Here is a 66,570-nt window from a genome sequence, read left to right as displayed (position 1 = left end):
TGTGTGTGAGTGTATGAGAACGTGTGTGTGTGTGTGTGTGAGAGTGTATGAGAACTTGTGTGTGTGTGTGTGTGAGAGAGTGTATGAGAACGTGTGTGTGTGTGTGTGTGAGTGTGTGTGTGTGAGTGTATGAGAACGTGAGTGTGTGTGTGTGAGTGTATGAGAACGTGTGTGTGTGTGTGTGTGAGTGTATGAGAACGTGTGTGTGTGTGTGTGTGTGTGTGTGTGTGTGTGTGTGTGTGTGTGTGAGTGTGTGTGTGTGTGTGTGTGTGTGTGTGAGAGTGTATGAGAACGTGTGTGTGTGTGAGAGTGTATGAGAACGTGTGTGTGTGTGAGAGTGTATGAGAACTTGTGTGTGTGTGTGTGTGTGTGTGTGTGTGAGTGTGTGTGTGAGTGTATGAGAACGTGTGTGTGAGTGTATGAGAACGTGTGTGTGTGTGAATGAGAACGTGTGTGTGTGTGTGAATGAGAACGTGTGTGTGTGTGTGAATGAGAACGTGTGTGTGTGTGTGTGAATGAGAACGTGTGTGTGTGTGAATGAGAACGTGTGTGTGTGTGTGAGTGTATGAGAACGTGTGTGTGTGTGTGTGTGTGAGTGTATGAGAACGTGTGTGTGTGTGTGTGTGTGAGTGTATGAGAACGTGTGTGTGTGTGTGTGTGAGTGTATGAGAACGTGTGTGTGTGTGTGTGTGAGTGTATGAGAACGTGTGTGTGTGTGTGTGAGAGTGTATGAGAACGTGTGTGTGTGTGTGTGAGAGTGTATGAGAACGTGTGTGTGTGTGTGTGAGAGTGTATGAGAACTTGTGTGTGTGTGTGTGTGAGAGTGTATGAGAACGTGTGTGTGTGTGTGTGTGTGTGAGAGTGTATGAGAACGTGTGTGTGTGTGTGAGTGTGTGTGAGTGTGTGTGTGAGTGTATGAGAACGTGTGTGTGTGAGTGTGTGTGTGAGTGTATGAGAACGTGTGTGTGTGTGTGTGTGTGTGTGAGTGTATGAGAACGTGTGTGTGTGTGTGTGTGTGTGAGTGTATGAGAACGTGTGTGTGTGTGTGTGAGAGTGTATGAGAACTTGTGTGTGTGTGTGTGTGAGAGTGTATGAGAACTTGTGTGTGTGTGTGTGTGTGAGAGTGTATGAGAACTTGTGTGTGTGTGTGTGTGTGAGAGTGTATGAGAACTTGTGTGTGTGTGTGTGTGTGAGAGTGTATGAGAACTTGTGTGTGTGTGTGTGTGAGAGTGTATGAGAACGTGTGTGTGTGTGAGTGTGTGTGAGTGTGTGTGTGAGTGTATGAGAACGTGTGTGTGTGTGTGTGAGTGTATGAGAACGTGTGTGTGTGTGAGTGTATGAGAACGTGTGTGTGTGTGAGTGTATGAGAACGTGTGTGTGTGTGAGTGTGTGTGTGAGTGTATGAGAACGTGTGTGTGTGTGAGTGTGTGTGTGAGTGTATGAGAACGTGTGTGTGTGTGAGTGTGTGTGAGTGTATGAGAACGTGTGTGTGTGTGAGTGTGTGTGAGTGTATGAGAACGTGTGTGTGTGTGAGTGTGAGTGTATGAGAACGTGTGTGTGTGTGAGTGTGAGTGTGAGTGTATGAGAACGTGTGTGTGTGTGAGTGTGTGTGTGAGTGTATGAGAACGTGTGTGTGTGTGAGTGTGAGTGTATGAGAACGTGTGTGTGTGTGAGTGTGAGTGTGAGTGTGTGAGTGAGTGAGTGAGTGTGTGTGTGTGTCCGGTATGGGAAAGGTGTTTTTCCCATTTTTTCCCCACACCGTGTCTGTCCCGCCATGGTTGGCCCCACCTCCATGGCTGAGAATCAATCTCTATGATCTCAGTCACACCAAGGCTTTCCCATGGTAAAGCATTAGGAGGCTATTGCACATGCGTGGCGTAGTACCACACTGCTCCAAATCAGCATCGCCTCAGAGATGCACTCAATCATTGCATCTCTATGGGGAACATTCAGTGTCTCAATACAGAGGGTGGGGACGATGAACATAGGTGCTGCACACTGTGCAGCACTAGATTAGGAATCACTTTTAGTGGCTGTCTGAGTGACTGTCACTAGACGTGTTACTAGGCAGCAATGTAAACACTGCCTTTTCCCTGAAAAGGCAGAGTTTACATTGAAAAGTGTGCCTAGACAGGATAAAGACACCAGATAGACTACATTAAACTGTAGTATTTCTGGTAACTATAATGTCCCATTGGGTCATTTTGAGTGTTTGATGTATCCTGGTTTTCATGGAGCACAGTAGGGCAATTCACTTTTAGTGAGGGCTGTGAATAGAGTACAATGAGCATGATAAGGTAGGCTTGTATGAGCCAATGTATTGATGCTTTGATGAGCTCTTTCTGTAGTGATCATACATGTAGACTCCATGAGAGGTGATGTATAGGTTTTACTCTCATTAACATGGCATGGCATGGCATACTTGTGAAGTCGGGTGAATGATAGCCAGCAGATACAGAGGGAATGTCTTAGCCTCTCAATGCTGTATATAAACTATGCCAAGCATAAGGATTTCTTAGCCATTGTTTGCTGCTCCTAGGGCAGGCAACCTTTGGCACTCTATCTTCCCTGATGTATGCCAGCATTATGGGAGAAGTAGCCCACATCTGAAGCGCTGAAGGTATCCGACACCTCTGTCGTAGAATATTGTAAACAGCGCTCTAATATTTCCTTTCAGTGGGCAATGTAACTTTATCAAATTGAGGTACCAAAATGCACAAATAACCTAATTTTGACAGTGTCCACTAGATTTTTGCCCTGTTATGCCATTAAATACTACTAGATGCAATGTGGGCTAACAGACATACCTTTACACATTTATCACTTCATGAGTGCAACAAAGTTGATACTCTGTTTCTATTTCTCTTTAGTCTGTTTTTAGAAGGTTTAGGTTATAACCTGTTACAGATTCCAGGGTTCCCCTTTTACATATTGAGTGCTATACTTTTTTGTGCAATGTAGTTTCTTTGGTTTTTAATACATTCTTAAAAGAACGCTTAAGTGCCGTCACTTGCATATTTTTGCCATTCTATGCCAGGTCTGGGCAAAAAGGTAGTTGATGTTGTAGAGTAGACATAAGACTGAAATTGTTCTTACTCAGCCTTTAGAGTAGGAAAGCATCAAGGAAATTGATCTGTTAATTATTTGTACATTTTTAAAAACAAACAATACATGTTCTCATTCTATTTTGTACCCAAGAAACCCCTGATAAAATGGGAATTTGAGGGATACATTTAGTATAACTATGTTGTGCCCTCCCTAAAAATCAGTGGAAGGATTAGAATTGACTAAAGTCTCACAAGCTTTCTAAACTCTGCACACATGACAAAAGTTACAGATTCCTGGAGTATTACTTTTGTATTGAAAACGGTAGGCAGAACGATATATTTAGATGTAACTCAATTGTACCACTCATGCAAAAATTAAGTAGAACACATTTAAGCTGCACATTTTACTAGGTAAATTCATAGCAATTGGAGAATCTCCTTTTCTCAAAATTAAGCATTTACACGATTTGTTTTTTCACTTGCTACAGTTTGGAGATAAGTAAACAAACCCAAGAAAATATGCCTGGGGGAAGAGTTGTATGCAACCATATCCATTTACTCAATGTGGGTGTGCATAAGCCTTTGTTGTAATCCAAACACTGAATAAGTGGCAAACTGATTAGCACAATCAGCACACATTCGCTGCTGTATCTTTTTTTTGCAATAGACAAACCGTCAAGTCAGTATCTCTTTTCATTTATCAATTTACTAGCAATTTCAGTAGCACAGTGTATAAATGTGTGTTCCTACCTGAAGCAGACTGGGATCCACTGACAGATGATTGACAGGTTCACTTTAAATTAAAAAAAAAAAATTTTTTTTTTTTTTTTTTAAATAATTAAAAATGCCAAGACATTTCTATTAAATTAATAGAGAATAGTCAATTTCACTTATTTTAATACATGTTTACTTATTACAGGTCTATGGTCTTAAAGGAACACACCACACACATAAAGCACTTCAGCTTGCTGAAACGCTTTATCCGTCTGGAGTCTGTCATTTTCATTACAGTATACAAAAGTGCTGATCTCAAGAGAAATTGGCACAGTTATAACTGGGGGCAGAAACACCTCACTGGCTGTCAGATAAGCAAGGAGGTTCTCTTCCGGTTGTTAGCTCCACAGAGACAGCAGAAGTGACCGGACTGCTGTTGTAGAGTGTGCAAACCCCTCCTCCCTTGCGGCTCCAGCACAGAGGCTTCTTTGTAAGAAGCCTCTGACTGATGTATTGGCTTTGAACATTTGTGCGGGGGGGAAAAAAGGGGAGGGCTTGCAAAGTATGCAGCTGGTTTTTCCCATATACCCACCAAAGAAACCATGCATGTTTTCTCTCGGGGTGTATCATCTAAATTGTTAGGGGAAAAAAAAAAAAAATTCTATTGATTGTTCCTTTAATAAAGCAGCATCATCATGCATTCAACTTCAAGCAAACTGGCTGCTCAGCTAGTTGGAAGAGGAGATGTGTATCCAAAGGTAATACCCCTCAAAAGAGAGTAGGTTGAAATTAAAATATCTAGAAAAATAGTTGCGCCCCAATGGCATATACATTTTCTTTTGTCAGAGGGTGAACAGTAAATTAATTCAAGGTACCATAGGAGGGATAAACTTTTTTTGACAATGTTTTCCAACCGGAAACCAAGTACCATTTTACAAGTACCAGTTTAATCAAGATTTTGCTGAAATTAAATAAATGCTGATCTCATAAGAGATTGCCATGAAATTGTTATACAGGTAGTTAAGAAAGACTTCTGTGTTTGTTCATGTGTAGGACTGAATGGATTTTGCTGATACAGCCTTTGATCATACCTTTCACCAGCTCCGTGTGTGATTACAACCAGCAAGGTGGCAAATCCTGGCTACAGTCAGCGAACAGAGCAAGAGACAAAAGCCCTGTGTAAAGAAAGAAAACAAGAGCTAAGCAATGTTATAGAATCATATGTCTGACTTGTGAAAATGGACTAAAATGGTGTCATGTAAGGGATGATGACAAAGGCCTACATTGGCCTAGAACAGTTGCATAGATCAATGGAGTTTATGGAAAGTCCTTAGCAAAATGGATCTACCATTAAATAAAATGTATTTCCTAAAAACATAAAATTCAACATTAAAGCTGTTTGATGCCTTGACAACCTAATCTGTTCTGTGCAGCTAAAATAAGTTTGAATTAGTATGTCAAAACTGGCTTTGTAATAAAAACTTTATAGGTCTTTGGTGATGCATATATTTAGGAAAGTGTTTTTTCTATGGTAAATGTTTTTAATTATAGGTACATGCTGTGTCAAATATCAAGAAACTACAGAATAGTTGACGGTACACCCAATCAGTAGCATCACAATAAAATCTAAGTACATACAGCAAAAGTAGTCATCTTCTAGAGCAAAACAAAAATATTCCAACTAAAACCTTAACCCCTTAAGGACCAAACTTCTGGAATAAAAGGGAATCATGACATGTCACACATGTCGTGTCCTTAAGGGGTTAAACAAAGCAGACTGAAATAATCTGAGCATAAACCAGAGAGATTATATACCCTTTGGACATTGAAAAAGGTTTGGAAATTATTATTTTTTTGGGGGGGGGGGGAGAAGAGTTGTCAACCCATTGCAAAACCATAACAGAACACAAACATTATCCATTTTTAAAATTACATTACTGGCTTGGTAATATGTATCAGTAATACAGAGCAAAGACAGTCTCCTTTCTGCAACCAACTGTGAGATTACCAAGCATGATGATCTCTGTTGCAACACAATGCTTCTAAACATTTATTTTTATCATTCAACCTTTATTGAAAGTGAATGGTAATACAGAGATCGGAAGAATGAAAATATATATCAGTACAACTCATTACCAAAGTAACAAAATATGTTACACAATATCCTAAAGTGTTATGGTACACGCTACAATAGCTATTTTTGTTTAACAAACCTAGGCTAGCATGATACATACAGAAGAGACAGATAACAGAAAAATTAATAAGTAAGCTATATCCCAGAGGTCAAGTTGCATTTCCAGAAACAATGCTGCAAAATATAAGTATTATGGACCTAAGGCACATGTGCAGCAACGGACACAAACAATCAGAGGTATTGAATATAAAGAGAGAAAGCATTAGCCATACTAAGCATAATCATGATGTCCATGATGACAGTGTATACAGAGACTTAAAGTTCTTAAGGAGGAAGCAGCTCGAGCGGCTGTCTGACAGCTACTAGGTCATGTTTTAAGCGAAATGTAAACACTACCGAACATTTCTCGACAAAGAGCCATGTTTTACATTGTCAGAGAATAGGGACAACATCCATGCACCAAACCACTACTATAAAAATGTTTTTGGTGCTTAGAATGCCCCTTTAAATAAACTCCAACCCACTCCAACTCTAAATGGAATTATATACATCAATGAAACACAGAGGAACTCTTCATTAGACTCTTCCTAGCATTGCATTGCCAATTATACAGTAACCAGCTTACAGGCAGCTGCCTGAGTAGGTTTCATCAATAAAGATGAACCTCTTCCAAACTTTGAAATACCAAATGTAGTTTCCCCCAAGCTAGAAGAAGCACTGTTTTGCAGCAAAGCAGAGAAGACAGCTTCACCAATAAGGTAATTACATAAGAGACAATTCTAGGCTTCAGTGCAAAACCAGGGCCACACAGCTTGCAATGTAATCACAACTGGATGCAACAGCTCATCGCCTACAGAGAAATAGCAATCAGAGATAAAAAAAAAAAAAAAATAACACCAATAATAATAATAATGTTTCCCCCAAATAATAAGCCCCCAGTTACAGGGGTGATATCCCAATGACCAGCACTACCTCAGGCCCCCAGCCATGGCCTCCTGTAGCAGCAGAGCCATACTGTTTCTATGAGGGGGTCATGCTGCAGGGCTCGGTGTGAGCTGCGCTCTCTCTCTGCCAGCTGGCCCCTGTCACATACCCAGTGTAGGCCCAGCAGCCCCCGTCCCTGCTCTCTGTAATCCTATACTGATAGCTAGTCCGGCCTCCAGCTTCCCAGCGAGCTGCCCTCATTCCACCCCCACCGCCTGCCCGCTCAGCTCACCGGTCTCCCGGTAACTCCCTCCTCCGCCAGCACCGCGCTCCCCTGCCTGACTGACTGCACCACAAGCCGCCCCGCCCTCTGACAGCAACACCACAACATGACTCGACCGCAAGCCACGCCCACCCGAGCCGCCGATTGGCTGGCGCCTCTCAGGGACTAGCCGCCGATTGGCTGCTGACAGCTGTCACTTAATGTATGAAAACCCGCCTCGCGTGAGCTTGCTTGAGAGAGCTGCAAACACTAGAGTGGCAGCGCACAACTGTTTGCAGGGATTTAAAAAAATAAATTAAAAATAATATTTAATATCTATCTATCTCCGGGGCATACAATGAAAAGGAATCGGGGGAGGTGGGGGCGGCCATTTGCAATGCGCACGAAAACCAGCTCAGATAACGGTCTCTACCAAAATGGCGCCTGCTGTAGTGACCGAATGGAACGAGACTCGCGCAGTGTGCCTTTAGAACTCACTCTCTATGCTGATTGGCCGCAGACAGAGCTCCATTCCGAGCGCCGCACCACCCGCCAGAGTACTAAGCACTAGAGAGGAGGGGGAAAAAAACAGCTATTTTATTTCAAACACACTCCTCTAATGCTGCTCATAGGGAAGGTAATTTCCCTCTAACAGTATCTGTGAAGATGGCGGCCGGGCTGCAGATGCTGTTTCGTTCTCTGTCACAGAACGTGGCTAGTGACTGGCCGAGGCGGGGGCGCGTGACGGGGGCAGACAGGACGCAAGCCTCGCTCTAGCCTGTTACTGTGGGAGTGACGTCAGCGCAGCTGCTCTCCCACTGGCTGGCCGCATTCCTAGCTGTCGCCTCTGCCCTGGGGATCCATTGTTTTGGTGTCTGTGAGGGCTGGCTGACCGTGTTTGGAATGCAGAGCCTGACACTGCTTTCTTGGGGTGTTTTTTTTTTTTGTTTTTAAATAAAGTTGGAGATTGAATTTTGGGAGATTCACAGTAAAATCAAATTTTTAGACCAAAAAATAACCACGTTTTAAAATATTTTCCCCCTTGTCAGCCATGTTTTCAGTTAATCTGTTAGTGCAATTCCTCCATTTGAGAGGATTAGGAAATTGTAGTCAGATGCAGATATGTAAAATTACTGGATTTTTCTCATGAGGCCTAACCTGTGATTATATGTGACATTTAAGGGGAATATCGTACGAAGTAAAATATGTTGTAATTATATACCACATTTCTGACATATAACCCGTAGGGTAGGGGTGAATTAGACCCACAGGACAATTAAAATCTGTGGAAAATGAGAAACCAAACAAAACATTTAGCTCCATTTGTTTCTTTTAGATACCAGTACCACCGATGACACCCAAATATACCTCTCCTCCTCCGATCTCTCTTCCGCTGTCCTAGAACAGGTCTCCAAATTCACTTCTTCCGTCTCCGATTAGATGTCCTCCCAATTTCTAAAACTCTATCTAAAATTAAGCTTTGTATTTACCGTCCTTGCAATAACAATCCTCCTCTCTTGCTTTCCTGTAAGTTGATCAGCCCATCTTTCCAAGCTAGTTGCCTTGGTGTTATGTTTGATTGTGGCCTCACATTCACGCCTCATATCTATGCTGTTGCCAAATCCTGCCTATTACACGTTAAAGGAACACAAACCTGTATTCCTAACATTTTAGTGTCCTAGTCCTTAGTTGTATTGTCCTGCTCCTCCCCCTTCCCCCCCTCCCCCCAACATTTGTGTTAAAAAATTATAAAATAAAGGTTTTTATGTACCTGTTTCCAAATTGGAGGCCCTCTCAATGCTGCATACCTCTCCTCCGCCGTAATGTAATAGAGAAGGCATGGCCTCTTCCATGATAGTCAAATCAAATTCTCCTCACAGAACATATACACTAATCATCCACAACATTAAAACCACCTGCCTAAAATCGTGCAGATCCCCCTCGTGCTGAAAAACAGCTCTTATGCATCGAGGTACGGATTCCACAAGACCTCTGAACGTGTCGTGTGTTATCTGGCACCGAGACATTAGCAGCAGATGCTTTAAGTCGTGCGAGTCACAAGGTGGGGCCTCCATGGATCGGATTTGTTGTTCCAGCACATCCCATAGATGCTCATTGGAATTGAGATCTGGGGATTTTGGAGGCCAATGCAACACCATTAACTCTTTGTCATGTTCCTCAAACTATTCCTGAACACTTTTTGCAGTTTGTCAGGGTGCATTATCCTGCTGAAAAAGGCCACTGCCTTTAGGGAGCATCACTGCCATGAAGGGGTACACATGATCTGCAACAAGCTCTAGGTACACGTAAAAGTGACATCCACATTGATGTCAAGACCCAAGGTTTCCCAGCAGATCATTGCCCAGAGCATAACACTGACTCCTCCGGCCTGCCTTTTTCCCCATAGTGCATCCTGCTACCATCTCTTCCTCAGGTAAATAAAGCACACACAACGTGCTATTCACCTGATCTTAAAAAAAAACAAAGCTACCTTCTTCCATTGCTTTGTGGTGCGTTTCTGACGCTCACATCCTCATTGAAGGCACTTTAGGCTGGTGGTCCGGGGTCATCATGGGCACCATGACCCTGACGCTGGTTATTCGGTTGTCCTTCCTTACACTACTTTTTGTAGGTGCTAAACACTACATACTGGGAACATCCCACAAGACATGTCATTTTGGAGGTACTCATACCCAGTCATCTAGCCATCACTATTTGGCCCTTGTCAAAGACAGTCAGATCTTTTCACTTGCCTATTTTTCCTGCTTACAACATATGAAATTCAAGACCTGACTGATACTTACTGCCTAATACATCCCATCCCTTGACAGGTGCCATTGTAACAATTTAATCAATGTTATTCACTTCACCTGTCAGTGGTTGTAATGTTGTGGCTGATCATTGTACATTCTTTGTGCAGATAACATGAGTAGATGATGCTATTATGAAAATGCAAACAATGTACAATGCAGATACCCCTTTAATAGTGTGCAATTAAAATAATTATAAAAAAATAATTACAACTTTTAGAACTAAATTAAAATGTTATGCTACAAATGTATGCCATTTTGTTTGCAAACAATGCTGTATACAGCCAGGCTGGACAGTGCAGGGTGGCTATACTAAACATGTGAGTATGGATTATAAACTATAGCGCACTTGTTGCTCTGGTAACGTATCCTTTGCATTTTATCCGGAATTGAGTTGATCTGTAGGAGATTGGTTTTTTTTGCTTTACTCTACTTGGATGGCCTTGTTGGTATTGGAGAAATCTAGTGCTTTTTCTGAGCAATTGAACCGGCGTCTTTTACATGAGAAGTTTGTGACAAGTGTAAGGGAGTAATCGCAGAGAGTCGCAGTTACATATTCTGTGATTGATTTTTACAGTCTAATGAATACCATATAATTGTAGACCAAATTCCCTATTCAAGGGGGATGCTTATATGAAACAATACACCTTCCAGGGTAGAGTTGATAGTGAAGTGCATGAATATTGTTGATTGCATAGTTGGTAATGCATAGTTTGTGCCCAAAGAACAAAGAAAGCAGTATTTCCCCAAATGCTCTCCATGTTGGTTCCAGTTTAACACATCCTACATTAATCAGTAGATTAATGCTTGATACAGATTAATTGAGCCGCACTGCACCAGCTGGACCTTAGAGGGCAGTCTCACCCTGAAGGCGGTACACATCCGTTGCTGAAAATACACCTTAAAATGTAAGGGAGAGTGAATAGAATGGACATGAAGGATTTGGGAGGACATACATAAAATATGGCAAAGAGTAGAGGACATCGATTTAGAAGGATTGCTGTACTGGGTTCAAATTAGATATTAAACAGTAGCAGAGGAGAGGAAATCAGCAGAACAGAGGAAAGATAACAAGGGTCTGAACCCAGCAGGAGAACCAAAGAGGTAGAGATAGATAATTTGGACTTTAATAGGACTGAAATACCACAGTAGCGGAAATAAGCCTCTTGACTAGGTTGCAGCCATTTTTTTAACTTTTCAACAAAAGATTCTGGGCTGGAATAGTCGAGGCTGCAATAGGGCAAGAAAGGTGAGGTGTAGTGATTCGTTCTTTCACTGACTGACTAAAATTACGAAGAAACAATATATCTGCGCCTCTTGCAAATTATTGGTGAGAGGCAATTTTTAGAAGCCTTTTAGTGAACAAAATGAGTGGTTGATATCAATAGAAAATGCATTTTATGGTCTGGAAAAAAAATCCAGAGCTCCCTAAAAACCTGTGTATAGATCAAAACTAGAGGGTGACCTGGGTGTGCCAGACTTGGATCTATATGATAGGCTGCCCAGTTAATTAAATGGAATGCTCCAAAAGTGTTTATTTGTTGGGTCGATATTAAAGTCTTTGTTTGCAGGCTACTAGGTTCGGCCATGAAACCAGACCCTAAACTGTCTTGAGGCTGATTGGCTCAACTCTAGTAGCTGGCTCAAAGATGTAAAAAGCAGAGTCCAGATTTTGATATATTACAGAGATAAATAAACCATGTGCACATCATGGAAGACTTCGCTGCGATGGTTTTAAGCCAACTTGACAAGAATACTTGAAGAAATACTGGACATGTCCCATCGTTTGTTTTTTGATTGTGTACTCCCTCTGGCTTATTTATTTATTTTTCAATATTCTCTATTTAAAAGTTGACAGTCAAGCAGGTACATAGTCGACACAGGTGCCGCAAATAACGGTAACATATAATGCCATTCTCTCTGCCTTATTTTAAATCAATGAATACCCTTTTGTGGACACACTCCTTTTGTTTTCTGTTTCTATTTATCCAATGTGTTACTGTTCCCTTACAACTGTCATATTTATGTCTTGTTTAATTTGTTTAACTTAATGCATTTTAAATGTTTTGTCAGTGTTTTTTTTTTTTTAAACCACACCAATATTTGTTGGTGTATGTTTAATGTCTTTTAAAACCTAAAAGAGAAAGCGGGGGTATGACCCAGCATCACTTATGTATCAATATATTTGATTATTTAAGGAAAGCTAGTAGATTGTACTCTAAATGTATTATTCTTTGGTTCCTTAGTTGAATGATTGGCAATTTTATATGGACTTTTTTTCCGCTTTGAATGGAATGGTTTGTATCCATTTCTCTTTCTCAATAAAATGTTTTTTTTTAAAATGCATTATGCTACATTAGCATCTTTGTAACCATTTGTATCAACTGTAAGACATATTACCCCCCCCCCCTGTTTATCGTTACAATTTTCATTGCAAAATACTATATAGCTATGCATCCCGAAAAATAGGCAGAAAATATTTAACAGAGAACAGACTGCTAGTAGGGCTGAGGGGCAGTGCATATTTTGAGCATGTTGACTTGACTGCTTTCTCCACAGCCCCATCTAGTGGTTAATATGTAACAAGATACCTGATGGTTATTATTGAATTTGTTTTTATGATGTCCCAGACGTTAAACTTTGTCATATTTTAGTATGTAGATTAGATATTTTTTTTTTTGCTATGGTATGTATGTAGAGCTCATGAATGGGAACGAACACATTGAAGAGAAATGCAGATTTTAATAACTATTAGCATAGTTAAAGTAATATTCTGAGCACCATTAGCACTACACCACAATGGTTAGAGTGCCAGAAGTCCCCATCGTCTGGTTACCTGGCTTTAGCATATCATTGCAAACCAGAAGTTCACCAGAACTTCAGCACTAAAACTATTATTATTTGTGCAACTTTTGCCCATGATTTCTTGGCTGAAAGTGTTGGCTGACAAAATAATGGCCCAATTTGCAAAGTTGTAGTTCCTGCCATAGACCTCACAACACAGTCTACCAGTCTTTTTGGATGGCAGGTGCCTTCAAATAAATACTAGCCAGAATAAGCAGAAAATGCAAAATGAGATCCACACTCCTCGCTGGAGACGTAATACTCCGCTGCGCCCTTCCCCAAGACAGGGGACACATAATGTCGGCACTCAAGGGCAAGACGCCACTCGACTTTGAAGAGTCCCAATTGACTTTTTACCAGGACCTAACTAGAGCCACTCTCCAATGGAGAAAAACCCTCAACGACTACACCAGCCAGCTACGCTCAGTGGACATACCATACCGGTGGGGAAACCCACGCCACCTCCTGGTTACACACCAAGGACACACGTACAAAATCACGTCAGGGACTGAAGCTGCCTCGCTACTATCAAAACTGGGTATACCAACCAAGACCACCCAGATCGCTTCTCCCGCTTGGGACCCAGAGACGACCGAACCATTCGTCCCGAGGACACAGAGAATGGACACCCAGGCCACTTGACAGGATGGGGGGGAGAAGTCTCCTACCCCAACCTGCTCACAGGCTAAAAATTGTAATTTGCCGTTTACCTATGGTTTTTCTCCTTTTTCCTCTACTACTTTTTACCTTCTAATGTTAACGTTCTGTTGATTTCTCCACGACTTAAGTACCGCGACCCTAGTGACGACCTAAGAGCTTGCCAGGGATGGCGCCGGCACGCTAGTGCACCAGGAGAATGTGTGCTGCACCAGGGCACACACCTTCCCCCCCGACAGCTCCTAGGTTAGGGCTACTACACCTCAAGAGTAGTTTAAACAGACCAAACAGTAACCTCTAGACAAACTACTCCCAAGACGACCCGACCGTCACCACAGACCACTTACCAGAACCACAGATCCATTCAGGGGACATTCCCTCCTTATAAAACCTCGACTCCAAGCCTAACGCTGACTTGGTACAAACCACCCAATATGGAGCACCCCTTCTCTTCTAATCTATGCCCTAGGAATGGACGCCCACAAACCAAATAGTACACCACACCTAGTATTATACCAACCCACTTCCTAGGTCTTACGACTTTCCTAAAATATAAAAATTGTGCTAAATTACAACATATGCACTGTAACTCTGAAACTGATATATACATGTTAATGTCCACTATTGCATGTGGTTACTTTACCCTATGTTAAACAGCACGCAAAAATAAAGAATTTAAAAAAAAAAAAATGCAAAATGAGGGCAGGAATTTGAAAGAGATCTATTTATTGGTAGAACATTTTACCAGCAACATTGCATCCACAAGTTCAACAAAAGGCCCTTGCATTCATTTTATTTGACATGGGCGACGGCGTGAACATTATATCCCAGTACATCCATGAGAGCAATATACAATTCATGATTCATAGACATATTTAAAAGTAGAAGCAGTATATCTAGTAATGGAAAAGTCATGTGTATTTATTTAAAGCAACACTCAAAGGATATAACAAACAGTAGCTTATTGTAGTGGATATGGTTCAAGTATAGAGTCCCTGAAAATGTATCTTTCTTTGATCTAGTACCAGGAGTATAATGTTTCTCTTGTATTAAGCATGCATAGGCAACAAAGTTTAAATTAAAGGGTTTCAGGGTTCAGATTTAAAACGGGCTTACTGTTTGAAAAAAGTGTTGTGTTGCCTCTAGCACCGCTTGCCTTCATATTTTGATGGAGTAGGACACAAGTATATTAAAGGAACACTATAGTCACCTAAATTACTTTAGCTAAATAAAGCAGTCTTAGTGTATAGCTAATTCCCCTGCAATTTCACTGCTCAATTCACTGTCATTTAGGAGTTAAATCACTTTGTTTCTGTTTATGCAGCCCTAGCCACACCTCCCCTGGCTATGATTGACAGAGACTGCATGGAAAAAAAAATGGTTTCACTTTCAAACAGATGTAATTTACCTTAAATAATTGTATCTCAATCTCTAAATTGAACTTTAATCACATACAGGAGGCTCTTGCATGGTCTAGCAAGCTATTAACATAGCAGAGCATAAGAAAATCTTAATTAAACAGAACTTGCAATAAAGAAAGCCTAAATAGGGCTCTCTTTACAGGAAGTGTTTATGGAAGGCTGTGCAAGTCACATGCAGGGAGGTGTGACTAGGGTTCATAAACAAAGGGATTTAACTCCTAAATAGCAGAGGATTGAGCAGTGAGCCTGCAGGGGCATGTTCTATACACCAAAACTGCTTCATTAAGCTAAAGTTGTTCAGGTGACTATAGTGTCCCTTTAAATAAAGCATACATTTTTTTTTACATTTTGATTCCATAATGTACTAGACAGTAACATTCATTTCAAGCACAATAGCATTTTTTTTTATAGTTTTTCACAATACAAAAAAAACACAAATAATTTCTGTGCATCTGCAGTACATTAAATATCCACCCATATAATGGCCTTGCACGGATATTACAGTGAAAGAGATTTAAAGGCAAGGAGTGAAATACAACACGATTATGAAGCCAGAAACCATTGAATGCACTTAAAGGAAAACTCCAGTGCCAGGAAAAGAAAAAAAATGTTCTTGGCACTGCGGGTACCCTCTCCCTCCCACCCCCCATCCCCGGTTGCTGAAGGGGTGAAAACCCCTTCAGTAACTTACCAGAGGCAGCGACGATGTCCCACGTCGCTGCTTCTTCCTCCGCTGCTCCTCCCAGTGATTGCGTCGGCCGGTGGGCGAGACTGATCCCGCCCACCGGCCGGGGAGACCTAATGCGCATGCGCGGTGTATTAGCGCTCCCCATAGGAAAGCATTAAAAATGCCTTTAAGTTATGCTGTTGACAGAAAGTTCTGTTCATTACATGTTCTGCATACATGCAGGCTCAGTAAACAAAACAAAAAAAAATGATCTGTCTATATAATAACAGCCTCGTCATACATTTGCTTTTGGGGTTAAGATTTTTATTTAAATAAATACAAATTTAAAAAGGGATAGTACCATGAGATTTATTTAGAAAAACTAGTTTAGTCAACATACAAAACATATAACAAAATGTTATCTGACCACTTTACACACAACAGTCTAATTATCAAAATTAGAAAAATTATCAATTTCTGCATTGTGTGTGAAATTAGTGGTGACAGATCTCTATGACAAATCTCTTAAACAAAATATCAAGACAAAGCTGTAGTTTTTATTGGGGAGAAAGAAGAAAAGGCACAAGACTTATCAAATCCCACACGACATAGATTTTAATAAAAAAAATTATTTCTTTTTTCCCTTTCCAGGTATTGTCCCTTTAAAGTAGAGGTTAAATATATTAATGACAGGCATCAATAATTCCTAAGTAAAGTATTGACATTTTGCAGACAGAAAAAAAAATAAAGTGCATAACTGTTAAAAAGAACCATAATGTTTACAACAGACACAATGCAAATCAATTGTAGTTTATTAATTCATTCGGGTTACAGTATGTAGTGATGTAACTGGATGTATTGCATAAAATCAGTGTCTTTCCAAGATGTCCTGTAGCCCACCCCTGCCAACATGGATAAGAGGTTATATCTCCCATCCTACACAGGCATTTCAATGAAAAGAAATGAAGCGATCGACTAAATCGCATTAAAGCTGGAGTAATATGAAAAAGGTTGGTGGATTCTGAAGACAAGTTTCAAAAAACGCTGCAAGAAATCATCTAGCAGGGAACAACGCTCTGACACAGGTTTTTTGTTCCATCCCATGGAAATAGTTATCCACCGGTGTAGAATTACTTCTAAGAAGGTCTGTTGCTTCAGACTGACGTACTAATTGGAATGAAAGATTTCATATTAATAAAAAATGTATATGAGGGGTCGAAACGTCGATCTTCTCCCACGTGTAGTTTTGGGGTGGTTTATTAAACACTTAGAAGATTTGGAAGACCTGTAAGTGCACCCTTTGCTTATTTTGATGTGTGTGTGTGTGTGTGTGTGTGTTTGTGTGTGTATATATATATATAATCAGGTATACCTATTGGAAGTTTTAAAAGGATTCTGCTATACCTGGCCTTAGTCAATACGATTTGCATTATTATTATATTTTATAAGGAAATAAGCAAACCTATTTATTTTTATTAATTCATACCAACTTGAGAATTCACGTAAACAGAAAACACATCAAATAACAATAGTTGTTACATTTTCCAACAAGTCACAATAGCACAGTGCACATGTTGTGTGTTGCAGTTATATGTATTGTGAACTCCTTAAACCGATCCACTTTAATAAAAGTAAATAGATTTAGGGAACGAAAGAAAAAAAACAAAACAAGAGAGGATCGAGCCTTGCATGTACACGGTTACATTCTTTTACCTGATGTAATGTGGTCATATTTACAAAGACATATACAAAACATATTCCCTTTTAATGTGGCACTGTGGCATCAATTTGGCATATATGCAGAAACAATTTTTTTTTAATGAATAAAAAACAAAACAATAGTAAAAAAAAATCCCCAAAATACAAATATTTCCCCAATCCTATTATTTACATCGTCCCTGAGAATTTATAACCTAATACAAAGAAAAACTTAACAGTTTTAATATATTTTTTTTTTCCAGGTTTGAATAAATATAACTGTTCAACATTCAAGGTCTTTGGAGTGATATCTGTAAACCTTTAGGATATAATGCATCTGTCCGGCTGTTTTTGCTTCTCACTTTTTGTAGAGACTGGGCTGATGTTACCTATGGCAGTCAGAAAGAGAGAAAGAAGTGTTTAAAAAGTAGTTCGATAATGGAAAAAAAACGAAACATGCCGGCATTTTGATAATTTAGAAACAAATCAAACACTACTACAAAAACTAAAAATCTTGGTAATGATAATGTAGTGGATGTGGTGCCAGAACTCTCCTGGCACTGTCCCATAACATGTTGTCAAACCATTTATTAACAGTTTGACACTTATGTAGTGTTCCTGATTGCCTGCAGTCCTTACAGTCTGCACCAGTATGTGTTAATTCAAAAGTTCATATTTCACTAACAAGTTTTAACATTACTCTTGGGTTGAGTGTCAGATAATAGTCTCAACCATTGAACAATGTCCAAAACGGATGTTGCCAATGCCAAAATACATGATCTTGATAGGAGGAGAGAGTACCCTTATTTTGATTTAATTGGTGTCTATAGGGGATAATGTCTTTTCAGATACCAGCCCCTCTCATGGAACATTTCTGTGTATGCCATTGCCAAAGTATGAATTCCCGCTGTAGCACATTGTGAGCACCCAACACACCCATGTAAGTTACAAACAATTTTTATATATGTTTTGAAAGCTAACCCTGGGACATTACTGGCAGACTTATGAAATTGTACCCACTACAACACACTGTAGTTGTTATGGTGCTAGAGTGCCTTTAAAAGGGAAATCCATTTAAAAACCTTTACCTTTTAATGTATAGATAACATGTTCAAAAATGAAAGGGGAAAAAAGCTCATCTTTGAAGTTATGTTTTCTTTAATTTCCAAGGTTTGCAGCATCTTTAGCCCTTCATGAATTAGGAGTACAGAGTGTGCTGTTTGTAAGGTAACTTCTTAAGTCATCATTATGTAAAGTGTCACCCTAAGCATACGAACACATTTTGCTGAAGTATAGTATGAAGGTGTCTAGGAAGTCAGCCACTACCTATGGTCAAAGGTTTACCAGCGCATATGCAAAATTTTAAATTAAGCAAATGTAAATTTTTAACCTCAAAAGTACTTTTTATAAAGAACTTAAGTCAAATAAAGAATCTTAATTAAAAACTAGCAAGTGACAGATCTGCTCTTATATTGAACAATTAGGTTCTACCAAGTGGGGGGCCATGTGTGCTTGCGTACCAAGGACTTCCAGTAACAACAAAATAAAAAAAAAAAAAACAATCAAAATTGTTTCATTGTATACAGTAAACAATATGTACTTAATAAACACAAAGTTTAGGCAGCACATGCATTAAGGAGAAAAAAATATATTTATAAAAAAACCTTTTTGAACCAATTACCTTCCTTTGTTTAAAGAAAAATTTTTTTTTAAAAAAATGACAGTCTCAGAATGCATATTTCCTGAACACTAGCTTAGCAAATGATTACTGCACTATCTGTTCATTTACAAACAGAGAATTCACATAATGCTAATTCCGAACTCCAGCAATATTGACACGTCAACAGATTGTATCATATATTCCATTCCTTTCCTATCTAAAAACACAGCCTTTTGATATTTATTGTTCATTGCTAAGGGACAGAGGTGTCTTATCCCATCTAAGATTTTTCCCTGGGTCAAGAAACCTGGATAAAAACTGCTTGGCCAAAAGGTGTAGATATTTTTCTAAACAATAACTAAAACCAAGGATTATCACAGAAAAAGGCACTGAAAAACCTTTTTATACCCTTAAGGGATGTCACGTTTGCTTAACCTTGGTCCTAAAGAGTTCTCTCCAGATCATTCATACAGGACCTATATCAATGACCTGGAGACATCATTTAACGCTTTAGGACCAGGCTATGCCATTCTTTGATACCCTGGATATGATCTCCACCACGACAAGGCTTAAAGCAGCAGACATTTTTCATGTTGGGATCTTAAATCAGTTTGGAGAATGACTTGTCAAGTAAGCTACATTTAAAATGGCTATTTTACAAATTTCATTTGTAATTATTGCAATTGTTTAATTTGCTAAATAATAAAAAAAAAATGCTAGAATCTTTACCATTGTAACATCATAATATAATATTGTATTTTATAATATACTTCTATGATCTTGAACAACTTCAAGAATTCAGATATATCCCTAGAATGAAAAAAATGCATGCGTCTTTCTTACCCGAGGCCCTCAAATCCTGGTGACTGTGGCTTCGTATATTGTGGTTTGGATCAGGTTTTGGTTTATTAAGTAAAACAAAGTCATCTTCAACTACCGTGTCCTGAGCAGTGTTCTGCTGCCTCTTTGAATTAAAAAATTTACTAAATCTTTTGAAGGGCTTATTGGGCCCCGGGACTTCCCCACTTTTAAAAATATCTTTTTTCTTGGTGGAAGAGATTGAGGTTGCTTTTGGAAGGTCATCCAATTTAACAATCTCTGGTAATTCCTGTTCTATAGTAATCAAATCTTCCAAGAATTTGTCCATTCTCTTTTTGCTCTCACTTTCACCATTCTCGTCTGCACTTGGGGGATTTGGTGTTCCAAATCTTAACATTTCACCAGGCGCAACACTCCTTCCCACCACAAGAGAGTACTTGGGGTTTATGAGTTTGCGGGCAACAGTGGAGGAACGTTCTCTGGCACCCATCCTTGGACTTGGTCGAATGTCAGGAATAGACAGCTCTTTGTATAGATTTACTTCTTCTGAGATGGCATAGAGCTCTCTAAACTCTATATCAAATGGTTCTGTGCATTGTCCGGTCATTAAAGTCATTATGTTGCGATCCACTCTGAATGAGCTCCAGGTTAACCTAAGGGGGGTATGTAATATCAGAAATGGAATCAAAGTATGAAAATCAGCAAACTTAACTTTTAGACTTGAAAATATCAGTTTCTTTATTGTGGCAAGTAGTTGAAATGTGCATTGATACATAAGGAAAGTAGCTAAATTCAAACAAACATTATTATGAACGACATGATGCCGTTACAAATTATGATGGCAACCAGCTTAGTCGGATAAAAAGGTATGCAGTCTTTTAAGATTATTTAAACAAGTTTTTTTTCTTTGCTTTATCAATCACATGTTTGTTAAGCAGTTTGAGAGCATAGATATAAAAATCAACAATAAACAAAATTGGAAATTCTGAGGCACTAACAAAAACCTGCAATTATTAGGACAATTGGAAAAGAGACTGTGATGAAAACAAAAAACCAAAACAGGCTGAGTCTAGTCCATAAGAGTCAATCATCCAGGAAAACTGCATATGTATAAATTAAAATGTATAGGGGTTATATGTAAAGTAAGGAAGGGGTGGAGAAGCAGTGGTAGAGGCAGTTTAGAGACAGTTAAACAATGAGAAAATTAGCTGCAAAGACTATTTGTACAAACTTGAAATTTCGAAACGGTTTAAAGAACCACTCTAGGCACCCAGACCACTTCAGCTTAATTTAGTGGTCTGGGTGTCCAGCTAGGGATAACCCATTTTTTTTTATAAACATAGCAGTTTCAGAGAAACTGCTATGTTTATAAATGGGTTAAGCCTTCCCCCTAATCCTCTAGTGACTGTCTCATTGACAGCCGCTAGAGGCGCTTGAGTGATTCTCACTGTGAAAATCACAGTGAGAGCACGCAAGCGTCCATAGGAAAGCATTGTAAATGCTTTCCTATGCGACCGGCTGAATGCGCACGCAGCTCTTGCCGCGCGTGCACATTCAGCCGACGGGGCGGAGAGGAGGAGGAGAGATCCCCGCCCAGCGCTGGAAAAAGGTAAGTTTTACCCCTTTTCCCCTTTCCAGAGCCAGGCGGGAGGGGGACCCTGAGGGTGGGGGCACCCTCCGGGCACTATAGTGCCAGGAAAACGAGTATGTTTTCCTGGCACTAGAGTGGTCCTTTAAGGAAAACTCCAAACACCATAAACACTGCAGCACGCTCCACTTCCTGCCTTCACTACAGCCAACAGAGAGCAATCAGCTGATGCTCCCAGCCCATGAACTAGCCTAAAACTGGAGCTTCAAGATTTCCCAGAGGCTGCAAAAAAAGGCAGGAAGTGGCACCAAGAGGACTACATGGAGAAGTTGACTACTTACAATGGGAGGGCACTGTGGTTTTAAAATGATGCCCTCATAAACCTTTTTATTAAAAATGGAAAGGGTATTGCAGGGAGAAGGGGACTAAACTTGTAGGCAAAAAAAACCCAAACTAATATGGAGGATGGAACCAGGCTGATGAAGTGGAGACCAATTAAGCTGAAATTGTGGTAAAATGTGGGAAATATATCATAAAAAAAGATAGGATTAGGGTATTTGTTGTTGAAGAGAGACAGTTCAAATCCAAGTGCTATGTACCTACAGTATGCCTACTTTCAAACAAAACAAACCAAAAGAAAAATTTGTACTAAATACACCTTGTATTCATGATTGGTAGCATACAGGAAGCTTTATAGGCATGAGAGTGTGACACAGTTTGACATTGTGCGTATTTGGAACTATAATGTCATGTTGGAATTTAACCTACAGCTATTTGTTCATGCTAGCACACTGCATTATTACATTCTGTTTCCTGCTGTATTCCTCCATCACCTGCAGAGTGTCTCCACACACCCATGGGACTGCAGTGATATAGAGACTGCTGCAGAGTTGATTACTTTAAAACGACTATTTTGGTATATAGCAGAGTTTATTTGTCGTTTGTTTTTTATATCTTTATTCAAAACTGGTAAGGTATAAACAACAGCAGTGTAAAATCATTATACATAATGACACCGAATAGGTAATACAGACAGGTATACGAATATCGGTTTTATATATAATGTAATTTTTTGGAACATTTTGAGCTTGTTTTTTTTAGAAAGAAGGAGAAAAAAATAAGGGATTATGTTTGAATTTAATATAGTCCTTCTGTCCATTAACCAATTAATTTGCACGGCTTGTATGAATGTTTTTACTATCCAGATATCATGGTGAGTAATATCCCACGTATATCACTACACCACAACAAAGAATGTCCAGGGGGATGTCATACCCGCTCTAGGCCTTCATCATGCCGCTCCTCTTCCCTCAGCCAACGCTGAACCTCCTCTTTTTGAAGCAGAATCCCTGCATTTGGTTGACGCCAAATGCACCCTCGCCAGAGGAGCGTGCGCACTAACATCATGACATGGAATGCTTGGTTCTGCCATATTTTAATGTAATAGCAGACCAAATCATTTGTGGTCTAAACGCATATATATACACAATACATTACTAATGGTTCGTAATTGTTCCACAACCAGTTATCACACACTTATGCCTATTTAGTTCCTTCTCTGACATAACCTTCTTGCCTTGTCTTGGTCTTAGTAGCTCAAGAGTGCGTTATAGTATTTAGTGTATCTTTCTGGTTTGACTTGGCTTTGTTATTTCAACTTTTCTTCCTTTTGGTTTTCCTGACCGTGGCTTTGTCTACTCTATTATTCTACCTTCTTCAATCTTTGACACTGATCTGTCTCTGGTTATCTGTATTCTATATTAAGAATATATTCTTTGCTCTTACGTTAAGTCCAGCAACTCTACAGTATGGTAATATGTACTTTATCTTTTTATTTATTACCTCCAGCTTGGGTATTGGGGTAGTACTTTGACAGGGGAACACTGATCTAACCATCAGTGTCTGGTCCCAGATGTCTAGGAATTTTGTCCTGGCATCTGGGTGTTTGTCAGCCCATTCAGTGGAGGTGGCGAGAGAGAATGCAGGCGGCTGGCTAAAAGAAGAATGGAAGTGGGCGACGAGGGAGCTGTGATATTCCTGCTCTACATGCTCTGCTCCCACGTGTGCCTAGCAGTAATGATGGGAGTTGGAATGTGTCACTCTGGCCCTGGCATCACTAAACGGCATGTGAGAGAGCAGAGCAAGAAGAGCAGGAAGATGACAGGATCATAGAAGCCACACTGGCCCTCAGGGAAAGGATCCACTCCAGTCTCCCAGAGGTAGTGAGGATGGGTGGGCATAAATGAAAAACAAATAATAATTTGAGAGAGAATGTGTGTGTGTGTGTGTGTGTCAGTATCTGTGTGTATCTGAGAGTGTCTGTCAGTGTGTGTGTGTCTGTTTAGGTGAGTGCCCCGTCCGATCGCATGGGAAAGGTGTTTCTACTCACTTTTTCCCCCAATCCCTGCCAGACCTGCCATTACTCAATGCTTTCCTATGGGGATCTTTTTTGACAATGGACTCCGTGAGGACGTCCAGTGTCAAATAAGTGTGATTTAAGAATCGTGGAAGTGGCCCCTAGTGGCTGTCAGTGAGGCAGTCACTAGTGGCTGGATTAACCCTGCAGTGTAAACATAGCAGCTTCTCTGAAACTGCTATGTTTTCAGTTACAGGGTTAAAACTAGGGGGACCAGGCACCCAGACAACTTCATTGAGCTGAAGTGATCTGGGTGCCTATAATGGTCCTTCAATGAACTCAGACAAGTCAATGCTTTCACATAGGAAAGCATTGGGAGGCTACTGTGCATGCGCCACAAAACGCCACGCTGCGCCAATCATCTCCTCATAGAGATACATTGCATCAATTCATCTTTATAGGGAGTGTTCAGCATCTCCATGCAGAGCATCTGACTCTCTGCCACCAGAAACAGTGTAAACACTGCCTCATCTCTGAAAAGGCAGTGTTTACATTAAAATTCCTGTAGGGACAGGCTTTAGGCACCAGAACTACTACATTAAACTGTAGTGGTTCTGGCAAATATAGCATCCTTTAACCCCTTAAGGACACATGACATGTGTGACATGTCATGATTCCCTTTTATTCCAGAAGTTTGGTCCTTAAGGGGTTAAGTATTGTATTTTTGTTAAAAAATAATAGCTTTGTTAGTCTTAAAAAACAAAACAAAAGGGGGGCGGGACCAACGCTGGAGCCTCATCAATCTCCTAAATTTCACAGAAATATAGAAAATCATCCCGATCAACACGGTAACAGATCGCAGTACCGTAAACTGGACGACGAACTGCGTTGATCAATGCCATTCTCATTCACACCGAGGCACGTAAAACAGAAACGCAAAACTGGGGCCTACCACGACACGAGACACGAGGCCTGAATAAGCTCCTCGACTGCCTATTGGAGGCATACGACACGAGCAAGCCAGACTCCTACCCAACGACACCACAGCCACACGCCCAAACAATGGGGCGCAGCACGCAAAAACCCGAAAGGGATATTGGGGTCATGCTCCAACGACCGGCAGCACCAAAAACACTGCCTAGAGAGACCGAAGAAACACCGACAGCAGCACCCGCGACCTTGAGCACTACCGGGGACACCTCACCCCCTCCACCATCTGAGAAACCCATGAGCCTACAACTAACCGACAGCTCAGCCCCAACCACCAAGGGCGACCTAAAAATGCTCCTCTCGGACTTACGCAAGATGATGGAGGTGGACCGGGCACTGCTCAGGAAGGAGATCCAAGCTAACACCACTCGCATAATAGCAGCGGAGGACGACCTCAAATCAACCCAATCCACAATGATCTCCCTGGGCAGCTCGGTGGACCGACTCCACACTCAACGGCTCCATATCTCCCAGAGGGTGACCACCCTAGAGGACCAACATCGCCGCAACAATATAAAGATACGGGGCGTACCGACCGACACAACGGTAGAAGAACTACCTCATTACACCCGGAGGCTGCTGGCGTCCATACTGTCATCCGCAGTAGCTAAGAAAATCACCTTAGCTGGCATATACCGCCTCACCAACGCAGCGAACCCCTCTCCCAGCACACCGAGAGATGTTATCACGCACCTCCCTTGCTGACAAAACTCACGTTATGTCAGCTCTACGAGGCAAAACGCCCCTGCAGTTCGAAGGCACATACTTGAACTTTTTCCAAGACCTCTCCAAAACAACCCTGCAGTGGCGCAGATCCATGGGACCCGTCACAGCTCACCTCCGTTCCTCGGGGATACCCTACAGATGGGGAACAATGGGATCCCTAGTGGTGACACATAATGGAGCTACACACACACTCCACTCGATAGCAGACTCACAGACGTTCCTAACAGCTCTGGGACTACCACACTCGGACACAGGAGCATCTGCCGGAACCTCCAGTAGCAGCTGGGACCCAGCCAACATCGAACCCTTCGTACCCAGAGGCCCAAATACACATGGGACTTGATTGCCCAACCCCTGAAAGGGACTCCTGACGATACACCGGCCATGAGAAATTGGACACATGGCATCCATGACGACCAAAAAGTTGAATTGCTCTTTTCTGTTTAAAATCCTGTTTACCGTTAGGGGTCTGCTGTTTATCGTTATGATTATGCGCACACACCAGATACAGCATAACACTGACCGCAGACCACGACTGACAGATCGGGACAATACGCACCTCTACCGACCCAGGTGAGAAATACCCTCCCCCCCCCCCCCAGGTAAGGGGCACATCACTCAGCAGGGAAAGGGGCCATGAGACACAACGCCACAATATCAAAGAATAGATATGAGAAGCCAGACACACACTCATGACAGAGCACCCCTATCTCACTATGAACGCCTGACAGACCCTACACATGCATTACTGTGCGGAACTACCCCATATGTCCTGCAACTTTACAGCCCGCATACCAGCACTACAAGCCAGGTCCCTCGGATCACCACTCACCCGCACGACTATACAACTCTCGTAAGCTACACCCCGACTGACCTTGATAGACTACTCTCAGATAACACCACACATAAAATGGTGCGGACAAACTAAAACCACAAGAACCGTAGTTTAAAATATTGTATGATACCGATATTTGATGCAGACAACTGTTTTTGTCAATTATACATGCACTGCAAAAATAAAGAATTAAAAAAAAAAACTGGCTCCTAATGTTTTTAGCTGATTCCAGCAAATATGCCTAGCCCTGTCCTATCCCAATGTCACGAGGAGTATACAAAAACTTGCAGGAAACCGGAAATCCAAACAGGAGAGACAAAAATAGGCATATTACCGGGCCTTAGAGTGGCTGCACTTTACATAAATAGACAGAGAGGGACAAAGTCAGAAACTAGCCGAGGTCAGGTTGATAGACAGACAGAAATATGACAAACAAGTCAGGTCAGGATTCCAGAGATACATAAATATCCAAACAACTAGCAAAGGTCAAAACCAGAAATACAAACAAACTTAATGGACACACTAATCGAGTGCCAAGATAGAAACCACGATGGAGAACTGAATAAGGGTCTAAGCAGCCAGTACCTTGGTGTTATACACTATCTTCCCCTAACAAAATTTTCTCTTTCAGGTATGTTTATAAATGCTGACAAAATGTAAATTATTGATTGTGCAATGTAGACACGTATTAAAGTGTTAAGCTATTAACTTTTTGCTCTCTTTTTACAGGCCTACCCGAACATCGGTTTCGGCACACCACAATCAACTTAGGCACCACTAACATAATTCGGCTTATTGTCCCCGACCACAAATATAGGGTTACTTGTGTTCTAAATTTGTTCATGTCACCCCTGCAACTCCAAAGAGTACGAGAACAAGGTTGTCTATATGAAGTGGACACGCCTGAATCGGAAGAGGCATCACACATATGTTTGACATACAAGGACGTGCCATTTTAGCGGGCAGCGTCTGAATCTCTATGGGAAGACAAGCAGTGCGACTGAGCAGGTAATTTGGCACACTCGATCTGAGAAAAGGACCGATTTAACGGTGATCGATCAGGTAAGTATCCTGACAGATTTACACATGCCCCATTGGAAGATCTCTTCACCTGACAGGGGGAGAAGAGAGGGAGTCTGATCCGTGTTATCATGCAGAGCTGGCTACGGTGTTAAGTTTCTCTTTCCTGCAGCTGCTGAAGACACTTCCCTAGCTGAGAGGCATACCCAATAATGCAATCTGACCAAGTTTAGAGTAACTTTTCAAAGTTTCATTGTTCTTATTTTGGTTTCTATATTTATTTAAAAATTGTTTGTATAAAACAATATTGTCAAGTGAGCCATGTCACTTTAAAACATGTGATCCAATCCTGGAGGAGGACAAAGTAAAAGAAAAAACAACAGCAGAGAGTGAAAATCAAATATATAGAATAGATTAGAACAATCCACAGTTAGAAAGAGGAACAAAAAAATAAAAAAACCTAAAAGGTCAACTAGTGAGAGCATTGTAATCCACGCTGCATGCATTGTTTAGCATACGTGTGAAGTGTGTCTTTTTTTTTCCATTGTACAAAAGTGCAGATTTTAACAGAAATCAGGAGCACCTGCCTTGCTTAGACATCTTATTGAGCAGCAATAAGAAGTTTCTGATTGGACAATCACAGAAAGTCTGGGCGGGGTTAGAAGGGGAGGGCTTGCAAAGACTTCAGGCAAGAGAACTGCAGCTTTTTCAAGCCATACAAAAAAAATGGATGATTAAATGTATGCACATTTTCATTGGGTATATCTGCTAAACAGTGATGTTTTGTATTTTGGTAGACGAGTGTCCCTTAATAGGAGTTATAGTTGTGGTATAAGCATTGTTTAGAATTATTCAGTTTAAGGTAAGAGTTACGGTTGGGGTACATAGGATGTTTAATTTTAAGAAGATTAACAACATAAGAGGTGTTGCGGTATAAGGGCAGTTTAGGATTACTATGGTTAAAGTTGGGTTAAATTTAGTATTGGGGTGCATTAGGTTTAGTTTTTAAGAGGAATTAAACATAGAATTAAGTTAAAAGGTGTATTTTCAGGTTTAAACTTTGAGCGTGGGAGTTTGAAGGGTTATTTGTAAAGTAGTCAGCCTCCTATGTTTTCTGTAGACCAGCCAGAATGATATTAGATTGCAGGAGCTGTTATACAGTGTGCATCACTCAGAGCTTCCCCTGCAAGGCATTTCCTGTTTGAGAGGCTGTAAGTGGGGAGATGGGAAGTGATCATTTCCACTTCCTGTCCAGCCTCTCACACAGACACTAGAGGAGCTTGGACAGCACTGAAGTTTACACCCTCTATAACTATTCCTGCAGGACTGCTATTAAGGCTGACTGGACTACAGAGGACATTAGCCAAGGCTCCTGGTACTTATCTCTCCTAACCATCCTATTTAAGCTCAAAAAGCCACATTAGAAGTGCTAAAAACAGGTGCCCCCCTAGTGATCAGGTGCCTACTCTGCCTAATGGGAAATGGGTTTGATATTCAAAACAGATGTTTGTAATTGAAACACTTCATCTCACATCATTAAAGGAAAACAGTCTTTATTTTTATTACTGAAAATGTTTGATTGCATGTGGTTCAACTGGAACTTTTTTATTACATGTAAATACACTTTATTTATGCTTCATCTTACACTAAGATGCTATATGAACAATATTTATATAAAACCATGTTTTACATGAATTTCTGTAGAATGTCCCTTTAAAAAAACAAAAACAAACATGCTAATAAAAGGGACAGTTTCTTGTGAGATAGGAAAATGTAGAATTTTTTTTTTTAGTAATTCCAATATATGTTCATATCATGGAGTTCATTAAGTTCCAGACAGGTTCTATGTATAAAGGTTCCCATGATAGTTTGGGTGCAGAATTATCTCTGGTATTGGATTTACATATATCCATACTAAGAACAAGCAAGACAGAGAGTTCTATTCAATCCCTTATAAATGCACATTTTGAAAAAAAATCATGGTTTGATAATATATATATATCTATATCTATATCTATATCTATATCTATATCTATATATATATATATATTTTTTTTTTACTTTTAACTTTTGAGTAGAAGCTCCATCATATGAAAAACACTCACTCAATCGCTCCAAAATGTGAAAAGATAATGAAATCTAAAATATTAGATAGACTAGAAGAAAGGGGGTGTCGAGGAGAATACAAATAATGTGCTTACCTGAATGAACCAAATGCCACCTTATCACCATCCACCATAACATACTTGTGTGAGAGGGAGCCTTTGATTTTACCACGGGGTAAGTAAAACCCCACCCCTGTTACGTATCTGACTCGAATGTTCTACAAAACACAGGAAAAAAAAAACAGTCACCCCTAAGCTTACAGTGTTCGGCAGAAGAGGTTTTTCTTTGTTTGTTTGTATGGGTTTTTTTTTTTTATACCTTTATGAGGAACAAAAGTTTATATGGAAACGGAGGCTTCTCTGGTAATTACACCATACTGGAAATCGTCTAGAACTTATGTTGACCTTTTTTTTTTTTTTTTTTACAAATTTTTGCTTTACATGTATATTAACAGTCCTGCACACAGCCAGGGCACACATTGCACTGTTTCTATTCCTCTGCGTATTTTGTTCAATGAATAAGGCAGAGGTAATGTTTTTTGTTTAATTGTTTTAACAAAGATGACTAGAAAAAAAAAAAAAAAAACACATAAAATCCACTTTACCCGAAGCTGAAAGCTGGAGAGATCCATCAGTTCACACATCTCCAAAAAATGCTTCACTCCCTCTTCTCCTAGAATAATGTAGACAGGAACAATGCGCTTCTCCGCCGCAATCAGAACATCTTTGAATACCTCACGGTCTGTAAACAGGTCCATGACAATGGCAATGACCTGAAGAACACAGAGAGTGAACACCATTAGAATATAATTTTGCACTTGTCCATCATATATAGGTTATAAGAAAGCCCTGCATAGTAGTTTGGGCAGATTTATGACTTTTGAAAGATAATCTAGATATGCAATGTCAAATTGCAAACCTAATATTTCACCAAAATAGTGAAGAAATAAAAAGGTTTTAATTGTAACCTTCAGAAGAGATGCTTTAACATTTTCCCAATTAAGTTCTAACATCAACCATTTTTTTCAGTGCCAGTGAAACCATGTGATTTAAATAAACAAAAAAGGGTAAGATATATAAAGGTATAGATAAAATTAGGCTGGTTATTAGACTTGACTCTTCTACAAGAGAGACATGATATAGAAAATAAATATTATGGAGTTTTTTTTAATGAAAGCACAAAACAACAACATCATGTGGCCACTAGCCAACTGGTCTTTTCACATGGGAGTCACTAATCCCTACTCCTCTCCCCACACAGATCCATATTCCCAGATGCAAACACACACACTTACATCTGGACATACAGTGTATTGATAGGGAGCTGGAAATTGATGTTCTGTCTTGGTCCTGCTCCTACACAATAGAGTTGTGAGTCCTGTTTGAAGTTCCCTACCCTCGCAATGCCACTTGTTGCTACTCAACATTGGAGGAAGCCAACCAGCAGCTCAACTACAAGAATGTTCAGTCAAACATCAGACAGTATCTGACTAGGCTGCCTAGTAAGATGTGCATGCTGCTTTCACACCTACGCCAGTGGTGTGAGACTATTGATCCACATAGTTGAAAAAAGACAAAACCCTATTTCCCATCATGTCCAATGTTCATAAATAACACTAAAGGATTTAAGGAAACACTGCAATTTTGCATTTTTATTCAATTCATTTTCTTCTTCTTTTTTTTTTTTTTTTTTAGAGTATTGAGGTAGGAGACAGAGTATTAAAATCAGAGGTGTCTGACTCTATATCCCCGAATGAACTTCCCCATTTTATTTGTCATCTAGACAGGGGCGGGCTGGGCTGGGGGGCAGGGAGGCAATTGCCCCCCAGGCCGCCCTAAATCCTTTTAAGACCAGCCGCGGCGGGCCGGCCCTTTAAATGCTGCAGCCGCCTGAGCGCTCTGTAAAGAGCCTCAGGCGGCTGCAGGACAGATTCTTACTACGTAAGTAGTACAGTATAGAATGGTCAAAGACAAGCCGAGGTCGAGGGTAACAGAAGACAGGTAAGCGAGAGACAAGCCGAATCAAGGGTAACAGAGATAAGCAGAGTAAGGTAAACAAGCCGGGTCAAAACCAAAAGGGATAATAGAATACACAAGCACTGAGTGACTAGAACAAGCTAGAACCACGACAGGGCAATGAGCTAATGAAAGAAGCTCTGTTAAATACCCTGTTCAGAGCAGTAACCACGCCTCCGAGGCGTCCTGATTGGTCCTGCAGCAATTGAGTGACAGGTCGTTCCGGAGGAGTGTCCTGATGACAACTTCCTGCCTAGATGCTGTAAAAGGCAGTCACTCCCTCGCGGCCGGCCTTGCATGACCGGATAGACCGTGGAGAAGGGAGCCATCAGGCCGTCTGGATGGAGGAACAGCTAAGTCTCTACCTCTTTCAAAGCTTGTAGACTTGTCTATTCACAAAATAATTCAAGTAGAATGACTGTTTAGCAGCAATAATGTAAAGCTTAAAGGTAGACTTTAGTGTCAGGAAAGCAAACATGTATTAAACATGTGTTAACCTAACTAACTATTTTGGTCCTCAGCCCCCTTGCATCACTTTTAAAACTTTGTCAAATTTTCCATAACAATGTCATTTATAAGATATGTTAGTAATTGTGTGTATGATCAAATATTTCTATGACAATAAAAGCAAATGGGGAAAAAAAACACACAACACTACACGACACAAAACAAAACAATTATAGGGGACTTAGTGAAATCTATAGAAAATGGTCATGATTGTTTTTAAATAAGCTTACAAGAACATGAGGGAATATTTACTTACAAGGACAGGGGAGTTAATTGGAGCCACTTCAACTTTTACTGTGAATTTTAGTCAGGTGGTCCCGAAACCCCAACGTAATTTAACCTGACTGGGTTATACAGCAACTCTATTGTAGATCAGGTCACCACCATGAGAACCATGAGTCATATGTAATACCCCAGAATGTGCTCATGGCTGGTATTACTAGGTGAATATATTCACATCAAGACTCCAACCACTAATGTCTAAGAGTATGAATGGACTGGAAACTCTCTTAACCAATATGTATGCGCTTGTAAAGTAGCACAATATGAACTTTAATATTTGCTCAAAGGGACACTATAGGCACCCAGAACACTTCATCTCATTGAAGTGGTCTGGGTGCACTGTCCCTGTTCCTTTAACCTTGCAATGTAAAACAATGCAGTTTATATTGCAGTGCTAAAACTGCCTCTAGTGACGGTCTGCGAGACAGTCACAAGAGGCGCATCCTGCAGTTTCAGGGAGTTGGTAGCTATCAATCCGCATGGTAATCTAAATAATATTCTGATGTATTATACCGCACACAAGCAAAGTGAAAGAAATAAAAAGGGAACAGCCCAAAACAACAACTACTATGAAAGAGAACAGGACGAGAGTATAAATCAAAAGAGAAACCAAACACTAATAATTATAATGATTATAATCTGCTTTGTAATGAACGCCTGAGTGCTTACGTATGGACAGGTGTATGCAAAACCCCAACTAAGCTGCTTTCTCCTTTCACCTGGATTCTACATTTATTGATTTAACAATGACTGGCTTTCTCTGTAGTTTCTGTAAACTGTAGAGGGAAATTATACAATTGTAAATCCTTCCACAATTCAAGGTAATCTTGCTTGCCAGCAGATGTAAGATTACAGAATGATCCTTTACGGAAAAACTTGGGAGATATCCGACATAAGCAGGGTAATCTCACTCGTATATGAAACATTTCAAAAAAGAGCTATATTATTTATGATGTCATCCAAAAATTTAAAGGAACACTCCAATCACCCCAACCTATGGTGCCAGGCGTGCCCTTCTATGTAAGTAGTCAATCTGTTTGTCAGTGGTTTGACAACTGATCTGAGGTCCACTGAGCAACAGTCAACTTCTCCATTTGTACAGGGCTTAGCTCTGTGGTTGGGAGCTTTCAGCTGACACTCTCAGTCAATGAACTGGCCCTATAGGTTGCAGGAGGTTCCAGCTCTCAATGGAAGAACTGACCAGCACCTGATGGACCATAGGGAAGCTTTCAAACAGTAGAACGGTTTAACTACTTACATAGGTGTTCTCTTAATAAAGAATAGCATTGCCTTGCTTGCTGTTTTACTTGTATCCTACATTGTATAAAGTTACACTTTCTTGAAGTCTCTAAAAAATGTAGTTTGAGGTGGTTTTCTTCTCTCACTTATACTTTCCATCTATCTATCTATCTACCTCTTTATTGTACATTTCTGCAATCTTAGTTTTTGGTCATTTAGAGTTTTTGTTTGTAACTGCAAAATAAATTATGATAGATAGATCATATAGACTGTAAGCTCATTGTGTTCTTCTTTTTTTTTTTTTTTTTTTTTCGTCTGTAAGAAGAATATGGGTTAAGATATATCTATTTATGATGGAGTTAAGGTATACAAGATGCCCATTTTGGGATAAAAATTGTTTTAGAAATATGTGGAATAAATCACTTACTATAGAAACATAGAGATAGAGAAACAATTTACCATAATTATATTTGTAACTGAAAAGTTTATAGAGCACGTTATAATTGAAAGTTTCTATAATTATATGTCACTATTGAATTTGTTAAGGGTAATAAGAAAAATAAGCTTAAATTGAGGAATGACAACACGAGTGTTTTTTTTTTTTTTATTTATTTTTTTTTTATTTAGGTTTGAGATATATTTACTATTGATCCAGTAAAGGATTTTAAGTTATGAGATGCCCGTTGTGGGGCTAAAATAGTTTTAGGAAAGTGTGGAACAATTACTTAGTATAGAAACATAGATAAAGGGGAGGGGAGAGAAATAATCTCTACAATTATATTAGTAATCTAAGAGTCTTATAGAGAACGTTATAACCAAAAGCTTGCACAAGCACACGGTACTACTGAATCGGTCAAGGGTAATATGGAGAACAAGTTTAAAACGAGGAATGATAACATGAGTGCTTTTTTTTTTTTCCTCTCTCCCTCTCCCTCTCCCTCCCCCAGTCGCCCCTCCTCGACTCTTACTTAGAGTTCCGCCTGATGCTTATATTAAGCATAAATCTCGGAGTAGGGATCTACTCACGAGACGGGGGCTATCCGCTAGAGACTAAGGTTAGTCCTAGGCGAGATAGGCAAAGATGTGGTACCAGAAAAGGTTCCCGATTAATGTATTGTTGTTTGTTATGAACATGTGTTATCTGAAGGGTCTTAAAGGCAAGAGGCTAGAAAATAGAGAGAGAGAAGGTAAATATGGTTAAGTTTTTGTCTATACATGCTCAGGGCCTAAACACTATGCATAAAAGATCTATGATACGAAACCAAATGATAAAAGAAAAGATTGATATCTGCTTAGTCCAGGAGACACACTGGAGACAAAATGAGAAACCCACATGGGGAGGTAATACGTTTCCAATTATCCTACATGCATCTATGAAAGACAAAAAGAAAAGAGGTGTAGCAATGATAATATCGGACAGAGTTAAGTGGGAGAAACTCTATCAGGATTTAGACACGGAAGGCAGATTTATGATTTTGGTGGCGAAGATAAATGACGTGAAATTCACCATAGTTAATTTATATCTTCCGAATGTGGCTCCAGTTTCCCAATTAAAGAAAATATTAAACAAAGCGGATTTGGTTAAAACAGGGATATATATAGTGGCGGGCGACTTTAATTGCATACTGGATCCACAAAAAGATAAAAAACTGTCGAAAGGGAGCTCATTGAACAAAGCATTAATTAAAAACGCTAGTTCTTTGACCAACATTAAAAATAATTATGATTTATTTGACGTCTGGCGCCTCCAAAATCCGGATGTAAGAGATTATACTCATCTATCGAGAGTTTATTACACATACTCAAGAATTGACATGATTTGGGGAAATATGAATCTAGTAGACAACTTGACTAGGATAGATATTGTGGAAAACGTCTGGTCGGACCATAGTATGTATATATTTGAACTAAAAGACAATTTGACAGCTAGAAGTAATGCAACTTGGAAACTAAATAATTACTTGCTATATAATAAACATAGCAAGTCCAAGTTGGAGAATCTGATAAAATGCTTTTTTAAGGAGAATGACCCTTTGGATACCTCAAACCTTAACACCTGGTGCTGTTTTAAAGCAGTGGTAAGAGGCTATCTTATAAAGCTAAATCATGAAGCTAAAGGTAAAGAAAAAAGACTAGGAGACCTGTATATTGAACTCTATAAGCTTACAACTGATAATAAAAATGAGCCTACTATGGAGAGAGGTAGAAGAATAGCAGAAGTTCAAAAAAATATTTTACAATGTTTAAATATTAAGATAGCAAATAATATCAAGAAATTAAAACTTAGATTCTACTGTAGAGGGAATAAAACAGACAAGATGTTAACTAATAAGCTGAGGAAACAACAGGCTAAGGCGCGCATATCCAAGATTGTATATAACTCAAATACCTATATAAATCCAAAAGAGATTGGAGACTGTTTTAGAGATTACTACGGGTCTCTATACAATCTTCCCGTAGAAACCTCAGTAACAAAGATTAAAGAATATTTAACCAGTACAAAGCTAAAAAAAATAGACCAAATTCAGAAAGATAGTTTGAATAAAGTGATTACAGAGGACGAGGTGATTAGGGCTATATCCAAAACCCAGAAGTTAAAAACACCAGGCCCAGATGGTTTTTCTAATTTGTTTTTCCATACTTATAAATCTATTTTGAGTTCACATCTAGCACTAGCGTTTAATGACGCAGTGAAAATAGGTAGCTTCCCGGAAGAGATGACAAGAGCAAATATGCTTCCCATCTTGAAACAAGGAAAAGATCCAGCTGTAGTATCCAGCTACCGTCCCATCTCTCTAATCAATTCAGATGTAAAAATATTCTCATCCATTCTGGCAGACCGCCTTAAAAGTATTATTAAAACTCTTATCTATAATGACCAAATAGGTTTCATACCAGATAGATGGGTGGGCTCCAATTCAAGAAGAATAATAAGCATTATAGACAACGCTAACAAGAAACATATTCCTCTTATGACCCTAGCAGTCGACGCAGAAAAAGCCTTCGATAGGCTAAACTGGAAGTTTTTAGAACTAACCCTAGAAGCCTATGGAATAGATGGCTGGATGATAAGAGGAATTATGGCCCTATATAAAAATCCTTCTACTAGAATAGTAGGCCCCAATGTATGTTCAGATTGGGTATCAGTAAATAATGGAGTCAGACAAGGGTGCCCGCTCTCACCTCTATTATATATCCTCTCAATAGAACCCTTAGCGGAAAATATTAGAAACAATGTAGATATAATGGGATACAAAATAGGAGAAAAAGAACTAAAAATTAGTCTTTATGCGGACGACATCCTTCTGACAATCACTGACCCAATTAGATCTCTGAAGCATTTGATGGAAGAAGTTAGACGGTATAGCCAACTAGCAAATTATAAACTTAACAATGAAAAAACAGTCGTGATGAGTATTGAATTGGATAAAAAGTCAAGAGAGGAAATTAGTAATCTCTATGCATTTACATGGGCACCTCAGAAGTTCGACTGCTTAGGAATAACCATTACGAAAAATATAGAGAGAATGATGGAAGAAAATTTTTTAAGTCTGTTAAAAAGTACAAACTTACTACTCAAAGATTGGAGAAATGCGCAGATTACCTGGTGGGGTCGTATTAAGGTCATCAACTCCTATATTATCCCTAAGTGGAACTATTTATTTCAAATGATTCCACTCAGGGTTCCAGATAGTTGGTTGACATTATTACAGAATAATTTAGAGAACTTTATTAATAAAGGTAAGAAAAATAGAATAAACAGGAAAATCTTATCATTAAAAACCAAGGACGGTGGATTAAATTTTCCCAATATAAGAGTTATATATTGGGCAAACGTGATTACACATATGTACAGGTCCCAGACGGTGACGGCTAAGAAAGAAAGTTGGTTTTGTATGGAAATGGAAGATCTAGGTCTAAAAAGTTCAGAGGGCATATTATGGAATACAAAACCTTTAATGAAAATGGAGATAGATATTAAAAATAATATTATATGGGCTCAAATGGTGCCAGTCTGGGAGGAAATTAAAATGAAAATGTCTCTAAAACATGCGATTTTGGATACAGCAAACTTGAGAATAATAGAAGTTAATATGAGAGACATCTCTCTAGATAGCTGGCGAACCCAGGGAATATATAAAGTCTCGCAGATATTAGGTGCAGTTAACATATTGCCTTTTGATATTATTTTACAGAAATTCCATCTGTCCCAGCGAGAAGTATTTACGTACCTGAGACTTAAATATTTCCTGCAGAAACACCTTAGCAAAGAACTTGGAAAAGCGTCTATGATGATAAAAAATATTTTCTCAAACCAGACTGTACCAAAAGTCCTAGCTAAAGCAATAGAAGCTATAAGAAACATGAATGAAGTGGTTAGCTTCCCTCAGAAAACTAAATGGGAAAATGATCTGAAATGCCCTCTAGATCAGGATGAGTGGTGTAAAGCTATAAATATTACTCGCCGACAGGTCCAATGCTTAAATCTATTAGAATCTTACTATAAGGTCATCTATAGATGGTATCTAGTCCCTAGTAAGCTGTCCCAGATGTACCCAGGGGTATCCTCTAAATGTTGGAGATGCGATAAAGAAGTAGGCTCATTTACCCATATCTGGTGGAGTTGTTCAAAAATCCAGAGCTCTATAAAGAGAATGCTAAGATGCATAAAAGAGATAGCCGGAATAGAGTTAGAAATGAAACCTGAGATAGTCTTGCTACACATGCACTGGCCAAAGATGGTCTATAGTATCAGATGTTTTGTTATTCATTGCTTTATCGCATTCAAAATTGTCTTAGCACGGAATTGGAAATCAAACCAAACGATCAACTGGGATATGATTAAGGACCAAATCCGTCTTCAGACAATGATGGAGAGAGATTTGAGCATCCCATATTTGAATGCTCCCAAAAGAAGAGACCTATGGCAAAGGTGGTTTAACAAAATTGAAAATCGGCTATAAAGCATATTAGGACATACCTGAGCTCAGAAAGAATTAGAGCCATGAGTTAAGGATATATCTCCTCTCAATGCCTGACCCGGCAGATAACACTGTATTGTGTTTGTATTTTGTATTTTGTACTTTGTATTATGTAAATGTGTTAAATGTGTTAATTATGTTAAAACAGTATTGGACTTATGTAGCCCTAGTGTTAAATGTATGTGTGTAAGAAATTAAATAAAAGAATTTATACTGTAAAAAAAAAAAAAAAAAAAAAAAAAAAAAAAAGAAGAACACAGGGGGGGTGAGGAGAACACACAGAGGGAGGAGTGAGAAGAACACAGGGAGGGTGGGGGGGGGGATGAGAAGAGCACAGGGAGGGTGGGTGAGTGTGAGAAGAGACCGCTAGGGGAGGGTGGGGGAGAGGAGAGACCACTAAGGGGCAGGGGAGAGCTCTAAGGGACAGAAGGGACAGCTCTATAGGACAGGGGGCAAGACAGGGAGCTCTTTAACACTACGCGCACACACACAAACACACACACAATGCATCCCTATACATACACAGAAACACAACATGCTTCCCTTACACACAGAGAAACACACAATGCATCCATTACACACACACACAATGCAACCCTTACACACAAAGACAATGCATCATTTGCACACATACACAGAAACATACAATGCAAACCCTTACACACACATGCAAACACACACACTGTTTTTCTTACATACACACAGAAACACAATGCATCTCTTACACTCAATGCACACACATACAGACACACACCTTGCATCCCTTATGCATACAAACACAGATTCACACAATGCATCCCTTACACACAACCAGAAACACATAATACATCCCTTATACACAAATACACACTGCTTCCACTACACACAAACACACTGCATCACCTGCACAAACTGGTATCCCTATACACTACATACCATAAGCACACATATTAGATCCTCTACAATAACACATCCCCTACACACTCCACTCCCTGTGAGCGAACTCATGGGTGGGTGGAACATATAAGTGGACTTATGAGTGGGCCTTATGGGCATACTCACCGTCAGACCCTGGGGCCCAGACCTTGAGCTGTGTAAGAGGCCCCCAAAAAATGGAGCTGCTTCCAATTCACCTAGAACATTGAATTTTGTGACCACAGTTGCAAACAGCCTCCAGAGATCCTGTTCTACACCAGACCAGTGGAGCCAAACTGCAGCCCATCATCATCCTCATCTAATTGTAGGTAGGCAATCTATTATATTATTAGTGACACTAATCTATAATTTACCTCACATTAAAGCGACACTATAGCTTAATGAAGTGGTTCTGGTGTCTATAGCTGGTCCCTGCAGGCTTTTTAATGTAAACACACACTGTGTGCAGCACTGGCGTTAGTTCATATGGCAGATCATATGGGTGGGGCATTGTGATGTCACATGGGGGGGGCGGCAAATTTATATTTTGTCTAGGGCGGCAAAAATCCTTGCACCGGCTCTGATCCTGGGCAGGTGCACCAGTCTACTGGTGACCCACAGGAGGGGAGTGCACTGATTGCACTGCACTCTCCTCCTGCCCAGACCCGTCTTGACCGCAGTGCAAGTGCCCTCTGCCCTCTGCCCCTAATTTACAGTGGCTCACAACAAGCAGTGCCTGGAACCCTTTGCAGAGACGGAAACAAAGAGGTTCTGCGGCAGCTGGCCGTCCTGCAAGCATTACATTAAACAGCTGTTCCCCATGCAGCCACAGGTGGCGTTGTGCTGGGAGACTGATTACTCTTCACTTCCTCCCAGCCTACAGAGCAGCGCATGGGGGAGAGAGAGGAGGAGGCATGATTTAATCTTACAATAAATCCTCTAAGCAAACCTTTATAAATTTGGGGGGATCAGCTCTGTTTTCACAGTTTATTGGTGTTTACTCTGATGTCTGTATTAATATGTCTAAGTAGTAACGTCAGTGTGTGTCAGCAGGGCCAGCCGTTGGGGTGGGCAAGCTGTGCGGTCACGCAGGGTGCCATGACAACAGAGGCACCTGGCGGCCAACACAGCTCACAAGTTGGGTACACCAGCATATTCAATTTAAACGATTCGCTGGTGGTCCACTGGTGCGCACCAGCAGTAGGTGCAGTCAGATCATATCCTCTCCCTCGTGGTTCCGGCGCTCAGTTAGTGAGTCAGAGCACAGGCTCAGAGATTCTCAGCCTGTGCTCTGACAACATTGAAAGTCAGAGCCGTGAAGGAGCGGGTATGGCAAAGAGCTACTGATTAGCATAACATCAATATCCGTTATAAAACCAGGAAAAGGTGGGCATGGATGGTGAACTGATTTGGTGGCGCAATGGGCCACTTGACTGGTTTTGCCCCCCAGGCCAAAGGCTGCCAGCCCTCCCCTGCATCTAGAGGCCTCCACAATTCCTGGAAAAGAAGCTACACAAATTATTTTTGATGGGACTTATCATATTGCTAAATCCCATCAATCACCTAATGTTGCCTCTAGAGACATTATTCTCAGATGTCAGTCTAACATGGATAAACCAAGGTTAATGAATGCATTTTAAGAGAAACACCATACGAGTTCGAATCCCACCATCTAACATTTTCCCAAGATCTACATCGCTCTTCACTACTTTGCAGAAAATCTATACAACCTATAACTCCACGCAGAGGGAATCTTGTATCGATAGTCTGCTCCACGGACACTGATGGTCCTCAGAGATGGTAAGCTGTTGATCTCTGCTCCAGAGGAAGCACCTAATGTATTTCAAACACTTGGCCTGGAGTAACCATTGCAAGCCCCACAACACTATCATCTAACAGAAATTGGGATGTGTAACGGAGCTCCAGTACTCCAACCAAGTACCTCCGTTGATGGATGCTCCTAGTGCTTCCCGATGGCTCCAAGCACTTCTCCAGACACCATAAGCACTGCAGACCGAACCTCTCTTCCTGCAGAGAGCGAAGCTGGAACAAGCTCTTAAAAGAGCTTAGTGATTATAGCTAGGGGAGTATGTAGAGTATAGCAATCCCCCAGTGTAAATGCAGCCTTTTCCCCCCAATCATGAGACGAGGCTTTATGTTGAGGGTCAAAACAGGAACTCAGCAGTCTGAGGGTTTATTGGCACTTACATGCAACTTTTTACACAATGGTACCACCCACATGGTTTTGTGGCACAGCCAATCAAAACACGTGCAATATAGTTAAACACTCCCATTCATTCCAGCAAAATCCTCCCCTTTGCCTGTGATATAATTACTGTACACATGGGTTAACATAATTATCACAGGCAGGAAAATATACAGTTTTATATATTCATAACTCACAAAATATCCATACAATCTCCATAAAGTTAGTTACATATTATTAATCAGCATACTTCAAATACAAACATACCCAAAAATCAGACAATTCCCTCCAGTGGTTAAAAAGTTAGCTAGAAGAACAGATATATTTGTGGAGACGGGTCGCACCAAACCGGAGCTCCGTGTGGGAACCGACAAATACACGACGATACACTAAAAATACCCCACCGAACTTCGTAAACCACGTAGCTGAGTAGCAGCGAGACCCTCAAGGCTCAGGTGGCCGGATCGCCGACCTCGGAGAGGCGACCTGAAGCGGGGATAGGATTGCGGCCTACCAAAGGGTGCAGGCACGGGAGAGGCGGCCGACCTCCCCGCCCGCGACTCAGCGGATAACGCAGCAATCCCCAGGACCCCGATCTCCCCCCCCCTGGCCGGTGAGGGACAACCCGGCATAATCATTAAAGCGACTGAACCAAGCACCCTACAACAGTGAACGGGCCGTACCGAACACACGACTCGCAACCCCACGAGACAACTAAGGCCTAGCCAAAATGGCCGCCCAGCGAGGACAAGGGAAACTGGGAAAGGTCTGCCATAACCCATCCCATCCTCTGAAAGCACTGGACCAGCTCTGCCTGAATTTTTGCAAGATATTGTTGGACAGAGGGGAGACCTACCAGCGAGCAGCACAACTTGTGGCTTCATGGATAAGGCCAACCACCCGCCGACGCCATTATGGCCACCCATATCTGATCTTCCAGGCGGCCGCGCTGACATCGAACGCCGGTAAGGCAGGCCGTGAGGCCACACAAGCTGGGGACGCATACCCACTTCAGCCCACACTTGAGCGTGACCACCTGAAGTGTCGCCCTAAGACCCAACACAAACTCCCCAAACAGCAGCACTTCCCTCCTTCTCAGGGCAAAACTAAGCTCCACGCCTATGAATCCCAAAAGGTACGCCTTCCCGGGGAGAGAGCAACTGGCTGCTATACCCAAAGGTGCCAGCCACACAGGCGGAGAGCGACAACACAACGACACAGATGGACGACCGAGACTCACCGCACCATCCCGAAAGGGACGACCCTGGACCAGTATGGACCCCAGGCTCGTGGCAGGAGGGCACCAGCTCTCACAAAGATCCGGGGCAAGAGAGGAGACTCGACATCTAGACGCCACGCACCCCCACTGCTGGGTTGGAAGTCCGACATACGATCCAAGCCGGGCGACCACCATGTCTACGGCAGGGTAGCAGCAACTTCAGTACATACTAAGACCGGCAACTATCCCTGGCCCACCAGTCAAGCTGCCAAAGCCGGTATTGGCTGAGCAAAGTGGACTGAAACAGTAATACTTGACAACTCTCGTTCTCTGTTTTTTCCCTTTCTTTTGTCTCTTCTCCTTTTTTCTTCTACTTTATTTTAATATTTTTACACCAGTACGCATAGCTGGATGTTTAAATACTATAGCTGTTTCCCATGCTGCTTAGCGCGCTCCTAATTATGTTTACTAGCTACGGGGAAACTACTGTTAATCCTTATTCAACTTAATATGTCATAGCAATGTTTACCCAGCGGATCTATACATTGATCCTTAAGACACACTAGTAATGTTTAACAGCTTGAACTGAGTAAGCGTAACTTACTGTAAAAGACAACAGCTAGACGTAGCCTGTATTACTCACTTTACATGTGTTGTTTTTATACTTTACAAGCGTGATTGTTATGTGGACAAACGGAAACTTACTGGCCTATATGCCTATAAACTTGTATGCTAAACCTAAATTTTAGTTTCCCTTAGCTAAGCGTATATTTTTTATTTTAGTTTTCTATTATCTATTATTTTTTTATAACATGCTATGAATCATATCGGTGCATTAGACCGTAAGCGGCATACATCTGTACATGTCTCAAGTAATGGGCCGTATCTTTTTATTTCTTTTATTATTTCTTCTTATAAGCGAGGATATGCAATAGAAATGTTCACCATAATCTACTTTTACGAAGCGAAGATGTAACTCATTATAATTAATGCAGAGAACCTACGTATGACTAGCCTGCTTTATTAATATAAAAATGTGTATGTTCCATCTAAATGCCATATAACGCTTACCAAATCTGTATGTACATAATGCTGGATGTTGCTGCTGTGGCATTCCTGACAAGCGGTTGTTATTCATGCACAATAAAAACATTCTGTACACTTCTTGTAACACAGAACACACACTCACATCTTGACTAGTTGAAGTGACAAGTCACACCTGCATATTAACGAATAGATATAACTTGAGCTACTCACCAGACACAAAAAATACAAAAACAGAGGTATTATTGTCCAGGAAATGTAACTTTTCGAAATTGACGTTGTATTATCCCTATGCTGTATATTACTCGTACATTCCCTCTTACTTTCTGTACCCCATCTTGCATACCTCAATAAAAGAAAGATTGACAAAAAAAAAAAAAAAAGTTAGCTAGAAGTCCTTTATGACCGACCGCAAGCATGCTTTCCTGCCCAAAACAGTTCAAGAGAATCAGGCTGTGCGGCCGGTCTATTTCCCATGTTAAAGTCAGTGCATCAGACGAACGACAACCATTCGAATTTTCGAATGAACTGTCGAACGACATTTGAATTGTCGAACGGTGTTCGAATTGTCAAATGCATTAGTTCCAGGTAAGGTAAAACTTCAGCGGTGTTTGTGCCGTTTTGTAGCCGATTTTAGTTCCATGAGTTTGACGGCACATACCGCTGACCGCGTTCGACTAAATAAAGATGGCCGCCGCCACGTGTTCGACTGTACGAACGGAGGCCACTCAGCGTTTGGCAATTAACCTGCAGTTAACTGCCAGCCTGGGAGTTAAATTAGCCGCACACTTCCACTTCTGTGTGGTCCGTCTGGTTGGCAATTGGTTCGGTAAGCGCCATTTACCAAACCAAATGGGAAAATGACATGCACAAAGTAGTTTAACAGTCTGGGGACACAGTTTTAAAGGGACATTGTCACAAAAAGTCTTCATATGCCCATATACTGTTTTTAAAGGGCCATACACCCCAGGGCCATAATCACAGGGCAAGAGGCTGGCAAGCAGGCCTCTCCAGGACCAAGTGGCGAAGAGCACTTCGTCACACATCTCCCCTTTCCCGGGAAGACTAACAAGGTATCTGACCTTCTGTCGGTCAGTGCCTTGGTTAGTCAAGCAGCCCACTCACAAAGACCAAACAGTCGAGTAGCCCACCCACAATAACTGGTTACTGCACCTGAGGAATCTGGTACTCCTGGTCGCTGGGTTGCTTTGTAGGCAGAGATCAGTGATACTCTGCCCTGGTGCCAGCGCTCCAACTGGTTGCACAAAAAACAAAAAACAAAAAACAAACACAGTCAGAGACAGAGTCATAGGTTCACATTTATGGAGTGATGTCTCTTTAAAAATTACATGTAAAAGTGAAAGCCCTACCTTAGAACAAAGATCAAGAGAGTGAAATCAGATATTGGGAGTAATAATATAGGCAAATAAAGATAATAAAGATAATGTTTTTGAAGGATCCAGATTTATTATAAAGCTTGTATACTGGGAGTGGTGCCGGTAAATCTTAAGTAACTATGTTGTTTTGCTTTAAGATGTTTAACTATACAGTTATTTTTTTTATTTTTTCTTTGATTGATCATCAGGTTAGGACTTTTTAACCAACTTGGCGCATTTGATATAAAATAAAAAGTGATAGTATATCACAAAAACACCCATAAGTAAGACAATAGGCACAGAAGTGTTGTTTGCTGGAAATAGACACGTCAGGACTTGTCAGCCTCGGACAGTGCAACAATGCACATGATAAATGTTGACACAATATGTGTTTTTAATACCGATCTTATCTGTATGAAATATTTAGAAGTGAGAGAGCTACTTTAAAGCGGCACTGTCATGGCCGGATCACGTTTTGTTTTACTCCCAACTCCACTATATCTAACTGACCCCCTCGTTACCCCCAAATGCCCCTAAGCCCCCCATATTACCCATTTTTTAAACTTTATTTTGGGTCCGGACCTATGTTCATGGCGCCGCCATCTTTGTGTGGGTAGATGAAGTCCCTGTGGGACACGTCATCTGCCCACACTAGATAGCGCTGTGAGATTCCCGCACATACCCAGTTAAAAACCTTTAGCATGCGAACGGGAATTTCATCTATTCATTCATTTGTCAGAAAGACGAATGACTGAATAGAAATGTCAGATGAACAAACAAACACTGACGATCAGTGTTTGTTTGTTCAGTTTATTACAAGGAGGGAGCTACCGGCTCGCAGCTCTCTCCTTGTAAAATGTAAAGATAGAAGCAGCAGGGAGCAGTGCTCCCCGCCACTTCCTAAGGCCCCCATGTCCTCCCTCACTCTATGGGGGTAAATATGACCCCCATGATAGCATCTCCCGAATGCCCCTACTCGCCATACCGCGAGTAGGGGCATGTCTACTAAACAGTGAGCACAGTTAAAAAAAAAACACTAGTACCCCCGGCCCCCACCCCTGAGCGGCAAGTGGGGGTGTTAAAGGATAACGGGGGGGGACCTATTGTCGTCCTCCCCCCGGCCCCCACCCCTGAGCGGTGGGTGGGGGCCCTAAAGGATAATGAAGGGGGGGACCTATTGTCGTCCTCCACCTGGCCCCCACCCCTGAGCAGTGGGTGGGTGCCATAAAAGAAAATGAAGGGGGGGGGCAACCTATTGTCCTCCCCCCCATTAGTAAATGTGGCTGAAAGACCAAGATGCAGCCGCGGCACGAATAGGATCGGAGTTTCATTCATTAGAATGAAATTCCGATCCTAACAAAGTCCCGAATTGTGTTCTAACACGAATGGAGAAACTGTTCTCATTCTGTTAGAACGCAATTCAGCAGTTTTGCCGGCGTCCTGTCATTTCGGGAATACTGACAGGAAGCATCACGGGAACAGGGATGAAAGCTAAGAATTGTGGGAAAATTTCTCTGACCACCGGAAATGAAGCACACTTTGCTCCTCCACTGATCAGAGATTGTCAGGCATAGGAAACCTCCATAAGACAAATAATTTGTCTCATGTTTGAAAGAAAACTAGAGCAGACAGGAAGAAATGAAGAACATAATTGTCATACAGCTAAAGAAAAAATGTATTTCAATAAACTTCAAAAAATTATGTATCAGGTGTGTTTCTACAATTGTAACATATTTTTTGCATTTACAGGTCACAAATTATCTTTTTAAATCTTAAAAGATTTTACAAGTTTGGCATATATATTTGGCCTGCAAGTCTATGTGGAATATTAAAATCTTATCTTATTCATCAGCCAGTGGAGGCATTACTGAACATTACTAAACCTGTGGCGACTGATTGAATTATTTATTTAAAGACCCCTATCATTACACTTTGGAACAGGGATCAAAGCAACGAGACAGATACTCACATAATCACTGCACTATTGTCCTGCTGTTGAATTTGCAATGAGACATTAAAGGAGCACTATAGGGTGAGGAACACAAACATATATTTCTGACCTTATACTGTAGTGTTAAAACCACCATCTAGCCCACCTGACCCCCTTTTGCCTCCTTAAATAGAGTAAAATCTTGTATTCAAGTCTGCAGCTGCTCCCTCTGCCCCTGTTTGCTTGTGAAACTGTCTGAGGTCTGCTGTCATCATCAGAATTGGTGGTCTGAGCCAATCACAATGCTTCCCCCATAGGACTGGCTGAGACTGTCAAGGAGGCAGATCAGGCGCAGAGCCAGAATCTTTGTTACCAACACTGCAGATGAGGTGATTGGAGAAGCTGGACGAAAGGGGAGGTGTACGAAGGGAAAAGAAAAAGGAGAGTAAAATGGTAAAAAAAAAAAAAAAAAAAAGTACGGTAAGAGCGAAGACATGGGGAAAGCGAGGAGGCTAGAGAAAGGGAGGCCACAGCTGACGAGCCAAGCTGAGGTGTGATTTCTAATCTTCATGGGTCAACAACCACATCACACAACCGAGCTCGGAATGGTATAGGCAAACATAAGATGCACCAACTGTTCTTCATAGGTTTTATAGCATCTATTACAAATACAGTACAAGCCACCGGTGTAAACCCACTTTGTAAATAGTTAAACCCTTTTTTCTACTAGTGTATATTTATCTTTTTTTCTTTTCTTTTTTTAAGAAATGAAAGGAGTAAAGCATCACAGAGAGGGTAATTTAGAATGGGGGATAGCCCCTCCGAAAAAAGGGTACGTCACGAGTACTGTAACAGAGGGGGATAGACGGCAGCAGCCACAGATCACAGGGCCTTAGCCAGTTAATTATTCAAGACTACATGGGTGGAATCCGAGGTTAACAATGTTGTACTATTGTAACAGAATAGTAAGGGTGATGCCATAACGGCTAAGATTTAGTGGCAAAAGATATGCTTCAAATTGATAGATGCCCAGAATGACTAAATCGGTAATACACCGGATGTGGCAGGAAGCACTAATTAAAAAGTATTGTGTAAATTACCAGGGCACCAAACTCAAATGGGAATACGTAACCTTTCTTAATGTCAAAGTACATATTGTTTTGTAACTACTCGCTGTACTGTTCTAACCCTATGATCCCTACTGCAATGGGGATGGCAATGAATACCCCTTACCTTTTTATCTTCTGTATCCTGTTGAAACGCTTTTGACTCAATAAAAGTTGTCAAATTGAAATAAAAAAAAAATAAAAAGATGTGCCACCTGTGCACATGTGGTAGCAGACAAATATTTCCAACACACAAATATCGAGAGAAAATATGTGCCAACACACAGGATAGCATGTACCGCTGGCTGTCAGGTTTTGCCCCTATGGTCTGGTATACCCTTAAGGATTTGCAGTCTACAAGCAGGATGGTTTCAGGAATCTAAACACTGAGACCCTCAATACTTTTAGAGACTTGGACACACTTTGCGGTGGTGATAGCAAAAAATCTTTGCTGCAGAGCTAAGTATTTTGGATTAAGACCCTGCATCCAAGAAGTTTGAATTAGCGATGGACTGATTATCGGTTCTGCTGATTTATTAGAGCTGTTATTCATCATTTTACAAATAATCAGTTACGTCTTTGTAATTTACTGACATTACCAATAAGTTACTCACCTCTCCCAGTCACCACACGCCGTCTTCTGCATCTGATAATTTTAGTGACCAGCCAATGAAACGCCACGTCGTGACCTCCCATTTCTGTGAGACCACGCATGCGGAGTTTAGCTAAAGGCAGGGCAGGAAGTCAGTGAATGATCTACTGTAATGTACTGTGCTGGCTGACTGAGAGCGATAGGAGTGTGATCGCTGTCCCTCCCGGGCAGCCACCAGAGGGCTTCCTGGTTTGAAACAGACCACATCTGATGTTGGATGTCCTCACGCTCTGCAGCATCAGATTTTTTCCCATAGGAAAGCATTGATTCAGTAAAGTAAGTGAATAAAGGGTTTTTAACCCTGTTTTTAACCCTTTATTCACTAAGGAGGGGGGGGGGTGCGAGGGAGGGGAGAGGCAGAGGAAGCGATAGTGCCAGGAATACAGTTTTGTAAGCTTTGTAAGGGGTTAAAATATAAGTATAAATATAAAGTGCACGTGAGAATAAATTACTGCACCTCTTGGCTGCAACGTAAAACTAATCCTCCCACTGTGCTGACATTTGGGAAATACACAAATTCAGGTCAGACAGGTTTCTACTATCAGATTTACATTTACAAGATTTGCCCTGAAAACACTTTATCTGGCACTGCGGCCTATTAACAAGAATGTTCACAAATTGTTGAACCTAACCATAAGGCGTCTCTCTCCACATGGTACATTTTACAGGGACCATTTCTATTACATCACAGCAAATAAAAACATTATTATTATTATTGTCTTGACAAAAATAATGTTCATTTGAAACAATACAGAAATACATGAAGCCATAAAAAAAAAAATGGTAAAAAGGAGGGACAAGAGCAGAGGAAGTTAGTGAGCTGTTAAAGTTCTTTTGATTTTGGTGCTGCCCAAGTGCTGCCCTTATTAGAGCTTAAATGCCCTGTATCCATTTCTATTCTAATCTCCTTTTTTGAAAAAAAAAAAAAAAAAAAAACTGACTGTATGTATTAGTGTTTAACACTGTGTTTCACAGCAGTAAACTCTAAACCAATAATCTGTCTTCCAACACAGTCTGTTTAGACATGATATATTTAAATAATGTGCTTTGGTTTGCACTGAATTAGGTTTTCTGTAGCTAAATGGCTTAAAGGGACACTAGTCACCAAAAGCACTCCAGCTTGTTTAAGTTTTTTAGGGGTTAACTGCAGGATTATTTTATAAAAGTGCCAACTACAATAGAAATCAGAACTTACAATGACCTCAGGTTTGTCAGCCTGGCAGATGGGAGGGTGTCCTGCCTCACTTGAATTGACCTGTTTAAAGTAGACATGAGTGCTTACTGGCTTTATTGTATCGCTGTGAGAATAATCACTGGTGGACCGCCATGCACCCTATATCAGAATGTTTCTCTGTGAGAATAGTCTGATTGGACAGAACTCTTCAGTAGACGTGTTGGATCGAAGCTGCAGCGTGGAGACTCTCCCAGTGCTGGAAAGGGGGGAGTTTATTCATTTATTTTAACTTTACACTGTCTAAATGAGATGGGGGGAGGAGGGTAGTAACTTGATTTGCGGCTTGACTATCAAAAATATTACAATATATATATATACATATACATTTCAGGGTAGTTTATGGTTATGTGGTGGATGGATATTTTCTGGGGAAATTTCACTAAACACGGAACATCCTTAACTGCTTTGTAATAAACCCTGACACATTGTCTTATCTTACCCCCAATAGCAAGACCCAAGTTAGTGTCAATAAGATGCAACACTGATTCAGAATAAAGTCCCTATCAATTTACAAGCAACAACCAGTTACATATGCTTAATCAGTCCACTGGTTCACAAGGCTCTAAAAATAAAAAGCTCTAAAATTATATTTTGGACTTTGGTCTCACCCCTGTGTCTTAGTCCCATCCTCTCCTTAGTCACCAAATTATAGGTCTGACTTTGTGACGTGGACAGGTTTCTATGTCATGACCTGAAAAAGCTAGTATATATTTTAGTTTGTGCCAGACTTGCACAGAAGTTTGTTCATATGACTGCTACAATGTTACATGCAGCTGCAGGAATTTTACTACTGGTTCAAATGCTTGATAGTAAAGTCCAATGAAATTATGAAAGAAATGTTTTGCATCATAAAGCTTTATTTTTTGTATTTACATACAAATACTATTTGGCTCTTTCCTATTGTTGTGCATAAAAGTTGAGAAGTTAAAAAGACATTCAGTGAAGTCCTAGCCACACCAACCATGGCTGTGACTCACACAGCTTCCATGAAATAAGGGTTCCAATTTCAAACTGTCACAGTTCCTGAACCAGACACACAAACAGATCGCGAGAGGAACAATTGCAATACCGGTCCTTAGAATGGCCAGACTATGCAAAAGGAGAAAGGTCAGTGTACTAGTCAAAGGAGTATAGAGATACGGAACAACGATAAGACAAGCCGAGGTCAAGGATCAGAGAAGACAGAGTAAACGAGAGACAAAGCCATAATTCGGTAACCAGCGTTTAGACAGAGTAAATGTGCTATTGAGCTATCAGAAGACCACAATAGGGCAACAAGGCATGGAGAAGGTAAGTTTAAATATGCTTAGGGTAATTTGTATTGGCTAGTTTCTAATTAGAGTTAAAGGGACACTATAGTCACCAGAAGAACTACAGCTTATTGCATTTGTTCTGGTGAGTAGAACCATTACCTTCAGGATTTTTGCTGTAAACACGGTCTTTTCAGAAAAAATGCAGTGTTTACATTACAGCCTAGTGATAACTTCACTGGCCACTCCTCAGATGGCTGTTAGAGATCCTTCCTGGGTCATGGCTGCCTAAAATGCCTCCAAACATTCAGTGTCTTCTCCCTCTCCATGCAGACACTGAACTTTCCTCATAGAGCTTCATTGATTCAATTAATCTCTATGAGGAGATGCTGATTGGCCAGGGCTGTGTTTGAATTGTGCTGGCTCTGCCCCTGATCTGCCTCTTTTTCAGTCTCAGCCAATCCTATAGGGTAGCATTGTGATTGGATCAGGCTACCACTTCTGCTGATGTCAGCCGGCAGTGGGCAGGTCTACAAGAAACAGGGACAAAGCCTGCATCTCCAGACTTGAATACAAGTAATATTTTACTATTTTTAGGGAGGCATGAGGGGACCAGGATGGCTATTTTAACTCTATAGGGTCAGGAATACATGTTTTTGTTCCTGACCCTATAGTGCTCCTTTAATTATAACACGTGGAAGGTATTTAATCCTTCCGCTTTGACCCCTGACATCATCAATGTGTGCAGAGTCAGGTGATTGACTCGGGCGCATATTTATGCACGCTGCCAGAATGGTCACTGAAATACCCGCGAACGGCGAGCAGGCACTAGAGGCCGCGGTGAGCGGGTACGTGAAGCCGCCGTGAGAAGCATGCGGGCAGGGGGCCTGACACAAACCATTCTTACAGCACAGTATTTTTACTTGTGTTATTTATTTATTTTTATTCTTTATTTTTGTAGTGCAGAAAAAAATACATACAATTTTGTCATACCCCAACAGCCAATGACAATGGATTCACAATAGATAGCTTACATGTAGTAGGGCAATGAGAAAGACATGCACAATTTTTCATAAAGGTATAACAACAGGGTTAATGACTTGCTTTGTACATTTTGTATGATTATAGGCATTATATAGACATTTCGGCAGGAGTATGCAACCATGACACAAAGCTTTGCTTAAAATGTCACTTGAGCTGCACTATTTTATACGTTAACAGGTTGGTGCTATGAATGCCAGAAGATAAGCAAGTGTGATTAGTAATAAAAGTCATGCTAATTTATAATAGTCAAACAGTAATGGTAATAACGTGCTTCAACTTTTAGTGCCGATGCGAGCGTTTCAATAACATAACCTTTTCATGGCAGATCAAAACAGCACATTTTATAAGAGTAGTAAGTAGCAGTTGGAGACAGGAGTAAATCCCTAGGGATGCCCCAGGCAGGTGACCCTTAGAGCTTGGGACAGTAGTGCTATGCTATGCAGGCCTCAGCAAAGGGGGTTAACTTTAAAGCAATAGGCCGCATGTCTAGAGGTGCATTTACTGAGCAGCATTATGGTAGCCTTCAGTGAACGATCAAGTAAGCCACCCTCGCCTCTGTTTGAAACCAAATAGTAGCGTTATCCTGTATTGTGGCCATGTGTGTCGACAATGAGCTATACATATGTTTTAATTAAAGTTCCGATATACATGAAACGTGTTATGCCTGGAGAGCTGAGCGTTATAGACAATGCAGGATGAGAACAGGCTATGTCTATTCAATGTCGGTTATTATTGGAGCTACATGTCTGCCCTACTGCCGTTCCCTGCACTATGATAGCTAGGAAATAGAGAAAAATCAAATAGGAAATAAAAAAAATAAAAAAAAACAAGAAGACAGGAGCTCAGAAGCCTGGCCTATAACATAAAGTTAGTATAAATCAGAGCCAGTAATGGCTATCTAGAGCTTTTTCAGGAAGTCACCAGTCATCCGATTCCCCTGTTTTGGAAGAGCCAGGAACGTGATGGTGGGCATTGAATTGGGCTGTCCACTCTGGGGGTCCTGAGTCCACCTTTCTGCATGCTCGGGCGCCTCCAGCCCCAAAGTCCTGTGTGTTCCTTCACTGTGTCCACCAGCAAATAGCGGAGTTGATTATCTGGGCTATGGTCTTCAAGCCTTCTAAGCGCCCGTGAGCAGTGCTGCCTGGTGAGATTCTCCTGTTAGGGCAGTGTGCAGGTGCGTTTTTGTGCCCCTCCGAGGTGTTGCACGGCGGAGAGCCGGCTGTGCGGTAAGGTGGGTTTGCGGGATGTGGTGCTGCTTTACGTCTGGGTGTCCGGGGAGACCGCTGGTAAGGCGGGCGGTGGGGTGGGCGCTTCTCCTTACTTGGCCCCTGTCTTATGTCGTCTCGGGGAGCTGCCGTTCATGTGGCATTGTGGCGGATGAGTGAACCGCTTTGGGTCTGCGTCCTAATCACCTCCAAAAGTCTTCTCAGATCTTATTGGACCTGGCCTCAAAGCCCTCTCTCCAGGCCTGCAGGCTCTCATGAGGTTGTGGCTCAGCGGCCATCTTGGTTACTGTATGCGAGCTTTGTTCCAGCCGGGTACTCCCCTGCTGTAGGTCTGAGGGTTTTTCCAACTGCGACCAGGATGACCCCCACTGGTCCAGAGGGGGGGATGCGGGGTGTTGGTATAGTTGCTGCTCGGTTTGGTTCTCATGTTGCTGTTTCTCCCAGCCATCAGGTCGCCTGTTATGCTAGGCCTTAGGTATGGAGTGTGGCAGATCTCGACGGAAAGTCACTTTTTTGGTGTCCACGAGCTCCCACTCGATGCAGCAATGAGCCTCCGTTATGTTGGTCTGTAAAAACCACAATTATGACGAGTTTTCGTTGCTTTTAGGCTTAGCTGTGCCAGAGGTCTCTGCAAGTATGTCTGGCCCGCTCCCTTGTCAGGGCCTGCCCCCCCCCCTGTGTTTCTTTTTTTTTTTTTTAAATCTGATCTGTTAAAGGTTTACTCAAATATATTTATTTATGTCAAGTGAACTATGCCCCATTGGGCATTATTCTTTAGTTCCTCCCTGCAAATGTTTAAAAAAGTTATAAAATAAGTTTAATTCACCTGAAATAACCTGACATGCGCACAGTCGATTATTCGGCAGGTGCGCTGTTTACCCCAAACCCCCCAATAACTTACAGACACCGTATTTCTGTTGGAATAAAAAAGTCCACAGCTTTATTTATTATTATAAACAAGATAACAAATTGGGGTCATTGCCACAAAAGTAAATATACCTCCACCCCCCACCGTACATAAATTACCCCCGGCAATGACCCCGCCAATAACAATAAATAACATTATAAATAACCAATTAACACATAACATATGGCCTACCAAAGAGGCCCCATATCCATAACTTTTTAAACTGTAGGGGTGTACCGAGACCCCCCTACACCACCTGGTTCGGAGCCACCGATGAGCTCGAACCCACAAACCATTTCACACTCCAGTTTAATCCAGCCTAACCAATTTATACTCCTCCTACCTTCCAATTACCCAAGCCCTATCCCGCCGCTGTGACCAAACGGGAACTCCAAATAAATAGGGAGGGTGGGAGGGACAATTACCAGGTAAGTGTCAGTTTAGTTAAAATGTCCCTTGGACATAAAATGGCCGCTTAATATACTCCTATAGTCCAACCCCCATTTACCAATAACCACACCCCTTTAACTGGTTACTCCCCTGCCTACTCCTGGCTCTGTCAAGGCCCACTCCCCTGACTGCGCTGTTCCATGGGCTACAATAGCCAGACGTAGCCGGTCTGAGTCAGGGGAGGTATTGCTAGGACTGCATAAACAAAGTGATTAAACTCCTAAAAGGAGGATAATAGAGCAGTGAGACTGCAGGGATATAATCTACACACCAAAACCACTTTATCAATCTAAAGTTGTTTTGATGAATAAAGTGTATCTTTAACAATTCACTATCAAAAATCTGAAGGGATGTAGTGTTTCAGCTAATGATACTGGCATCTGCATGAAGCTTTGAAACAGCCAAATGTGCAAACTGCCGTTGCCATGATAACAGACATTATCAACACTTCTGAATGAAAATGCATCGCCTAAAGCTCAGAAAATAATAAAATACTCAAAGCTTGTAGACTTGTCTATTCACAAAATAATTCAAGTAGAATGACTGTTTAGCAGCAATAATGTAAAGCTTAAAGGTAGACTTTAGTGTCAGGAAAGCAAACATGTATTAAACATGTGTTAACCTAACTAACTATTTTGGTCCTCCGCCCCCTTGCATCACTTTTAAAACTTTGTCAAATTTTCCATAACAATGTCATTTATAAGATATGTTAGTAATTGTGTGTATGATCAAATATTTCTATGACAATAAAAGCAAATGGGGAAAAAAAAAAAAAACACAACACTACACGACACAAAACAAAACAATTATAGGGGACTTAGTGAAATCTATAGAAAATGGTCATGATTGTTTTTAAATAAGCTTACAAGAACATGAGGGAATATTTACTTACAAGGACAGGGGAGTTAATTGGAGCCACTTCAACTTTTACTGTGCAGTTTAGTCAGGTGGTCCCGACACCCCACCGTAATTTAACCTGACTGGGTTATACAGCAACTCTATTGTAGATCAGGTCACCACCATGAGAACCATGAGTCATATGTAATACCCCAGAATGTGTTCATGGCTGGTATTACTAGGTGAATATATTCACATCAAGAATCCAACCACTAATGTCTAAGAGTATGAATGGACTGGAAACTCTCTTAACCAATATGTATGCGCTTGTAAAGTAGCACAATATGAACTTTAATATTTGCTCAAAGGGACACTATAGGCACCCAGAACACTTCATCTCATTGAAGTGGTCTGGGTGCACTGTCCCTGTTCCTTTAACCTTGCAATGTAAAACAATGCAGTTTATATTGCAGTGCTAAAACTGCCTCTAGTGACGGTCTGCGAGACAGTCACAAGAGGCGCATCCTGCAGTTTCAGGGAGTTGGTAGCTATCAATCCGCATGGTAATCTAAATAATATTCTGATGTATTATACCGCACACAAGCAAAGTGAAAGAAATAAAAAGGGAACAGCCCAAAACAACAACTACTATGAAAGAGAACAGGACGAGAGTATAAATCAAAAGAGAAACCAAACACTAATAATTATAATGATTATAATCTGCTTTGTAATGAACGCCTGAGTGCTTACGTATGGACAGGTGTATGCAAAACCCCAACTAAGCTGCTTTCTCATTTCACCTGGATTCTACATTTATTGATTTAACAATGACTGGCTTTCTCTGTAGTTTCTGTAAACTGTAGAGGGAAATTATACAATTGTAAATCCTTCCACAATTCAAGGTAATCTTGCTTGCCAGCAGATGTAAGATTACAGAATGATCCTTTACGGAAAAACTTGGGAGATATCCGACATAAGCAGGGTAATCTCACTCGTATATGAAACATTTCAAAAAAGAGCTATATTATTTATGATGTCATCCAAAAATTTAAAGGAACACTCCAATCACCCCAACCTATGGTGCCAGGCGTGCCCTTCTATGTAAGTAGTCAATCTGTTTGTCAGTGGTTTGACAACTGATCTGAGGTCCACTGAGCAACAGTCAACTTCTCCATTTGTACAGGGCTTAGCTCTGTGGTTGGGAGCTTTCAGCTGACACTCTCAGTCAATGAACTGGCCCTATAGGTTGCAGGAGGTTCCAGCTCTCAATGGAAGAACTGACCAGCACCTGATGGACCATAGGGAAGCTTTCAAACAGTAGAACGGTTTAACTACTTACATAGGTGTTCTCTTAATAAAGAATAGCATTGCATTGCTTGCTGTTCTACTTGTATCCTACATTGTATAAAGTTACACGTTCTTGAAGTCTCTCAAAAATGTCGTTTGAGGTGGTTTTCTTCTCTCACTTATACTTTCCATCTACTATCTATCAACCTCTTTATTGTACATTTCTGCAATCTTAGTTTTTGGTCATTTAGAGTTTTTGTTTGTAACTGCAAAATAAATTATGATAGATAGATCATATAGACTGTAAGCTCATTTGAGCAGGGTCCTCTTTAACCAATTGTTCCTGTAAGTTTTCTTGTACTTGTCCGATTTATAGTTCAATCCCACCATATCTTATAATATTGTAAAGCGCTACGGAATCTGCTGGCGCTATATAAATGGCAATAATAATAATAATAATAGATAAAATAAATGACATTATAAAATCATAGCAGACGTTATTTACCTGGCAAAATAGAGAAAACTGCCACCTGTTCAAAGTGGCACTATCACCATCCGGGGACTTTGCAAAGACCCCCAACTGTAACATCGCCACTGGGGATCCGGTGCCCTGGTAACATTCTATGTTGGACAAATGTCGTTCTATGCTTTGAATAGGTCACCTGTACTATATATTTTGCGGATTAACTTTGGCCTGAGGAAATTACAGTGTAAGACCACCGGTGATAATTCACTTTTGTACCAGTCTTGTAAGATTGGGGCTTTTATCATCTGCAAGATCCGCATAGTATATATCAAAGTAAAACATCCCATACCTCCCAAATGTCTCTGTTTAGGAGGAATAGTTATTATTTGTATAACAGAGCTTTACAGCAATAATACTAATGTATTTGTGTCTTTAAAGTACAATAAATGTGTTTAGAACTCAGTCTGTGTCAATATAATACATAGTTCTTGTTCTAAATTACATTTTTGTTGCATAAAATGTTCATAGTAACTCACCTTAAAATGAAAATCCAGTACACTCCGTTATCTACTAAACAGCAACGTTGGTGCTGACAGATTTTGTTAGGTTTGTTTTTAAACACATAATCTGGGCAAAAACATTATATGATCATACATTGCATAAGCCTGCCACAACGTCAATGTACCCCACTATCTCATCTTTGGCAGGTCCTACTCTAACAGCCAAATATCTGCTAAATTAGCTACTTACTTGGAGGGGGGGGAAAAATCCATCTTGCGTTCTCTACAGTACAAGGCTAAATAAGGCCCTGGGATGAGGCACCTGTGACAGGGAGGGAAACCAAGGAGTTGGCTAGACTCCTAAATATATATACACATGAGAAAACAAGGGGCTGGCTGCACTCACCTAAACATGCATAAATAGGGTGCATAGTAACTCACCTAACGCTTCCCCACGCAGGGAAAACCACCTCCATGACGCTGATACACTGGTTCATTGCCAGTATGCTGGTATCTGAATGGACTCCACTCCTGTACTCTCTACACAGTGCTAGAAGCGTCAGCTAGGGACTTTCTGTAGCAACCACAGTGCATGCGCTTTGGTTGTTATGCATTGAGAGCAGAAGGGCCACCTGTGGGAGGTCTCTTCTGCTCTCCCTGTCAATCAATACTTTGGCATAGAGTGTATGCCAAAGAACTGATTGACAGCTGGGAAAGATATATTTTTCCCAACCTAGACATCTGGTAGCACAATGTATAAATTAAATTTGATGATTTTTTAAAAGAGCAAAAGTTGTTTTGAGCATGACAAGTTCCCTTTAAAAATTCCCAATCCCTCTTCTCACCAGAAACAGTTTAGTGACCCCCTTTCCAAAATATTTTTTTTATGTTAGACCTGTACTTGCTGCACCCTCCAGACATTTGTAATTTTGGAAGGCAATATAAGATTTGTTTTGTGATTGCTGACTCAGCTCTGATAATTATATTTTTCCAGCTAGGCTATTCTGGACAACATTTCCATGTCCTTTGTCAGTGTGGCACAAAATCATTACTTATTAAGTAAACCAATGGAAAATATGTAAAAGTAAACGCTTGGACAATTTACCATTGCAGGTGTTCCTATGTCACTAATGTTTTTGTGTTACACAGAGAAGGCATCTCTTGAGCCTCCTTGTGTGACTTTCATAATCTTCTCTTGTGTGTCTCTCAAAGCATCATTCTGTCAATGAAATGGTTATTGTGCCCAGAGTCCACCGTTGCCTTAACTTCAAATATTAAACCATTGTTGAACGGAATTTCTAAGGTGCTTCCTCTGCGGAAGCATTTTCTTGAGCAGCAGTGATAGGCTGATAGGCAGTGACCGGTCACTTCCAGCAAGCAAAGCGTCTCAGAAAACAATGTACTTTGTTCTTTTCTGAAGCACTGCTTGCTATGTTTAAAGGGACACTATAGTCACCTGAACAACTTTAGCTTAATGAAGCAGTTTTGGTGTATAGAACATGCCCCTGCAGCCTCACTGCTCAATCCTCTGCTATTTAGGAGTTAAATCCCTTTGTTTATGAACCCTAGTCACACCTCCCTGCATGTGACTTGCACAGCCTTCCATAAACACTTCCTGTAAAGAGAGCCCTATTTAGGCTTTCTTTATTGCAAGTTCTGTTTAATTAAGATTTTCTAATCCCCTGCTATGTTAATAGCTTGCTATACCCTGCAAGAGCCTCCTGTATGTGATTAAAGTTCAATTTAGAGATTGAGATACAATTATTTAAGGTAAATTACATCTGTTTGAAAGTGAAACCAGTTTTTTTTTTCATGCAGGCTCTGTCACTCATAGCCAGGGGAGGTGTGGCTAGAGCTGCATAAACAGAAACAAAGTGATTTAACTCCTAAATGACAGTGAATTGAGCAGTGAAATTGCAGGGGAATGATCTATACACTAAAACTGCTTTATTTAGCTAAAGTAATTTAGGTGACTATAGTGTTCCTTTAACACTTGAAGGTGAGAAGGCACCGTTGGACCACCACATGAAGTGTTTTGGTGCCCAGAGTTGTCCTTTAACTTACTTATAGCATTTTTGTGTCTATTAAAGGAACCTGTCAAGCACTATAACCACTACAGCCCACTATAGTGGTTGTGTAGCCAGAGGGGGCCTTGTATGCTGACAGAGAAAGTAGTCAGACTGCTTAAGAACACTTTGATAACTTATCTGGGTTCCACTGGGTGCCTGTCTCTGCCTTCCTTGGAGCCAGGAACCCCTGCAAGAAGCTGTCATTAGCTCCACTGAGTTAAAGGAACATTGTAGGCACCATAACCGATTAAAGGGACTGAAGTGGTTATGGTGCCTGGAATTTATGAGTACTGGACCTCGCATAGTTCTCAACTATTTACTCACCATTTAGTAGAGATTGTCAGTCCCCAGCAGTCTGGCCTCTAATAGTGATATAGTGGAGGTGGCGTTATGCCTTTGCTTCATGCAATACCAGGTGTTGCGGGCAGTGATTGGGTGAGAGCACCAGCTGAGCACTCTAAGCTAATCACTGCTCCATTGAACTGGCATGAAAGAAGGTATAAGAATAACTCCGCCATATACCATTGGAGGCTAGGCTTCAGGCTGCCGGGGACAGAGAATTTCTATGAAATGGTGAGTAAACCATTTAGTACAGGTGCAGAGCCTAGTGTCAGCTGAGTGCTTTCAGCCAGGGGGCACAACTCACCACCACTAGATAAGCTCAGAGGCAGAACTTCTGTCTTTAGAGGAGGCAGCAGTGACCCGCGGGACCCTAGTTAGTTGTCAAACTGTTCTAAAGCAGTTTGACTATTTACTCTGAGAAAGGCACCATAGCCACTACATTAGCTATAGCGCTTATGCTGTTTGGAGTTTTCCTTTAATGCCACCGTACCCTTTTTCTGTCTCTGCTTACCCTGTCTTACCTTTTTAAGTACCTGAATCCTACCTGCCCATTTCATGCCTCTTATCCCCAGTATATGTGCCTCAATCCTTTGCATGCTCCAACAAGGCAACACTACAAAGAGTCACAGGCCTGTCACCCGGGGTAGACCACCTCCCCGACCTCTCTTAGTAAATTACTGGTTATATTACGGAGTTACATTCAGGAAACAGGGAAGTAGGATTGAAGTCGAACCATTGTATTCAACATTTTTGCCCAACCCAGTTATTAATGATTCACATAGTATACCAGCATGTCCTATCACAGCAAGACTATACAAAGCAGATACGCTTAACCCCCACAGTGCCACCTGTATGTTTTACAGCAATATGGAGGAATGCAGTGCATGGCTCAGGCATCTGCTTAGAAAGTGCCCACACGCAGTCTACCTGGAACATTGAAGATGCTGAAGTGTTAAGTGAAGCATGTATCATTGTTAAAAAGGAGGAACTGTCACTATCAGATAAATGGCAGTCCCTCTTACTTTACAGCTTGAATCACACTGAGCTAAATCCCTCCAACCTGGTTCCAGCTGAGGTGGGAAAGTACAGCAAAAAGTAAAAAAAACAAACCCAAAAAAACATTAAAGACATTAAAGACTCACAGCAGGTAGAACTTCAAATAAATAAAACAAATAATAAAAGGTATGGGTAGGCCAGTGCCTTATTTACCTTTGCATTGAGTCTGTGTTATGCCAGTAGACAAACATGTAGCTGTTCATGATAAGGCTAAAGCATTTAACAGTCAGACATGTCTGAACCTATGTTTGTCACAGATTGCACAGTTTATGCAGTCTTACATGAGATCTTAGGACAGTATTATCTGTACAATTGGTGGGCTTGACTAACAGGAGATATATATAGTTTAAATATTTGCAGAGCAAATATTGCCACAGATATGTGGGAAGGTAAGAACCACTGATTTACAACATAACAGCTCTCCAGGGTGAATTATGATGCCTCAGGATGTTAATTTATACTGACTGATAATTAAACATCCTTATTTAATATTAATTAATAATTGGTGTATAATACAACAGCAAGCCTTCATACTACATAAAAAGAGTAAGTTCTGTAGATAAACCGCACACTTTCTTTTTTGGAACGGCATGCCCTAATTAACCCTACAGAGATCACACACAGGCAAAGGTTGCACCGCACTGCACCCTCCCCCCATTGATGTTTACCAGATGTCAGAATGCCAAGGTATGGCTATACCCAGAGGCACTTCACAGTCCAGGAAACATATTGAAAAATAATGCTTTGGCTGTTTTGGGGGGGGGGGGGGGGGGAGGATTTTTTTTTTTATCAGTATCTGATCAAGGCCAAGGGACACAATACCCAACATGTCTATTATGTTCTCCATTTTAACGTCGTGTCCGGGTATGTGTTTATACTAAGCGACTTTGTTTCATTCTTCGACATAAAAGAACTTTCAAGCTACGAACACAACAATAACTCGCCCCCCTTCTCCAGCACCCCGGGCCCAACACCCATCACTTCCAGCCACTTTATTCCATTTCAAGTCAGGACATGCTTATGACAAAATAATAACAGCCTGTTGTTTTTTTTACTACAAGTTCCGCTTACCCAACACCTGGGTGAGGATAATGGGGATTGTAGTCCACCAGTGTCCTCCCAAAGCCATTTCCCTTTCCCTTTTTTTGTTGACTTACCTTCCTCGCTTTCTGAATCATATCCCGTACCACTGCCTTTATGGTGGGGGCATTCTCTTTGGGTGGGTGGGTGTATACCAGGGTCTGGGTAGCCCCCCTGTAGTAGCCATTCTGGGGCCAGCCCAGGTCCAGCGGTGGAATCTCGGTGTCTGATAGTTGTGGCCAGTATTCCAAAGAACTATTTGTATCCGCTCCCTGTTTCCCGGACACTTGCTTGCTCTTCTTAGGGGGGGCCGTGTCATACTCTGCCCAGGAACGCTTTAACTCAGTCAGTTCCCTGCTGGACAGAAAGTCCCGCAGACCAAATTGCTTAATGTAGTGCCTGTACTCCTGCACCCCATTATCGATCAGCTGCTGCAGGGACCTCCTCTGGTCCTCACTGTAATAGAAGTGCACCATGTCTTCGGTCACTTTCTCATTCACATTGTCATCTCTCAGACACAGGATCTGGGATTCAGCCATGGTGCTAGCTCGTCTCCAGACTCCTGTCACTAGTTAGCAGTTGGAAGAAGGAGGAGGGGAAGGGCATAATGGGAGGGAGGTAGGTGATCACCTAAAATCCAACCCCTATTCTACCTTACAACCTTATAGCTAGCCAGCCTCCCACAACATAGTACACGTAATTGTATCCAAAAAAAGCAGCTGATCAGCTGATCACAAAGTGGCTTGAGGAACAGGATATCTAAGTAATGTGTGCACAATAAGAGCCTGGCAGGAGATGGGCTGAGTTATTATTATTATTATTATTATTATTATTATTATTATTACCATTTATATAGCGCCAACAGATTCTGTAGCGCTTTACAATTTTATGAGAGGGGGATTTAACTATAAATAGGACAATTGCAAAAAACTTACGGGAACAATAGGTTGAAGAGGACCCCGCTCAATCGAGCTTACATTCTATAGGAGGTGGGGTGTAAAACATGAGGGGTTTCTATACAATGACTGAGCTCTAAAACATGTTCACCCTTTTGTGCCATTAAACATTGCACATTGTGTATCTGATTTGGAGTTATGTCATCTGACAACCATCAGAATCACTGTCTGTGCCCATAAAGTAGTGCTACATAAATTGAATTGCAGTTATTTATTTCTTTATTTATTTTGTTTTGTAAAAGCTCACTTCAGAGGCTGCACAGCATTGACATTATTAGGATACACAAATATTAGTGTTTTCCTTTTTTTGTTTGCATTTGTAAAGCACAATCCTCATAATGCAGTAACAGAAATCTAGAACATGATGTTTTGCCAAATTTAAAGGAGCACTTCAAACACCACAACTACTACAGTTATCTGTGGTTGTTGTGAGTTCCTTGACGCAACCCCAATGTAATCAAACTCTTTTAGAAATGTTTGACTTCTTACCTGGGGGTGCCAGGTGTGCTCTGCACCTCCACTACAGCCATTGGAGAGCCAGAATCTGCCTGTCTGAGCTAAGCCTTGTGGTTTAGAGCTTAGCTCAATGGCTGAGAATGACCAGCTAATGCTCTGAACCCTGCAGGGCTAAGCCCAGGAGAACCTCCCAAGCAGGTGCTTCTGGCTGTGCTGCTAGTTGAGAGGAGGCAGGGAGCTATGATCAGCTGGCTACAGGTAAGAAGTCAGATTGTTCTAAAAAGATATGGCTAGTTATAATAGGAGCGGAGTGACTTGCACCATGGCCACTTCGAAAAACTGAAATGCTCATGGTGCTTGGAGTAGCTCTTTAAATAAATTGGATAATTGGAAACAATCTCAAATTCTGCGGTTTTCCAACTTTGCTACTTAGCAATTTCATAACTATATATTTTGGTTCCTAGGCGAACAACAAAGGATCATTCAGAATATAATTATTATTATTATTATGATATTTATATAGCGCCGTCAAATTCCGCAGCGCTTTACAATGGGTGGACGAACAGATATGTAGTTGTAAACAGACAAGTTGGACACACAGGAACAGAGGGGTTGAGGGCCCTGCTCAATGAGCTTACATGCTAGAGGGAGTGGGGTAAAATGACACAAAAGGTAAGGATAGTATTAGACTAGTGACAGTTGCGAATTGTTTACATGCGCAAAGTTCAGGTAATGTTATTCTCAGAAGAGGAAGATAATCAACGTAGCTTGGATAGGTGTCAGGAAGGAGTTAATAAATCCATCTTTCTATTGCAAAGGTCAGAAAAAGAGGAAATTGCGGGTATTGACAGAGCATATACACAGCCTTACAATGGTGGGGTCAAATAAGCATCTTTAATGGCAACTTAACCGCTACATGTTACTACATGCGCACGTCATTCCCCGGTTCTTGTAAATGCAAAAGACTACAGCAAAAAGTTATGTGACCACACATCGCTCAGTTCTGGTGGCCAGGTCTTGGTCAAGTCAGGTTCAAGAAGTTTGACCAAAATCAAAAGTAAACCAAGGCATCTGCAAGCCAAACACTGCTCACTGATATTGCTGACGTAGAAGTTCCACATCCGCGTTAACAATATAAGTTTCATCTATATTTTAAAGTTGCACAACAAACACCATAACCACTACAGTGTGTTGTAGTGATAATGGTTCCTGAGGGGCCTTGTCCCACCCATTGTCATACGATAATCTTCCCACCTTTCAGATACCAGAAAATCTGCACACTAATGCTTAGGTACTTTGATTAGTCACCTCAGTTAAAGGGACACTGTAGGCACCCAGACTGATGTAATTCCAGTAAAATACAAGTTTAGCAGGCTAAGATTGCCACAAGGCATATGTATGTATATGTGTTTGTAGTATCAGTTAGTTAATAACACGTAGCTAAGATACTGTCATCACTGTACTGACCAGGTGCAGGAATGTAAGAACTGGAATTACGCGTCCCTCTCCTTTGTATCAGATGAGCCACGTGGTTAGACCGGATGGATGAGTTTAGACTCTATTCATTAAATAGGTTAAGGGTATGTGTGGGTGTAGTTAATTGTGGGAGGAGCTACAGTGCTATATAAGGAATGTACTCTATGTATTCAGTACTCAGACTTTGCTGTATTTTGGTGACGCTAGTCCCTCTGAGTCCCGATCGGTGATCCAATAAAGAATCTCTTCCTTCCTGAAGAAACCTGTGTCCATCTCTCTGTGCTTGGCTTCCGTCAGTTTCTCCGGTATCATTTGGTGCATTGGCCGGGAAGCTCATCGTTCAACGGTAGCTGAGAGGCAGAGGCGTGAGACGGTCTATCTTTGCCCACGTTCTCTACGGCTGCACCCCTGAACTTCTGCGTGGACCTCCCTTCGTCTCGGCGCCACTGGTCTGTTGTCCAGGAGATCATCGGCCTCTACGTGAGAAGTGCTGGGGTGTCCCCGTCGATGAGTGTGAACTCAGGTTCAGGAACGAGGAGGTAAGATAACTGCTGTTTTAGACGGCAGGACCCGCTAGGGGTATACCGATTGTGCGGTAGGCCCAAAGGGGTTTTTGAATCTGTATCTGCCCCCTCTGTCGGAGGGAAGGAGCGAAGGCGCACCGCTCGATCGAACGCTCTTTAGTCAGACCGTTTGATTTGGTTAGTCAGGCGGGGTCCTGGTGTAAGATAGCCCTAGCCGGACACCGGTGTCTTGTCTAGACTAGCGTTCTAGGGTGTATATTACGTTCGCTAGGTCGGAGGGACCGGGAGACTAAGCGGCGCCTGTGTAAATTCGGTTCGCTAGTTCTCATCCTATCTGGGCTAAGTGGGAAGGCGTGTAAATTTGGAACCCACTAGACTTTTGATAGTACGACTAAGAGGCGCCTGTGTAAATTCGGTTCTCTAGCTCGCTATGTATATGTGGTGATTGGGCAGTGTGGCTAACCAAAACGGGTGTATATAGTTTTAGGTAGTCCATTCAAGGTACTGGCCAATAGTTTAGTTGGGAATTGTAAATGTGTTAACGATTGTTTTAGTAAAGTGTATATCTTGTTAGATAGCGCGAGCTCAGCCGTCTAGCGAGAGTGTTAATAGTGTGTTGCTGTATTATAGTGCACGGTACCATAACCCTGTATATTTACTGACATTATATAATAAGTACT

General features: G+C 41.1%; 1 protein-coding gene across 1 annotated transcript; it reads right to left on the bottom strand.

The window, feature by feature from the left end:
- Positions 1–16,848: 16,848 nt before the first annotated feature.
- FAM83F (family with sequence similarity 83 member F) lies at positions 16,849–63,077 on the bottom strand. Its single transcript, XM_063427430.1, has 5 exons — positions 62,556–63,077; positions 29,883–30,050; positions 29,374–29,495; positions 19,682–20,310; positions 16,849–17,567 (listed from the first exon to the last, which is right to left on the bottom strand). Exons 1-5 carry the CDS (start codon positions 63,015–63,017, stop codon positions 17,500–17,502), a joined length of 1,449 nt encoding a protein of 482 aa, XP_063283500.1. The 5' UTR covers positions 63,018–63,077; the 3' UTR covers positions 16,849–17,499.
- Between the last annotated feature and the right edge of the window lie 3,493 nt (positions 63,078–66,570).

The sequence above is a fragment of the Pelobates fuscus genome, chromosome 7 (genome assembly GCF_036172605.1).
Source record: "Pelobates fuscus isolate aPelFus1 chromosome 7, aPelFus1.pri, whole genome shotgun sequence".
NCBI lineage: Eukaryota > Metazoa > Chordata > Amphibia > Anura > Pelobatidae > Pelobates > Pelobates fuscus.
The sequence above is the reverse complement of the archived record's forward strand: the minus strand, read 5'-3'. Positions and strand labels throughout refer to the sequence as shown.

What these genes read in the sequence shown, in the direction of transcription:
- FAM83F (XM_063427430.1), bottom strand. Translation starts at nt 63,017, where the DNA reads ATGGCTGAATCCCAGATCCTGTGTCTGAGAGATGACAATGTGAATGAG. An exon ending in TGATTCAGAAAGCGAGGAAG is followed by an intron (nt 30,051 to 62,555) that starts GTAAGTCAACAA and finishes TGTGTTCTTCAG; the next exon opens with GTCATTGCCATTGTCATGGA. An exon ending in TCTCCAGCTTTCAGCTTCGG is followed by an intron (nt 29,496 to 29,882) that starts GTAAAGTGGATT and finishes TGTGTTTTGTAG; the next exon opens with AACATTCGAGTCAGATACGT.